At 39.8% G+C, this 72,089-nt stretch overlaps 1 protein-coding gene across 1 annotated transcript; it reads right to left on the reverse strand.

The window, feature by feature from the left end:
* Positions 1-4,357: 4,357 nt before the first annotated feature.
* On the reverse strand, positions 4,358-37,823 carry GYPC (glycophorin C (Gerbich blood group)). Its single transcript, XM_041405741.1, has 3 exons — positions 37,614-37,823; positions 12,427-12,477; positions 4,358-10,173 (listed from the first exon to the last, which is right to left on the reverse strand). Exons 1-3 carry the CDS (start codon positions 37,645-37,647, stop codon positions 9,977-9,979), a joined length of 282 nt encoding a protein of 93 aa, XP_041261675.1. The 5' UTR covers positions 37,648-37,823; the 3' UTR covers positions 4,358-9,976.
* Positions 37,824-72,089: the final 34,266 nt, after the last annotated feature.

Raw genomic sequence — 72,089 nt, forward strand, 5'->3', positions numbered from 1 at the left:
GCAGCTGTCAGAAGATATTTCTCTTAGATTTTTTTGTATCTGAGTTTGAACAACCACAGATAAAAGGGGCTGGGTTAATTCAGCCTGTCTTTGTGGCCATGCTGCTCTTGAATACAGGTATATAACTGTGTTCACACAGTGAGCTGCTAGGCAGTATGAATTCACTTTTCACCATTCCCCAGGTACCATGGGAGAACTCATTGCTTTCCCAAGTCCATGTGGTTGTGTGTTCACCCACCAACACAGCATTTCAAGATCATAGGTTGCTCTGGTTTTACCACACCTAATCCAATTGCTCCTATAAGCTATGGACTCTGCCCAGCATCCGTGGCCTCTTTCAGCTGTTGCCAAAGTTAATGCAGAGTGCATTTTTTGCTGCTTCAGTTGCAGGTAATAAGACCCTCTGGAAAGCATTTTGTCAGTAGCTGATGGCCCTCACAAGTTGGTGGCAGATGTTGGTGTGGAGGTTGCCGATATCTGAGGCATAACAAAACATCAGAGCTCCTTGTGATAGAGACAGGATGAAGCAGCTGTTCTGTTACAGAGCTTCTGGCTCTCAAATGATCCAAAAATAGGGCATACACACCTGGGGATAAAAATAATTCCCTGATCTTGTTCAGAATGGGGTTACTGGGTACAGTAGAGCCAAAGCTTAACTTTCTCTCTATGGGCTTAGCGTTAGACCTTAAGAATGGACCTGTGTATGTTCTGCATCCCAGCAGCTGGAGGGGAAGGCTATGTGTGTCTTTGGAGGGATTATCTTATTTTACTCCTATCAGGAATTTTGCCAGCCAGGCTATACTGCTGTTGGGAAAAACCTCCAAAACCAACAAAGAAACAAGCAAAAAACCCCACAACCTCCCTCTCTTTATTGAAATCCAGGGCAAACCAAGGCACATGCAGAGGCATTCCTCATGGGACTAATGGAGTCTCTCATTCCTGTTTTCCCAATTCATTGTAGACTCTGGTGTCTTTTTGGTTGGGAATTCCAACTTGAGAAAGATACATACCAAATATACAATTTTAGGAAACTGTATAGAATTTTCTCAGCAGTTTAATTTGCCATAATAATATCAATAAAATGAAAAAGAGCACTTGGAAGATGGGAACTTTTGCCTGGACTTGGAGCTAGACAGTGAATGATTATATAGATTTTCCCATCTCCACCTTTAATGCAATTCATAGAGAGAAAGGGCAACACCCTGGAAGACACTGCACAAAAAAAATGTTTATTAGCTGAAATGACACAAACACATTTCATGAATGTTCCTGCAGAGGGAAGATGAAACAAAATATTACTTTCTTTTTGCAGTCTTAACAAATTTTACTGTACAACATAGAACTGCTGGAAATAAAATTTTTTCGTGAATACTGACCTCTTATTCATCTGGTTGATTAAAAATGCTTTTTTCTTCAGACTGATTATTTATTTACTCTTTATTTCAGAGAAAAGACAATTACGAGGAGTTCTGAGATTTTTATTTTTCCAGAAACAATTCAACTTTGGCCAAGAATTAGGTTTATAGAAAAGGTATTGTTTGATCCACGTCAGAAAAATAGTCTGGTACTATTTTCTTTTAAATCTCCAATGCCCCTATGCTTTGGGGAGGTAGGTTGATCTTTGGGAATATGACCTTCACTCACAACTATTCCATTATATTCCTTACCAAAAAGGAAGCCTGACCAACCGGAGTTTAAGAAAACAGTTTTGTCAAGTTTTAAGTTTTTTTGTATGGGAAAAGCCCCCATCACAACCAATACAATAGTCTCTTCTCTCCCCTGAAGATTGTATCCATGGAAAGGTAAGCCAGAGTCTAACAAGAAAATTCCTAATCCTATAGCAAGAGAGGATGAAAACAGGACTTGAGGGCTGGAACAAAATGAAAAAATGAGGACAAGTTTTCAAAGCTCATGTGACTTATACCTGTGAGTAGGGCTAGGAGTAAGCTGACTTGGTGGGTTTGATAAGGTTTGAAGTAATCTGGTCCTGAACTATTTGCTCTTATCCTTGTGCCTATAATCCATTTTTCATTGCAGTCAGTGAAGTTGCAGAGATGAGAGATCTGGTTAAAGTTAAACAGAGCTGCCAGATGTTTCTTTGCAGGGAAGAAGGTGAGAGAGGTATTGAATGAGAAGAAAAAGAGAAATAATTCTGTGGGTGCTTTTGGCAAGTGTTCAGCATCTTGCTGTTCAGGCGAGTGCACTTGCTCCTGACTCTGTGCTGTGCCTTCCATTTTTCATTTTGCTTTCTTGCATCCTGGTGTCAGAACCATCACTCATGTCATGCATGAAGAAAGACTGAGAGAGTCCTGAGCTCCCTTCACGGAACAAGGGTCTTTATCTCTTTACCAGAAAACTGAGAGATGTAATAATCTCTGATTCTTCAACTTTTGTTCTGCTAGGTAAGTTGTGCTGCTGCTGAACAGAAGGGAATCGAGATATTTCTGCTCTATGGAAGAAATTCTGAGCACAAGGCTCTATTTATGCAGAACATTACTGAAATATGAGAAAAGGTACGGAGAGCCCTGAGGGTCTTACATGCATTTGTGAAACAAAAACTTATGAATGGAGAAGAAAGCAAAAAATTGACAGCAAAGAATGGCATAAAGTGTAATTTAATTGAAATACAATATAAAATCTTATTTATGTTAAATATGAATAACAGGGGGCTTTATTAAAAGCTATTGATCACTCCATTAGGTGTTAGAATGAATAAAGATGATTGTTCCCAGTACCTAAGAATGTCATGCTGAGTTGCATTTCATCAACATACCCATATGTCATACTGAGAAGTCCTTCTAAGTGAATTTGGTAGCAATCCCTCAGGGAGATTAAATACTTTCTTTACAAGGTACTGGAAACTGAGTGACCATTCAGGTGTTCCTGGTTATTAAGCAAACATCAGAAATTAAGAAACAACTCTACATAGTTGTTTCTTAATAGTATAGTATAGTTCTAGCAAGATTAGTTGCTAGGTGTGAAACCTTTCTTTTGAAGCTGAAATAGAAATGTTAATCAAAATATTTGCTGGGAAACAGATTTATTACTTCAAGGTCTGGACCCTTTTCTTTCTCAGTGTAGTCAAAATATCTTGTGCTGAAGCTTTAGGTTGATAGAATAGCTATGAAGCGAATCATGTGCATGTGTAAGGTCACGCTATGTGATGGCACTTCATTCTGAAAGCTCTTATTTTCATGTACTGCCCTTTATTTGCTTCATTCACCTCTTTGTTTCTGCTGTAAGTTTGTCAACTACTGGCCATCCATAAAGGATTAATTTGCTGTGAACACACTTGGATAATTCCTTGGCAATTAGGCGGTGGCCAGTCTCCATGGAATTGGAGGGCCACTGGTAACAGTAAAAGACATAACACATTTGGGCTGCCAAATTGGAAGCACCTCCAATAGCACTGGATCCTGTTGTCTGATGTTCTAAGTCAAGGTCCAGTTTCCACAGTGTGCTGGCTAATAATGAAGGATCTGGTTTATAGCCTTCAGTAGCATTTCCTCTCTGCTCATCTTTGCTTCAGCATTAGAACATTGCTGATGAACCATTTGGCTGGTGCTGGCCTCCAAACAGTCTATGCATCAAATCCTATGGCACATTAAAGGCCCATTGGAACAGTTTCTCTACAGATATCAAAACTGAGGTGATCCACTGCCCAGACCCTCCAGGTTTGACCACTTTGAGGTATTATCTTGACTTAAGAACATATTACCTGAAGAGCTTTTCTCACTGACAGGGCGATCTTTGAAAAAGGGTTTGGCAGTGGCAAGATTGTTAATGGTTGGACTTGATGGTCCCGCAGGGTTTCTTCAGCCTTAATGATTCTATGACTCTATTACAATACTTGTTATACCAGGCATATCCTCTCAATACTCTTTAACTGGGGATATATTAGGATAAAAGATAGGTTGTATGGAAAGCATGAAGAACAAAGCAGAAGTATTCACATTTGGTACCAGCTGGGTGGAAGGCAGGTCAGCCAACAGCAAATAGCCATTAGATGTTTATAATCAGTCCAGAATTTTTAAGAATACCATGCCTTAGATCACAGAGCAGTGCACAGGTCCACATAGACATCCACAGGGTAATGTTTCTTCAGACAGAACAATTGTTTGATTTCTCATTTGAAGGTTGACTCCTTCTTAGATCTATCAGAAGTTTCTCTGGCTTTTTAATGCAAATACCAGCAGTATATCTTTTAGGGTTTGTATGCTCTAGTAAGACAAATTCTAGCTGACTATTCCTTTTTGATCTACATTCACATGAAAGCAACATAATTGGCAATTCTAAAAGATTATGATGTTTTGAAAAAGAAGAAAAATATGAGAAGAGCCTTTTAAATGCTGAAAATTAGAACTTTAATTATAAAGTTATTAATTTCTTCATATTTTTTTTCCATTCAAAATACAGTAAATTTATACTATCAGTGTATTAACTTTGGTAAATACAAACATTGTAGTCAGCTTTAACATAAAATCAGCAGTAAGCTTTGGAAGCTCTTTTTTTCCATTCCTTTCATAGCAATGCTGCAATCCAAATAGACTTTAGTACAACATATCAGATACTTTCCATCATACATACAGCTCAAAACAACAGAAAAGGTGTAAAGGCAAGATGTTATGCTGAAAGATCAGCACTTACAAAGACTGTAATTTAATTCATTGTGGTTCTTTCTGGCATGTCTGGAAATACAATTTGTTTTGCAGGAACAATAAATATGATCAATAAAATGCTTCTCCCACTGAATGTGGTTGTCCCAACCACACAGGGAATTGGCATGTAAAAGAAGGATCCCTTATTTTCAGTTACAGTACTACTGTCATGAATTAGAGAAGTATCTCTACTACAACAAATATCTAACTTTTTTGAAATATGGTTGGAATTTTTTCTCACCATCTATGTTTTATTTTGATATTGTTATCTTCCTTTATATACCCAAATTTCCAGACATCAGATGTGGGTCCATTGCTTGTTCAAGTATTTAGTGTTCTCTCCTGAATGAACTGCTGCTGTGAGGCTTCTGCACTTTCTAAACATTCAAAGCCTTCTTATGTGAAGAACGAGAGATTTTAGAAAATGCAATAAACAGCTTTTAATACATTTCATGGGAGGGTCCTGTTCGTGTGTATGTACCATCAATTTTTGATTGGACTTGCACACACAAGGAATCCAAACATCTCATTTAATTCAAAGAAAACATCCCATAAAATTCAAAGAAATTTGTTGTCAGCAGTTACAGTGAGCAAATACACTGATTTATCCAAACAGGAATATCTATTTTGTTTGAAGAAAAACTTCTCTCCATGTCTATTGGCATCAGATTACCTTCTCTTGCTCTGCATCTTTTTACTGATTTTCTCAGCATCTTGTCTCAGTGTTTCCTCTGTTCTGTGAGGAATTCTTGCAGGCTTTAACTAGTCTTTTTCTGCTTATCCTGGGACTATAAATGTTTCAGCACTTTGTCTGCATTCCTTGTTGAAAGAAAATACTCCTTTCTATTTCCATGTGCTGATGTGCACTCATGATCCCTAGATTTGATTTAAGAGAAAACTTGGTGTTCTGAGAAATCCCATAGTCCTATTTTTAATAGTATCCCAAAGTGAATTGGTCTTGGTATTCTAAGAAGAAAAAAATTTACACATACGTGTATCTCTATATGTCTATATTTCCTTGACAAGTAGCTGACTAAATTCTCCTCAGGCCTGCATTAATGTTCAATGGCATACTGGAACAATAGAGGCCAAGCCCCAGAAAAAATGCACAAAGGTCCATGGTCTGGTTGGCCAGATACACAACTGGGACTGACTTCTTTTGGACAGAAATACTCTGCTGAGCTGTAACGATGCTTCAGAGGCTGAGATGGGCAAGCAGTCATTTTTGTGCAGGGGAGGACTGTCAGTTATGCTCATAAAGTTAGAAGAAATTGAGCTTGAGATGTTAAGGCAGAATGTCAAAATACTGAAACTGTGAAAATTTTTTCAAAGACTGACAAAATGAAATGGTTTAAAGGAGATTAATTTCCCTTTGGAAGGGATTATTTTTATCAGTGAAAGAATTCAAAAGCTTCATGAAACCACTCTTAAAGCTCACTAATGCCACCAGAAGCACTATGTTTAATTTTTGTCATTTCCATATATCTTAAAAAAATATGTGTTCCTACAGGATCATATATATTTTCTGTTTGCCAGCTTCAGCAAATATTGGTCATTTTGGTGCACTGCTTTGCCATACGTCATTGAAAAATTACTTACTTATACTTGTAAATGTGGACCTATGACTTCCTATGCAAAGACGGGATAAAATAAGTTTTCACAGGGCATTAAGGCATGAAGACAAAATCATGTGGCTTGAGGGATCATCATAGTGATACCTTGTTTAGGGAGAAACATTGGAGGTCACTGGAGATTTATAGCACTGAATTTAACAACGACAGAACTTACAGTGCTATTTTTAGACTTGTTGTCTGTAAAAATGTGGCATAGCTGATCACTCTGTAAATCTGTCTCAGGTCAGATTAGTCACGTTTGTTCAAATTTGATGTAGGATTGGCAAACCAAACCAAAAACCTTTCTGAAAACTTTTATTGGCTAGCAGAGAGGGGCAGAGCACCTTCATAGATAAAAATAGGTAAAAAAATACATAAGTAAATGGCTAATCCTTTGCCATAGAGAAGGCAGTAGAGATCCAGATGGGAGCTGAGGGAGTGCAAGAACAGCAGCCACAGCTGAGAAAATGAGGCACCAAAGAGCTGCAGGACAACAGGCCACAGCATTAGAGAGACCTGACTTGTGCGGGAAGAAGAATCTGTTTTATTAATTATTCTATTCAGGAAGCAAATTGTAAAAGTCATTTAACCATCAGTGATGAAAAGCTATGGCTGCCAACTGAGATGTCTCAGCCTTGTACACAATGTTTGTTTTAGCACAGCGTGCTGCTTGCAGAAGGATGTTTTGCTAATTACTTGTTACAGCTATAGGAAGTTTGTAATGCACTCTTTTTACAACTAAATTGAATGACTCAAGATAGTAGAGTTATTGTATGAGTAAAAAACAGCAGGATGAGGCCATTTGAATGTGCCAGTCACCTGATATCATGAGACTTCTTCATTACAAAGCAAAGATTTTCCTGAAGAAAACAGAGAAATAGAAAATCTCCGCAAACCATTTCTTCTCTCTGTTGAGTGTGCTTAAGTAATTTCTAAACACACAAGGCCCTGAAACCCAGAAGGACACAGTAAAGAAATACTGAAACTACAGCTCATGACCGAAGTGCTGCTACCCAGCTATTCAAAGTGGCTTGTTACCAACAGGGAAGCTGTTCTTGAATGCTTGGACTGTTTGTCAGACTAGATAAATAGGGAAAATGGGATAAAGATTGTTAATTAAACTACAAAGAAGAGATATAGTCAGAGACCAGAAGTTGCATTCAGTTGAGATTTAAGGGAAGCAATGACACAAAGTCTGAAGTTGACTGAACTGGTAAGAATTGGGTGAGCTCCTCTGAGCTCATGCTATACAATACAAAATCAGGCCTCTACAATTCCAGTGTGGCATTTTGTCTAAATCATAATTTAAAAACTCACACCCACACCAAAACACCAAGTCTGGTTCCTGTGTGTAACAGGTACGACACAGGTGTCTAATTAAAATCTGCAAGCTCAACTTGCAAAAGCCAGAATTTCATGACTGAGGAGAGAGGCAGGAATTTATTCCCTATGTCCATCACACTTTGCTGTAAAGTCAATTTTCTTTAACAGTTATAATAATGTTACATGTTCTGAATGTATGAAAGGGGACAAAAGGCTGGTAGTCCTCTATAGGTCCTTCTAGGGCTGGAGGAAAATTCTTTGGTGTTCCCGCACATATTGTGGGAGATGCAGCAGAACTCAAGTCACTCCAGTTATCTTTTTCTCAGAGGAAATATTCACATTTTTACTGAACTGGAGCATCAGGGGTCTTCAGTTTTATAAACTCAGTCTTACAGTTAAGAGATTTTTTTCTAACACTTTTCCTAGAGAAATAAAATAGTTCCTATTTCAAAAGTACTAAAATTATTAAAATATTAATGGGTCAGGAGATAGGTGCAAAATATCAAAATATTTGAGCTCTGTGTTTTGTGCATTTTATACTGCACTAGCCACAGAATACAATGTGGTTCTGTAATGGTATGTTACAGAAAGCATCTCAAGCATTTAATAAATTTGGCACGAGTTTCACATTCTTTGGTTAAAATGCTAACACATGCGGATTTAAGACTCAAAATAAAAGGTATTGGGATTCTAAAAATTATTCAGAGTCTTCTTCAGAGTCTTCTTCAAGTACTGACAAAAGACTGAGACTGTGATTGAAGGACAAATATGTCTTGTTTCTTCAGTTGGGTCCTCAGAGTCTTGCCTTGCTCAGATCTCTTACAGCATTTTTGAGGCCAGTGTCAGTAATGAACACCAGAGTCCAGGAGCTTTCCAAGCTTTGGTGCCAAGAAGTGAGCACAAGTGATCAGCAACTGTGTCTTGAAAGCACAGCTGTAGATGACTTTATATATATACACACACGTATATAGATCAAAGCACAGGAAAAAATATATCATCAGAGCTCATCAGTATCTTATTTGTTATCTTGTATTTCTCCACCTCTATTTTCAGTAGTCCAGGGCACCATGACAGTTGTGGATGAGCAGGTGCAGAGAACAATCATCCTATTTCTGGAGGTAACTGTGGGCTTCAATTAGGAAGCCAACTTACTGGGGTAAAGAAACTCATCACCATTGATTCTTAGGTGAGAAAGAAGATCTTTTCATGTGACCCACCATGAATAATCTATTTATTTATAATAAAGCATCGATGTCAGTGTAATTCTCTGGTCTAGCACACTGCAAAGGATACACAGAAGCCATACAGAGTGAGAAATAAAGCCACTGGGATGCAGATGAACAAACTTCTTTATAGTGATAGTCATAAGATTTCATTTGTGAAAGATGTACTCATATCTGCACCAGAACTGAATTCCTCTCCCTGCAAAAATCTACAATCTTGCTGGCGGGCACTCAGAGAATTTTTCTAATGCAAAATAAATAAATAAATATTCAGGCAAAAATATCTTACATGAAAAAAAGTGTAGCTCCATTGTTTTAAAGGGTCTGCTCAAACCAGGATGCTTTACCTTTTAATATCTATCTATTTATGTATGTGTGCAGAAAACCTAGACTAATTGGAATCATATTTGTACATCTACTGACTATTGTATACTATATTGTAAATTCCAACATTTCACAGTTCTCAAGCTGCCATGCAGAGAAAGTCAGTAATAAATCCTTCTCTCTTACCTTTTCCATGTTTTCCAAGAGTTTTATTTCTTTGAAGTATCTTGGATTTTTATATATGTATAAAATTCAAATATTAAAAAAAGAAATCCCAGTGTAAATCCCCTTAAAAAAACAACACAAACGCCCCTGTGCCAATAAAAATGCACATTTAAGGGGACGGGGGGGATATCTGGGCTATGGATTTATTTTTTTCAAGCTAGATCACCTTTATCTACTTTAATGTTTGTTCTGTTACCATTTGAAATTCAGTTTCAGGTAGTTCTTCATCATATCAGAATAGGATGCATCATTAACTCTAAGAGGATGTTTTCATTTGGCATCTGCTATTTTCACCAAATGTCAAGGCTTGACATTTGCTATCTTTATCTGGTTTTGGTGTATCACTCATACTGAGATTTTGTTTCTTCTTATCTGATATTGATTTCAACTGTGACCAGCTGTGTTGCTAATAAAATCAACAGGCAAGTATCTGGCATTTAGTTCTTCACTGCTAGAGGAAAAGAAACAACCCAGTGACAAAAATGTAGAGAGATACTTTTCAATTAGGATGCTCGCCTGTATCCTCGTATTATCCATCTCTTAGTACTCCTGTTGATGTTATATTTCTGACTGCTTCCCTCAGGGAGGTCTCCATGGAAATCCTTGCCTCTCAGATGAAATATTCCTTTTTGCTCTCATCCACTGCTTCCTGGAGAGCGGGGTCGTTTTTCAAAGCGGCGTCGGCCCTTTCAGCGAACTCGGTTCCCTTGGCCTCGTTGGTGTGGTAGGTGCCCTTGTGCCTGTACATGTAGCGCACCATCACCACCAGCAGGCAAATGAGGACGAAAACCACGGCAGCAATCACACCTAGGAGAAAGAAACCAGTTAAATGTATCACCAGGGATAAAATATGAGAAGTGTCTCACAGCCAGACATGATGACCTGAGTTGCTGGGTAGGGAAAAGCCCATGTGTCATAAGGAGCTTGCATGTGGAAGTGGCCAGAGTCAGAACATGCTGCAAAAAACAAGGTGGGATATAGATACTGCAGGAATACTGGAAAAATTCTCACTAGCTTTCTTTTAATTCAATGGCTTGATTTGATTGAACATATTGGACCTGAAAGTTAATTTCAAAATGAGGAGAAATAAAAGAACATAAAGGAAAACCAACAGGTTTCTTTCATCCTTCTGGTAACATACACCTGGGCTGGGGAGTGCTGTAGACAACCCAACACTGCCTTCTCAAGTGTTCTCAATTTCAGGAAATGTTCAGGGCACTGAGCATTTCACAGGGAGCATTCAACAAATAGCAGGAGCTGGGTGACTCTGGAACTGCTCTGAATTTGCAAGCTGCCATTTCATTCTGTGCTTTAATTAAAAAAGTTTGATTATAATGATTGTGAAAGTGACACCTGGCAGAAGGAAGGGCTTCTGGGTAGATCTTTCTTGTCTCCTGGACTAATTTCCAGATATGTGTTGACTGGACAGAAATTTCTATAGGTGACCTCAATGTGTGTAGGACTAAATGATGACTGGAAACACTCCTAGTGAAAAAAAAGTAAATTCATGATCCTTTTCCAATGTGAAAGGTAGAAGTCCATAAAAGAGACAAGTTCATGACAAGTCCATTCTTAAAAAAACTACAAACTCTATCCCTTTCCTCCTAGATCAAATTATTCACTTCCAAAAAAAAAAAAAAAAAAAAAAGTATTTTGATGGTTATTCAACTTGTGTGACTTTTATAATTTTTTAAAAATTATTTTTTGTATGGATCCAGGATGTGTTTATAAACATTTTTGTTGTGATTCTGTATGAGTACATGATACTGAGCTGATGCTGTATTCATATGAATCCAGGAATAAGCCAAATATTAAAGAAATACACAATAAAAAGAACTTGAACAGAACATTCCTAGGGCTTCCTCTGCTGTCAGTGTGTGTGTGGGGTCATTTCTTCTAGAAGTGAATTTTATGTTTTGTCAGAAGAATTGCTCCTTGGAAATGCCTACTACTCTGCAGAGACAATGAGGGGAAGGTGGAGAGTACTTCTTTTCTGCATCTTATATTCAAGATAAGTGGCAAGAGTGGGTATCTCCAAAGCTTTAGATTTATCAGCATCAGTAAACTGTGTGTGGATACCATACTGGCATAAAAACATAATAGATGGAATATTAGCAGGGTAAATAAAGATTGTAACTCTGTCTTTAAAGATATAGTATATATAACCAACATTATCCCCCAGATTTCATGGTGCTCGGTTCTGGAAGGTAAAGTTACTGCTAGCAGAAACGAAATTGCTTATACAAAGAACTTCAAGTTGAAAATAATATCATGGTTGAAGCGTGGGCTTCATCAATTTTTAGGACCTCAGTGGTATCCCTTGACACAAGAGGCTCTAATAGGCTTTAGATGTAGCACAATATTAATAAGCCTAGGGGACTAAGTACAAATCAATTTACCTGCTACTTGTTCATAGAAAGCTGAAATTAAAGTTACAGGAGATGGGACCTGAGGGAAATATAGCAGAACCTCACCAATTTGCACTAATGATTGGTATAGCCCCTTGTGAATGACTGAAATTAGTGTGTTAGCATGGAAATGAACAAACACAATAAAAATAAAAAGACAGGTTCACTCCGTGAGCGTAGCTTTGCTCATTTATTCTGACAACTGTATTTAGTTTAAATGCATGAGAGAGCTTTAATGGAACACCAGGAAATAGAGTGTGGTGAATTCTGTAACAACAAAGGGTCAGCTGGTGCGAGCTAACAGCGCTCAAATCAAAGGTGCTCCACCAGTTCTGTACTAAAGGACAAGCTTGACCCAGTGAATACTGAAGGAAATCAGAGTCTGACTTTTCTGCTGGACTGTTTGGTATTTTGTCCGAAAATGGGGAATGGATGAGGGTGGTACTGCTCAGTATATGGTTTGTGCTCATTATCTCATCTTGTTATCTTGCCAATAGCCCCTCTGGGAGCAGATTTCCCACTGGCCTAATTAACTCTAATTGTGCCGCTCCTGTTGTCTTGTCAGCGAAGTAGGGGTTTTGCAAAATGCAAGAAATCAACAAACCTGCTGTTTTAATTCTTGTGGTGCTGCTTAACATGGTCTGCTACTCACCTCCAATAACAGCCACATCTGCTCCAGCTGTGGGGCTCTCCACTTCTCCATCTATAAATAGAATAGAACATAAAAAAGTTAATTATAAAAAAGAAATTGGATCATATGGAGGAGCAGGGACTGCACTGGCAGTTTTGTATTATTTTAACCTGTGAAACTGGGAACTTAATCAATATCTCTTGTTAGCAAAAGACATTTATGAAACTTCACATTAGAGTTAGCCTTACTGTAACAGTTTTCTGCCATCACAACACTGGAAAAGAGATAGCTAGCACATTATGCAAACTATCATGGCCCCCAGGGAAATACCTACTGTGTATTATGAGCACTTACCTGTAACATCCTCCAGTGAATGCCTAAATTAAGAGCATTTAGGTACTGTGATTACTCTCAGAAAGGTAGTTTTGGGAAAAAAAAAGGTTGATGTCTATTTATTTTCCCATTTATGGCTCTCCAGAGCATGGTCTGGATCTTGATTTGGTGCAAATTAATCTATGTGTATTGATTTCAATTAATATTTACTTATCTGCAATGTCTTCTTTTTAATCTTTGCATTTGTTTTCATTTCAGCTTATATTTGAAATCACGGCCAGCCTCTCATGTGTGTGATATAAAACAGCCCTCACTTAAGGTAAGTCTGAATTCAGTGCTGACAAATCAAATAACATAATTGCATTATAATTTATTTAAAATTTTATTAAAAATTTCCCTTTGGTAAATGCATCACATACAAAGGTTCTCTGGAAAAGGTGAAAATGTAAGTCCAAATCCTTCTATAAACTCAAGAGTGACACTATGGTTGATACCTGGGTTGCCTTTTGCTATGTCTGTATATATGATTCAAGGACAAAACACTATCAGCGGTTTTCTCCTTGCTCATGTCCAGTGTCTAACATCAATTTGCAGCAAACTGAGGAGAGCTGAGATACAAAGGATCCACCTCTTTTCAAACAGGGGAGGTGATTTTTTTAGAAAGTAAGAGTGTTTTTCTCTCCCTCAGAGATTCTTCCCACATTTTCTTCCATCTATATACTGATGGAAAGATTGAGCACATCTTCTGTAATTTAAAAACTCTTATTATGTCTATGTCTATTCAAAACCCACGTGCTCAGAAGAGATTAATTGCCTCAAGGTCAAAATGCTCTGTGTTTCTTCACACAGCAAATACATGATGCATGCCAAAAAAGCAGGCTCCTCTGCAGCAAACACTTGAAGGTGTGAATTCCAAAGTGCTTCCCAAGCCACACAGCTTGCTGCCAAACATTAACTCCAGCTCAAATTATTATCCCCTTAATTAAAAAAGGGTTTATGAGTAACTCTCTGCTCATACCTGGCATTCTTAGGTGCTTCTCAGATTCAGATAACAAGCAGGTGCCTTATCTCTAGGACTTGCCATCACAGTGCTTTTTGATAATGATTACGGTATCATCACTTTGCAGAAAAGTTTTCATTTCCATCTTTCTAAGTAGGCAACAGACTGCAGGACTCGTCTTGAGCTATGGTACAGCTGGCACTGATCTGCTAAGCTAGCAGTGCTGTGCCCTTCAGCTGACACCGTGATGTGGCTTCTCCCATTTTACTACAAGAGCCAGGCCCTGACCAACCTTTCGTGTGTCTCATTTTCACCACAGAATAGGCTTGCTGTCCTCCCAGACCACCTTTTGCTGCATCAATTGGAGTGCCAGAACATTGCAGCTACTACCAATGACCAGACAGCCAAGATCTGCTCCCCAGATCAGTTTTGGAGCAATGTTTAGAGAGATCACAGAGACACCTCTTAATCCCTGTTTCACTGTCTCTGAAATTTCACTTTGTCCAAAAATAGCTATGTGATTCATGGCAATATTACAGTACTGCTAGGCAGGTGTGAAAGTATCGGCGTTGTTCAAGGTTCAAGCAGTGTCGTCCTTCCTGAAGTATGGCTGAGGAACATGCAAGGCATGTGTGATGGAATGTGACCATCTTCCCTGAGCAGGAGTGAAACAGCAGCTGCTGTCCAGAAGGGAATCTGTGCTTGGCCAGGCACCTCAGCATGGCCTCTCTAAACTCAGTCTGTGTGAGAAATACAGTGCATTACTGTACCAACGAGGACCGAATCTTCCCTTTCTGAGTTAAAAAGACATCCAGCTTCCTGAAGGAATTTTTAGCTCAGCAATGGCTTTGGACTTGTACCTTCTTTATTCTGTTCTTCTTCACATGCAGAGTGCTCAGAGGTCTGTGTTTCAATAGCTGATGTTGCACCTGTTTTGATTGTTTCCCTTTGTTTCAAGGACATCTTTTGTGTTATCTGTTGCTAAATTGTCATTGCAAAACTTCACTTCCCTGTTATATTGGCCCTTGTCCAGCTACAAACTGCTTCTGAAAGTGCTTGAACATTGTTGTTATTTACTGCCACTGGTTACCATGACATACAGAAATCAAAAGATTATGGGAAAACATGCTTTTCATAAAATTTCTGGCCATCAGAATGAGTTGACCAAATCAAGAATAGAACACACAGATCAAATTGTCTGTTGCTGGAAAGTATGTTTCTAAAAGCCAGAATGATGAGAAAGAAATGCTTTTGTTCATGACCTAAAATTCATCAAATTCCAGTTTTGCTCATAAACTTACAGATAAGGAATTTTTGCAATAGAATGACAATTGCTACCTGTCTCATTCTCATCAAGCACATCCTGCTGAGCAGGCAGCAGTCTGTGAAAGTCCCAGAAATATTCCTGACTTAAATACTGCAAGCAGATCTCTGGATCTGTGCTTCACAGGTGGCACCCCAGTGCAAATGACTTGTATGTTAACATAGCCAGTGGTGACTTATTCCTGCTAAATGTGTTGGTAAATTCGTTAAACTACCTCCTTCAGGTGCAATTTTCCAATAAAAGTTGAGTTTTATGAATTTTAGTAGTTCCCCCCTTCCCCCCCCACCCCCGTTTTAATCTATCCCCTTCCATTTTGGCTAAGGAACACTTGTTTGAAGTGGGCTGGTTCAGCAGTGAAAACCTTAGCTTGAGGTTCAGCACTCTCCTATTCTCATTATGCACTTTTCTGACAGTTGTAATGATTTCTTTTGTTCTATAAATTGCAAATCTGAACCACTAAAAGACATAAATCACTTCCTGCCCCAAAATTCTGACAGTGGTTTTAAAACTTTTTTTTTTTTTAATTTACACTTTCTTTATATCTGAGCTTCATTCAAGTAGATCTTTCCAGTTCTTCTTTACAATGCCAAGGACTAAATGTGCTTTGTAGATGGCAGTGAGGGTTTGGCATGATTTTGTGACACCAGAGAACAGGTCTTTAAGGAAAAAACAAAGTATAATGGCAGTCCTGATAAAGATGCAAGACTTATTAGGGAGCAAGACTTCTACTTTAGAAGCCTAACCATGTTAAGACATTCCAACTGAGAAGCTGTTCAATTTATATGGTGGTGGGAAAGGGCGTATTCATCTCCCAAATACTTTCTCCCATACAGCACAGAAAGCTCAGAGGTAGGATCTTGCTCCTTCCAGGAAACAATACTTTTAAGTGATTCTGTGGCTACTATCAGTGACACATGCAATAAACTTGTAGAAAGCTTCAAGGTTTCTAATTTTCAGGCATCATTTTTGCTTGCTAAATTAGTTTCCAGGAAAAAAAAAAACCCAAACAAACAGTATTTGTCCACTTGGTGGTTCTGCAGTCAGGACTGCAGTAAACAATTTAAGCAACTACATGTTTGATTACTGTGGATTTACACATGGGAAAAGCATGAAAGGAAAACCATACCTGCAAGGTGATCCCCATTTGGCAGATTTGACAGGAATGCTTGGGAATGACCCTACAGGATAGATCTCATCTACTGGTGTGAACTGCCAAATCTCTACTGTGCAATCCACAAGGGCAATTTGATGGTATAACTGTAGACCTTACCCCAGAATTCTCAAGGCTTATGCAATTTCCTAAGATAAAGTTCCGGACTGAAGCTGGCAGTGTTGAGTAGAGAATGAAAAGCCTGAGATTACAACTCACATTGCCATGATTCCCATGCAGCTGTGGGTGATCCTGCATTTTGGAGTTTGTCAGGCTGAGTGAATATACAGATATCCGTGTGTGATAAGCAGCTCTGACAACACAGGTTTCAAAGCCACTTGACAGCAGTCAGGCAGCACTGCTCCTGCTCCTGTCTTTCAGGATCTTCCTACTCACAAGCCTGTGCTTTTGATTCTTAATAACCCCAGCATTTCTTATCAGGATGCTCCATTGCTGACTGCTAGGTTACAATCTCAGACAAAGCCTTGGCTGCTAAATTACACTCAAGTAGGTCTTTAAGTGCTTTCTTGTGCATCCCATTCTCTCTCTTGATGTTCCTGTTCATTGCATAAGAAGTGGCTGAAATTCATTCAATCCATGTGAATGACGGGTTGAACTCCTTAAGGCAGCCATTTCCTTCTCAGGGCTTTCCCAGGCATGAAGGCTAGGAAATACACAGGGAGATTTCATCTTCAATCAGCCCACCAAATCACTTTATGAAAAACTGCTGGTAATGGGACTTTCCAGGTGAGGAACATCCCACCCTTATCTCAGTGTATCCAGGGTTCTGCTTTGCAGAACCACCCCAAACACTGAGTGAGATGTTGCAGTAACAGCAACATGCTGTTGTGTGTAACCAGTCTCTATTTGTAGGATGAAATGTGTCTTTAGAATTCAGCTATTAAATGTTTAATGGTTTTGTCTTAAACATTCCTACTATCTATCCATACATGTCCAGTAAACAAGGGAGATGTTTAAACTGAATGATAGTTCATGAATCCAGTTCATGGTTCAGGCCACATAGAGAGGGAATTCAGAAGAGGGTTTTACCTCAGTATTGATTGTTCTTTGCTTCTTCCATACATTTGAAAGAGAACTTTGGTTACAAGATGAATGAAATACAGCTTACTCAGTAATACAGAGTCTAGTAAATTTTTGTCTATTTTTTTGGCTTGTATCAATTGACATAGCACAAAATACCATACTAATCTTGCCTTATTTTTAAAAAAGTAGTAATTTAAAAAGAAGACTGCCTTTTTATGTAAAGAACTTAGGTGAGGTTCTAATTGCCTCCACTCAAGATGATACTAAGGTATTTGATTGAGTTCAGTAAAACATTATAAACTTCTGAAAGCACTGAGGAGTACATGGAGTCCACCAGGCAGCTTTTGCAGGTGTTAGAAACCTTTTCTATAATTACTGCAATTTAATTAAAAAAAAAATATTATTTGTCTAAAAATATATTTATCATAACTGTTCCTTTCCAAGGGACTCTTTTTTGTTCTTTGTATGCTCTTCTGCAGTCATGGTTCCTCTTGACTGGAAAAGCAGGTCCTAATGTGTCCCTGTTTTCTCCACTGATGCAGGACTTTCCTTATCACACACTTAGTAGAGAAAAACTAATGAAGTCTTAACACCTCCATTGTTTATGCAACTATAGTATGTCCTCCTTGCCCTTTGGTTTATATTTGTGCCTTGCCAACACACTGCATTCATGAGAAAATCATTAATCTATTAACCTCAGCACACCAATTTAATTTACAAGCTATAGTTAGAACTGGTTCACTGCAGCTGCGTCTGTAAAAATGAGTCAAACCAACTCCTGAAAACTTCATGTTAGAAAGATGTTAATTGCTCAAGCTGCTCTCTGGCCCGTTACAATATCAGATGCATCACACTGAGGCCATTCTAAGTGAAAAAAAAGTCATTACCTATTTTAATATTTGCCAGTAAGTGTGCAGTGCCCTGCCAGAGCTGGCATCTCTTGTCCTGAAGGGTCATCAGCCTGAACCCATCAATCTGACATATTCGGCTGAAAAAGTCATCACTGTCTCCCATTAGACTATGAAACACATTAAGGCTGCTCTTTCAAAATTAAGGAACAGTTTCTCATCTGTCAATCTGGAAAAGAGACAGAATAATTTGGCTGCCACTTGTATACCAAATTATTATAAGGAGAATAATGGGCTCATATAACAACAACAACCACATGATCTTTTGGACAAGTAAATGGATTGTGTTGAAAATGTAAGTTACATCATGCAGATTAAAAATACCTACGAAATTAAAATGCTCTGGGCCCAATTCTCCTGTTATCCCAGCTAACAAGCACTTTGTCATTACTTCTAAACAGACTAAGTACAGTTTCATTCAAATAAAGGTCTGTTCAAGATTTTTGACACTTTGCAACATAGAAAGGATAAAAAGAAATTATCAAATTACTTTAATTAGACTGTCACATAATTTTACTTTCATTTGATTCTAGTATACAGTGTTAGCAAAACAGGTTTTCACCATTCTAAAATGTTATGAAGTAAATAAGAGAAAATATGTTTTACAATGTTTGTGGAAGTAATGACTTCACTAACACACTTTCTCCTTCTTTTGTGAAGCTGAATTATCATTAGGTCTTGGGGAAAATCACAGATGGAGAGACACACAAAAGTCATCTTGTCAAAAAGTAATCATATGATATCCCTTAATGATAAGAGGGGAAAGGAGAAAATATTAATGAAATTTGGGAAACTATTTTAGGTTAAAAATAATAAGGATATTTTAAAAGGGACAGATATTCTATATTTTGAAATAAAAACCACATATTAAATTTAAAAATATAAAAAAAATTGTTTTAAAGGATTATATAAACTAAAAGACACACCTATTTTTTTTTAAATTAACTTTTCCATTTATCCCACAAAAGAACTGAAAAAGAACTGGCAGTGCCCTCAAATTGCCCTTTCAGTTTGAACTGTTTGAACCACGCACTGTTTTTTGTTTTTTTTTTTTTTTTTTTGTTAGTTTGAAGTTACTGGAGACTTTAACTTCATTGCTCAGGGTTGCTGAACCCTGAGAACTGCCACCAATTCTGATGGCAAATAAGTCCATCTGGCAAGTGTATTAAAGTGGTCAATGCCCCCTTAGAAGTACTATAAATGTTGCAGTGACCAGTTTTTGCTGTGCTCTTATGGGAAAGCTGCTCAATGTCTGAAGATCAAATGTTGCCTTCTCATCATGCAAAGGTGCATGAAGTGTGAGAACCTGGAAGAAGGTCCAATCTATTGAAAAAATGCTGCACGTGGCAATTTGGAAGTTGGGTCCTGTTTTGTCTGTTTCATACATTCATTACATCACTGCAAAATTTCCTTACTTTTCCATGGAAATAGGTTAATGTAACCAGGCCATCATTTACATTTTTCCTCTATGGCAATCAAAGCCAGCTCATATACAACATCTTCCTGGGGAAGATAAATTGACCTGGAATTGTTTCATTGAGGAAGGAGTGACAAATGGAGTATGAATCAATCTGTCACGTACAGTCCACGATCAGGACATTTTCCTGCCTTTGCCTCTCCTCCTCCCACCTTTTTCCTCTTCATCAGAGCAGAGTACTCCTTTGAAGGCTTTTTAATTGGAGACGTTTTGAAAGAAACACTAAATTAAATATCCAGTGAATCTGATGATTCTTGCTAATTTCTGCCTGACTTTCATCCAAAGTCAACAATTTTAAGTTCTATTCTTTTTTTGTTGAACCAAAATGGGAACAAACCAGCCATTTGCTCCTGCACTGAGGTCAAAGCTGAATAGACAGGAGTTGCTGGCTTAACTGATTAATCATTGTAAATGTTGCAGATGACCGTAGGTAATCTAAGCAGCTGACCACAGACAGTGAAAGCCCATCTCATGACCTGTAGCTGATAATTATCCTATAAATCTCAAGAAACAGCTTATGAAAACAGCATTTCCCACTGATCTAAATTTTTCATGTCAAAAATATAAGAATAAAAATTCGAGTCAGAACATTTTAGAGCACAGTCAGAGGCCAAGAGATCTTGGAGTAGGTGATTATTCCTTCCCAGTCCCTTGTGTAAGTGGTTACATGAAGCAGTAAGACAACTTAACTGCTAAACTGCTTGTAATTATTTACCAAGACAAGCTTTTAATTTGTACCTAACAGGTCTAGCAGCCTCAGACCAGACTCTCAAGGTTTTTGATTGTTTCTTAAGAGGATAAGGTGATCTCTCTTCCTTAATGTTGTTGTGCTTGATTTTATGACTGAAATAACTTCTAAAGATTAGGTTTTGGTTTACATTTGAAACATACCCTCTTTTATGGACATGGTACTAAGCATTTACAGATTTGGCATGAAGACAAACATTAGTTAAAATTAGTCCCCTTAACTAAGACAGTCAGAATTACTTGCTAGAATTTGAAACATTTTCATCAAATACATTCAACAGCATTTTTTGCACTGATTTTCTCTGTTCCTGCTATCTGCCTGACTGTCCTTTTATCCTTCACAAATTTTGACTCCATTATTCAACTCCCACTGTTTTTAAAGGAAAAGCAAAGATAAGGACTGATTCAATTTTCATGAAAACTGCAGACTGGAGAGAAAAGGGACACCAGAGTAGCCCAGCACTAAAGGAAAGGCAGAAGGACTCAGCATTTTTAAGCTCTGTTTAGCAGCAGTCAGTAGTCCAGTAACCACGAGCTTTCCAGCCATCAGGCACAGAGATCCATGGGGAGCTGCTGAGGGAGGGAGCCTCTGTATACTGGGGGTGGGATTTGGGGGGCATATATCCAAAAGCAGGAGTGTTTCACTGACTGTTGCTGGCACAAAACTCATTTTAATGAATACAGACATGCTGAGATAGAAACACGGCCATTATTCTATTGAGGCTGATGTCTTTTTCTCATTGAGATGAAAAAAGCTTGACCTTGTGTTTAAACTAGAGATGATATGATCAAACTACACATAATGTCACCTAGAAATCACCTGGAAACTGGTGAAAGCCTGATAGTATTGTAAGAGTTCAAAGAATGTAGCACCAGGCTCCTATCCTTAGAAAAGTATAATAATTTTGCCAACATGGGGAGGTTTCTTCATTTATGCTCATTCCCACTGTCAATATTTTGTAGCAAAGCAGTCCAACAGGTGATAATTCTTGGAAATGGGAGTTATCTGTGCTTTGTCCCCTGGCTTATTTGATATGAATTGTATTCAGCTCCATCCAGCTCATACAGCAGTGCTTGCCTAAGGCTGTCTACTGTGCGTTGCAAGTGGAAATGTCAGGTTGTTTAGCATATGTTCTTCAGGGACACAGAGATCTTTCCTGGAGCACACACGAGATTAATATTATTAATGGAGATATCTGTAGTGGAAACAATCTTCCAAATGCTTTGAATATTGAGCATATTAAACAAAGAAAATAAAACATATTGAAACACCTTAGAAACTTGCAAGGCAAATAGTAGCTCAGGGCAACAATATTTCTTATTTCCCAAGGATTCTTCAATGAATATGGAGATTTCTTGTGCATATTTGTTCTAAAGACAAAGGCCACAATATTATCTGAAAAGCATTTACGTATCAGTTCAAGCTGTCTGAACAAGAGTTGAGGAATTTTAGCAAAACTTCTTTATCATCTATCATTCATCTGAGCTATTCAAGACGGATTGTGCAATAATTGTTGGGGAAAAAAGGAAAAAGAATCGGTTGTGTATTATTTTTGGACAACTGTCTGGCATTATTAGGAAAATAGCATATTGAACACATTAACAGAGCTAAGCATGAAAAGACCTGCACTGAAGCCATATACTGAATGTTTTTCAGCACAGAATTATATTGTTGTGAAATTCATTAACAGTTTATTGCTAATGTCAAGGACCATGTAGGTGGGAGGTTAATAACCAGCCTGATGAGATGTTTGACTGCTGGGAAGGAATCTGTGTGATCTCAGCTGTCTCCACGGGTGCTGCAGGAGGATACTGATAGACAGTTGAGGTTGAGAGCTGTGTGCCTCTTCCAACTGGAGCTATTGTGTTCTGTTCTGTTCTGACATGCCTTCTTGCAAGAAGATCTATTCAGCCTCCACACAGTGTGGTGAATCCTGGGATATGGTGTGGGAATTTCCTTCCCATCAACCAATAAGCAAACTTAGAATAGCTTAAAGAAGACTAGATTTCTAGAGCCTATAATTAGGAAAAATAAATCCCAAACATTATTGTTAGCACTGCTTAACCATCCCTTTCCAAAGCTTGTGCTGAGGGCTTAACCTCACTATGAGCTAGTGAGACCCATTTTTTTTGCAGAACTTTCAAGATGCCCTGGTCAGAAGGGCCTGGTATCTCCTGTAGGTGCTTAGATGGGGTCTTACCCTCTGTGTTTTCCCTGTTAAGTTGGAGTCATGTTTATGGAAGGAAACTAATCATGCCAAAACTTGATGCTGCTACATTCTTAAGTAGAAAAGAACTTCATTTAGTTTAATCTCCCAATAAAGAGTCCTTTTTACTGTTCACTTGAATGGCTCTCTGTAGACAGTGTTGATTTTCATGCAACATGGAAAATTACAATAATTTCTGAGGCTCCTGTTTGTCTTTCAGATCTGTTTGAGACTAGTCAGTGGACCTAAAAGTTCTTGATGAGAACTGGCATATGGATGGGCAGATGATTAGGCAGACAGATAGACAGCAGGAACACATAAGACTCATTTCATTAGGAAACTGGACTGAAAACAGAAATAGCAGTGGGTACTTGGACAGTATTCATATTCTGGTCACCAATTAAAAAAAATGCCATTTTTTTTGAAACCATTTCAAAACTTGTAGATGACATCCTCAGTAGTTTAAGCAGCAAAGGAAAAAACAAAGGAACACTGCTGAGACCTTTTTCCAGCTCCTTTTTTTTGTTCAGAATGCTACATTTTTATAGTTTGGATTGTAATTTGTACCTTTAAAGCCAGATTCAGCTTGGACAGCCATGGAAATTTCAATGCAGGATTAATGTGTGTCATTAAGCAAAGAAATATGGTCTAGTAGTTTTCAATAGCAACAAATGCTTGCTATGGTACTTCTCTGATCAACATATTTTTCACTTACTGTAAAGCCTTTGGGCTGCTCCAAGTGTATGAAATATCCATGGAGGAAAGCTGACAGTGAATTGTTGTAATTTGAGCTGGCCACTAGATTTCTGCAGCAAAGGGCATTCTTGCTCCTAAACAATTTCCTTCCAAGCAGAAAACCAGCTCACCAAAAGGAAAACTCCTTCCTCCATTTAATATTTATTTATTTACTCATATTTACTGTTTACTTAGAGGGCTATTTACTTATTGGCAAATTGATCCAAGTCAATCTGTTGTCTGACTGTCATTAACAGGGAGAGGTTTGCTAGGTGCAGACAGAGAGGGCAAAAAGCAGGAATGCTCCTTTGAGTGGTAGAAGTACATCATAAATCCACATGCAGGAAAAACAAGTTCCCCAGAAGAAAAGCATAAAGAGAAAAGCAGCTGCTTAAAGCTGGAGACTTCTTTTGTAGAGTGCTCTGAGCAGAGCAGAGCACTACAGACATTCAGAGTCCAGTGACTCCTTTGAACTACAGTAGCTCTAGAAGGCCATGGAAAGAGTTGGGCTTGGTATTTCCTATGTAAGATTATATTGGAATGCACTAAGCAGTCAGACTCCTCTCTCAGCTGTCAGATGGGCAGAGCTGTTACCCTGTGCCATCCTTCCTTCATTGGTGCTGCTCCTCCACAGCTGCATCAGCAGCCGTGGGGCTCTGTGGCCAAGCACCAAGCAGCAGCAGTCAGTGCTGGCCCTGCTGGCCCAAAGCAGGGCACTTTCCCAACACGCCAAGTGAAACACTGTGTGGTTCACACGCAAAGTGGAATTTGCAAGAGCTCTCACTGCTAAACTGCTTCTGCTTCCTTTGAAATTGGTTCTCTCACACATTCCACTTGTTCAGTTGGGCCGATGGTGAAAGTTTTGAAAACTCCATTTTATGAGTATGAGAAACATGATAGAATCATAACAGAAACATAATATATAGCCTCTGTTCACCTTCTCTGCTTTCCAAATTCCTAGTTTAATTCACCAGTTGATGCTGCCTAACAGGTTGCAGAAGTCTGCCTTCTCAAGCAGTCATGAGACAGCCTGCAAATTTCTCAATGCACTTTCATAATATATCAAAACTATTTACCACTGCCTCCAGAGAAGTATGCTTTGGAACAGTCTCATAAGGTCAAGTTATCCCACTGAAACACCTATTACTATAAAGAGAATGAAAAGAAAAAAATAAAGAAAAATGAACAAGCCAACAGCAGCAGCACAGCCCTGGAAAATATGAAGTCATAAGTAGAGTTCAGCCAGAGCAGACTCCCATTAAATTTTGTTTAAGAGCCAAGTTCCACCCTGAGATATGTGTGAGCTGCAGTTTATTTCAGGGGGAGCTGTGCTATACTTCATGCCATGGCAGGGCTTGGACTCAAGTATGTATCTGTTACAAGAGAGGAGTAAAGCCCACTTCCTTTTTGCATTTTTTTGGTTCTGTCTGTATAGATCAAATAGAAAACTTAATGGAATGGATAAAACATGCCTCAGGCCCCAGATTTACAGGGCCTCTCTGTCAATTTTAATTCCTTCTTCCACAAGACCTGACTGTCTGCCTTTCTAAATCCACCCAGCTCTTTTCACAAGACATGATAGTCTTCCCCTCTTCCCCTGCTACACCCACAAGTGTTAAACACACAAGCAGGAGCTCTAAGGATTGTCCTTCTAGCTTCTTTGCTCTTGAGAGTCCCTTTAGGAGACAGTCAGCAAGCAGTGCTCCCTAGGAGATGCACATGCTTTATAAAAAAGGGTCATACACAGCAGTCTGGCTTTAACTCTTTAAGACCATACACTGGATATTTTTGCCTGCGAAGTAGGAGGCCTGCTTAACGAGGAGGGAAGAAGGGGTGGCAGAGATGTTCCCTACCCTGGCTGCATTCCAAGACAGGGGCTAGGCTTACCAGCACCTTTGTGCTCTGCTGGGTTACACAGCTGGCTTCAGACGAAAGCCTATATCATTGCTGGGGTGGGCAGCTGCTGCACAGATGGAGGGGACAAAATTATAAAGTCATGGTCACACACCCCTGCAGGCACTGTAGTTACCTGGGAGAACTGGACAGAGGAGTTCCCTGCTCCCTGCCACCAGCTGTGCATTCAGTAATGCTGAACTTCAAAGGTTGAGTTCTTTCAAGTACAAGTTAAAAGATCTCGTTCAAGAAGAGTGGCAGACAAGGCTCAGTCCCGCCAAGCGCCAAGTCTGGATGTGAGCAGGAGGTTAAAGTACTTCATGTGAGAAACTCTGGTAAATGCAAAAGCTTTTATACCCCAAGACAACCTTTTAAACACTGAATTACTAATTCTGGCTCAAAACTTTCCCACTCCTCAGATCCCTTGATGGTCAGCCTGTGCTTTAACTCTCCATTAAGCATCTGCTACCTGCTCTAGTGGGTAAGACAGCCCATCAGCTCCTTGCAGCACTTCCATGGGCAGAGATTAAACAGATTTTAAGTCTTGGTTAGTCGAGAAAACCCAGCACCGTCAGGATCCAACCCACATTGGCCATCACTTGTCATGGATTCTGTAGCAGATGGGAAGAGGTGGCATTGTCCCTGGGAAAGGAAGTGTCTTTTCCTTAATGCTGGTGTAACCTAACAGCTGGTGTGGGCTAAGGGAGACACAGGCAGCTCTGGTAATGCTACAACATCATTTCAGTGTGCAATGGCAGTGAAACAAAGGACAGGGAAAATTGGTACCAAATCCCATTAGCTAGAAGATGGATTGGAAATATCCCAGCAAGGCTGGGGAATGGAAAAGACAGATGTGTGTGGCCCTGGGAGTCTGGAGAGACATATAACCCTCGGCCACAGCTGACATGCCATGGCTTTGTGTCCATTAAGGGACAGAGTTTGCATTTCTTGCTACATCTCCTCTCACCAAGGATATTTTCAGCAGAGGGGGGAGTGGGAGGAAATTATCCTCTAAGGGATATGGATGCTCATGTCCACAGACAGCAAGCTGGTGTCCTGAAGTGCCAAGTAGTGGAAAACAAAATCAATTGCAGAGCTGAACACCCACATTTATCCGTATTTCCCTGGCAAACCTCCCTCAGCCACCCACAAGTCCTAGACCTTGCTCTGTGCAGCAGGCAGCAGGGCATGACTGGGGAGAGTTGATCTCCAGCTTCTTCTCAGGTGTGAGCTGTGAAGGAAATCACTTGGGTGGAAAAGGGCATGTGCTACCTGTTACGGTTTCCAAGTCTCTTTTTCTCCTTCAGTGAGGAAAATATACCCTGCTCTTCTGGAATAAATCACAGACACAATCTTCAATTACAGAACATGTGCTTTTCCCCCTCCCACATCTCCCCCCAAAGACTACTGCAGTTTCATATCTGACAAAAATAGCCATCCACACCTCCAAAGGGAGGAGCTTGTATTTCTTCCTCTGGCCATCTTCAGCAGCTGCCAGCTCTGCAAGACCCTGGGGCTGCACAATGATTGAGGTGTGGGGGAAGGTTCAGCCAGAGATTTGGTACTCAAGTCACTTAAAAACAGCACAGTGGGAGCAGCAGCATGGAAGTAACTCTACTGTATGTTCTGCTGCTGGACTCTGGAGAAAACAGGACACAGGATACATTTCCTGTCTGGGGAAGGCTTGTAGCAGCCTGGGAAAGAAGGCATGACCTTTTCCTTAAAGGAAATGCAATTTGTGGAGAGGAATAGGGAGAAAAAGTCCAGGCTGCATTTTCTCTTAAAAACAGTGTCATGCAGCTGTACCTCATCTCACTTTGTCCCCTGTTTTAAACTGATCTTTATTTATTAAGCAATGCCACATTTTAAAGTTTCATACCTCTCTGCCAACCCATTGTTGCTCCAGTCAGTCATGAACCTTCTGACATAAGTCAGCGGCTGTTGCAATGAAAGGTTTCATTCACTGCAAGCAAAGGAAGCCAGAGGAGATACCTTGAGAGCAGAAGGGCTCAGCTCATGCTCTGTTTCCAGCTCACAAATGGTTATGTCCCCAGGATGCTGAGATTAAGCATCTCACACAGAACGTGGGAGGAGGAAGAAGAGTCTTTGTCTGAGATTCACAGATTTTAATGGATTCCAGAAGGGAAATCCTTTACCCAGGAGCAACAGCAAAGTTCAGAGAAATGTAAAAGCATTTATCTCCCCAGTTATGTTCCTGACTGCCAAAAGCAGGAGGGGTGATTTATTCCTCCTTGGAATAAAGGATCCCCTATGGATCATTAATCCACAGGGGAAATGAGCTCAGGAACTGCAGACATCTTTTCTTAATGTGCAAGAACCTTGAATCAGTGGGAAGTTTTCTTTGGGAGCATACAGGATCAGTTTATCTTTATTTGCTCCCCATTACCTCCAGTCTTCAATAGTGTTTCCTACAAGAGCCCTAGTTACCATTCATAAATCACCTTGCCTTCAATAAAATCTGTGGTGATAGTAGGCAAGGCTGCTGTGAGCTAAACCAAGGCATTCGAAGCATAGTATTAAAAACTTAGGATCTGAAATCAGCAAATTCTGATACAAAGTCCAATAAAATCAATATGAGCAATCTCAAGTTCCAGGGTACAAGTATCTCAATGACAGATTTCAACACTGCAACGGCAGCTTGCAGTAAGTAAGGCATTTCCTGAGAAACTCTGCAGAAATGGGAAAGACACAGAAATAGTTGGGTATTTGTATACAGGCCAGGATCTCATGTGATCTTAGGTGATGAAGTTTTCAAGTTACAGCTAGAGCTGTAAAGAAAACATGCACAAAAACTTATGGTAGGAAAGGGGTTAGATCTGGTGGACACCACTTTTTAATTTTTTCTCATTTCTTTAAGAGTAATAAAAATAGTCTCATTTTTTCTCACTTTGACTCTGTGAAAGCACCTGAAAATATTTATATAATGTCTCAGTTGCTAACTGAGGAACATTATAGACTGTGTCTCTCTATATATATTCACAATATGCAGACATTTACAATATACCATTGTTCTATGGTGGATGGCATTTTATATTTTTTTTACCTCAGCAAAAAAGAAGTGCAGCAGGGAATTACACTTCTGTATTCAAATCTCTCAAGAAGCACTCCATACTTAGATTGGCCAGGTTCCACATAAGTCTGGTAAATACACATCCTTGTTGCTGTAAATGACTTACAAGATCAGAAATGTGGCTGAAATGGAAAACCCAAAGCTGGCTGGTGTCCTTGGGTTTTACGCTCTTGTGTGTGTCTGCATGTGCACACAGCATTCGTTATTTTGACTCTTTGTCACACAGGCTTTGACAAATTGAAAAGTAGTAAGATTAGAACAATCATGTTTACACGTATTACCACCTGCTACTTCATTTCTTCCATGATGCTTAAATGTTCAGGCATGTGGCTTTGAAACACGGTACCTTTAATGCACTTAAAAACCCTGCTGGATTCCCAGCTCTCTTTGATCTCCACAGTCTAGAGACTATCTCAGAGAATACAAATAAATGTGCTTAGGGGAAAAATGTTTTCAAGGAGAAATCCCTAAAGTCCTTCCAGCTTGATATGCATTACCAGTTGATGTCATACCTAAGGTTGTTTTTTGCATTTTATCTTCATGCTTCAGGAGGCTGAAATCTCTATCCAGAATCAGCAACTTGATGAGGTAACTTGGGAAGACAGATGTGGTCAGCACCACATAAGCACTGAAATGTCAAATAATTATTTGGTGATTCTTGTTTAGAAAAGAGATGGAGGGAGAGATCATTCTGCCCTGAGAAATTTACAGACTAAACAACTTAAAAAGAATACACTTTTGCAATGTGTAGAAGAAGAAGAAGACTGTTTTTTGTCAAGAGGAAATGGGAAGGATGTGAGTGAAAAGCTTGCTTAATCATGAGTAGGAAGGATACATTAATAGGAGAGCTTCAGACAGAAGAAAGATAACCAAGCTATGAAAAACCAGGTATGAAAAACCAGCTACTTTTGGGGCTGTACAAGATCATTTTTCCATCTCTCACCATGCCAAGTCACCATGTGTCACTACCCTTGTGGAAATGGCTTGGATTTGTAGTAATTTCAAATTATTCCCTGTACAGCAAACACAAATCAGATCTGGGTTCCTGGGTCAGGGTGTGGGATGGTTGACTTGGTAAGAGGTGTTGTGAGGAACCAGATCCATTCAGTTATAGAAAAGGTAAGAGAGAAGGGTATTTTTCACTTTTTAAAGGATGTTTGTGGGTCTAGTCACTACCTATCGCTTGTAGGTATGATGAGTAGACAGCTCTTAGTGGGAGATGGTAAAGTGCCAGAGGCAATCAGCAAGGTTTCAAAAGATTTCATTTCTTCACATTAGGTGGACACAGCCTTCATGAGAAGGACCTACCAAGCACCCTTTGAATCATATAATCATGGAATGGGTTGGGTTGGAAGGGGCCTTAAAGAGCATCTGTTTCCAACCACACCCTCAGGGTCAGCGACATCTTCCACTAGACCATGTTTTTCAAAGTCCCAGCCAACCTGGGCCTCTTCTCCTTGACCTGGTGGTGTTCTTCCTGGCTTTGGTGATGTTAGTAGAAGTTGTTCACTCCACACTTCTTCATGACCGGAGCAGGGATAGGTTGAGTAACAGGAAAAGTGACAGTGTTCAGAGCACACTGATTGGTTTTGCAAAAGAGTGAAAAACCCCTTTTTCCCCAAAGCAAAGGGGAACTGGGACTTGGTTCCCAATTGCAGAATTGCTTCCTGGTGTACTCAACATGTTATTCAGTGTTTTTTGTAGAGAGAGATACAGCCAAATTTTGTGTATAGCCCCTCTTTCCACCAAAAGCTTAATTGCCATTAGTGACTGGTAACATAGCTTCTTTAAACCAAAAAAAGAGGTCCCTATGAGTTCAGTGTGGGGAAAACTGGATTTTTTTTTGCAATAGAGTCAAAAAATCAAAGGCTATTGATGTAATTATGGAAATTCAAGCGAGACAGACAATAATCATCTCTCCCAATCATGCGATTCACAATGTAAAAACCATGTCCCAGTTGTAAATAAAAATTTCTATGTGATGAGAGGAAAGATCTGGAGAGGGGAGGTGTTGTTTGATAGCAAGCTGTGAAGATGAGAGAGCAAAGAGAAATCAATAGAGAAGAGGGAGCGCAGAAGAGAGGGCAACACCCAAAGGAAACAAAGCCTCAGCCCAGATGGTGACAGGGAAAGATCTATGTTTTCCTGACCTGTTCTTTTCTTCCTTCCCACTGGCAGCACAGTGGAAGGTCCCTGAGAGAAGGGGGGAAATGGCATTTAACAGCTGGGACCTGTTTGTCTCTCATATGTTCAGAGATGGCCATTTATGTGTGGGCTAAGAAAGGGACAGACAGGTAGGACTAAGAGGTGCAGAGGATATCTGAACTAAACATGAGAGAGCAGGTGTGAGAGAGACCACAGATGCATCAAGGATTTAATTTCCTGCTTGCTTTGTTGGATGGGACTGGGAGTGTGCTTATTACACTTGCATGAACCATTGACAGTTAGAAGAGCAACCTCAGCTAGCTCATGAGTGCGGGTTATAAAGTTCCAGGAAATAAAAAGACTAGACTATTTCATAATAAATTGGTAAACTTCTAGCCCTAATACATGCCAAGAAAATAGTGAAAGCAGAATTCAACAATACATTCTAGAAGACAGAAATAAAATACAACAATCCAGCATGTAATTTTAGACATCAGAATTTTTGAAAATGTACACAAGTTTCCTAAACTCTTAAATTACTACATTTTTATGGTAATTCTTCACCATCCACTAAAAATATTTTTCCCCCTCTACTCATTCATACAGGTAACTCTTTAATCACTTGTGTTTAACTGATTTGTGGTCTATTTGTCTCACCTAAGTATTGTTTGGTTTATCTAAAGTCAGCCATGAAGACCTGCTTTTTCATCCCTTCTTAAGTGACTGAAATTTTTGAAACATCCAATTAACAGACAAGAAGCATCTTACTTTTGTCTTAGTAAGAACACTTTTCAAAGAAAATGAGATGAACAGAGAAGTTTACTTACCAAAAAAAAAAAAAAAAAAAAAAAGTTAAACTGGAATAACAATTCTGTAAAATCTCTTCCAGCATAAATTAATCTTCTCAACTGTTTGAGGGTGCCACAGAATTATGTAATACAACTGAATTGATTCTTGAATAAGTATTTTGTTTCCAAAGGAGGGTAGTTTTTTTAAAGAATAACTTTAATTTTGGTATGAATATACTAATATGATCAGCATTTCTAGAAAACTGTCCTAAAGATGCAGCTACCAAATTCTCCCAGCACAGATGAGCTAGAAGCAGAATATAAATCTGAACAAATAAAGCCATATAAGTAGTGGAAAGGATGGTGGACATAAATACACATGTCTTTGTATATGTATGCACACAGATATAAGGTATATTGTATATACATACACTCTGGGTGTATATATAGCTGTGAACAGACAGAATTCAAACTCATTTTCTAGGTTTGGTGTTACTGAAAGAGTTTCTGCTCACAACTGTAAATACCTACACATTATGTCATGATTTGATGTCTGATTCTGTATGGCTGTGAACTAGTCACACATGTCCTGTATGATGTGGACTGTCTCATAAAACTAGGTATTTTAAACATGCAGTCCCCAGTAAAATAGGCATTTATCACTCACAATAACAAAGAACTGTCTCAGGGTGTGTTCAAATGGCCCCCTGCAACCTACTGATAAAAAGCTTAACTCAGTTTCATGGCTTATCTGGAGAAAAAAGAGGTAGAGACCCTCATGAAATAACTGAATTCTTTTTTCCCTCTTAAGATGAAAAAGAGAGGCAGAGGAAAGGAAAGAAAAATCACTTTAAAACTCTAATGCAGCAGAACAAGTTTAACCCATTGAGATTTTTAGTGAAGTTTTCTGCTTCATCAGGAAGAACCCTGTGGTGAAACATATGTCAGAAGAGAAGAAGATATGAGAAACTGGCGTCCTTTGCATATGAGATGATTAATTAAGAGGAAAATCACTTAGCCAGCTGTCTCATTGGTGAAACTACATGTGCAAGGTACATCTGCAATAAGGGATCAGTTTAGCACAGGCAGTGCATTTGATTTCCATGCTAACATAGCAGAGATAGGAATCTGGTGTGAATTAGACTGTGCTGACTCTTCGAGAAACAGGGGAGTCCAGATCTTATTTCAGCCTCAAATTATGAGCTGCATGTCTGTTGTTGTAGCATTGCAGTGCTGGTACTTGATGCAGTTATCAGTTACAAATAAATTATCCAGAGAAGAGAAGCCTTTCATCCATTCGTGTTCATAAATTGTTGGCAAACAAAGCCTGATTTCTCCAAGTGACACTTTTCTCCATTCTCCAAGTAGTTTTTCAGAATGCTTAGCAATTGGTGAATTTTTTATCTACTCATTTCTGGAGTAATGCTGTCAAATTCATCTGACTTAGAAAATTAAGGAAGTTAAACACAATTGTCTTCTGCCCAAATACTTGCCCTCCTAAGGTGTTTCTATATTCTTGTCACTGTGGCATCTGGGTTTTTCGTGCATTTTCTATCACAACTTGTATGTGAAGCAAAAAATTGTAAACAATCTTCCTACTCATATCAAATGCTGTTTTCGAAAGTTTTCTGATCTTTCTGTGGGAAACAAGCAGGCCGGTTGCTAAATAACTTCTATGTTTTTTTTTCCTGAGCATGCATTACAGAATTAGGCAGTGGGAAGCAAAGAGCTGCTGCACCAGTGATTCTACTGGAATCAAAACAACTTCTACCTCACCAGCTTTTCCAGCTAAAAGCTGCTGCACCAGCAGTGTCCATGGAGAGCAGTAATTTCTCTCCCACCTGTAATCTCTCCTCTTTACCAGCCTTTTGAAGAAGAGGTGACTGTACAGCACCTAGTACAATCAGGTCCCTCTGTTGGCTTGAATTTCTCTACGCTATAGGAATACTGATCCCTCCCCAACAATAGAGGCAGGCACTGCACAGAGAACACACACAAACAGACTTTCATTAGACAATGCAGTCCTGAAAGCCTGTTTTACAAAAGACTTTGCTGATTGGACTCAGTCATTTGAACAGCTATGCATACAGGGTATATTACACAAGAGCCTAGAAAGAAAGGTGCAGCAGTATCAGCAATGAGATGCAGACACTGCACAATTCCATAATATTAACAGGCTTAAGAACACAACTGGCCACAACCTGAATCTTTAACATCTACTGTGTATTTTTTTTTAATGATGGCCAGCAATGCTGAAAATTGTGTATTTTAAAACAGCAGACTCCTATTTGGGTTGACATCCTCCCTATTCTCTCCAGCTTTGTGGTTTGCCAACATTTCTACTGTTAATTACTGAAATTTTAGGTGCATTCTGAGCCTTTCAATTCCCAGACTTTCACATAAATATGTCAGACAATGAGGGTGTCAGGAGAGCCCTGGGGTATAAAGCCAAATTTTCCAATTCATATGCACAGTGGTAGCAAACAAACATACAAGCAGAGACATTCAATTTGCATCAATGCTTGTAGGATTTGTTTTGAGATTTCTGTGCTAAAAATGAGAGGTTATTATAATCTGTAGGTTTCTTTTGTATAAATGCTCACAGGTTTACCAGTGAAGACAAGATTTTCATAATAATAGACTCTGTTTTTGTTTATCACTTACTGTCACAGGCAAACACCTCTGTTGATTAAGGTCAATGAAATCACATATATTGCCAAGGTGTGAATAACATGATTAAAAACCTGAAGGGTTCATTCAAGGCTTTTCAGAAGCCCTGTGTGAAAGGCAAGTGGTATTGCTCCAGGAACATACAAAACAAGCAGTTTGCAGCCACAAAATATATCTCATTATGAGTTGAAGATGTAGCAAGGCTGTTCTCAGAACCACGCTCCCCATTCACAGCCAGAAGTCACTCTGCCTTTATCTGAGGCCACCTTTGCAAGGTCTCAGCCTCTCTGAGGGGACAGATACATCTGTGACTCATTTTCCCAGAAGCTCTGTCCCTGGGGCAGGTGGAGAAGCTTGGGCTGATGAAGCCAAGACCTCCTGCTTGTAAAAGAGAGGCAGCACCAAACTCTGCTCCCCGGAGCAGGGCAGTCCTGGGTTACTGCTGGAGGACAGCTGGCAATGCAGAGGGAGTGCATGCAGCTCAAGGAGGCTTTGCTTCACTCTTTTCTTCCCCCTCTTCCTCCCACTGCAGCTGGGGCACGGCCTGACAACCAGCCTTGCTTCTTGGTTTCCTTTTGGGCCAGTTCTTATGGGCTGCATACATCACACTGCTTCCCTATCCCCCCAGGAAGAGGACCTTATCTGTGATGGGTGATGAGGAAGAAAATCCTCCACAAACTGTTCTCCTTAACCACTAACTCCTTTGACAGCTGGCATTTGGAGTATAAGAGACCCCAGATAAACATTCCCAGCCTGCTGGATACAGATGAAATCCCGTAAATTCAGAGCACCTTTTCCAAAGGGGTGACTACCTCTGACCCATAAAGATGGTGTTGCACACATCACTGCCTCCCCAGGTTGAACCTTTGACTTGGTGACGTTTATTGTCCTAATCCTTCACCTCATTTGAGCTGTCCCACTGCCTCAAAATAGGGTCACGGCAGTCTAACAGGAACAGGGCAAAAGCTGCCATCTGAATTGAGACTGCCAAACCTGTGGAGTTCCTCAGGTTTCATGGTTAAGTCAGGCAGCTACTGCTTGTACATGTGAGCAGGAAGCAAATTCATCACAGAGTTACTGTCTCCCTCACCTCTGTTATGTGTACAGAGAGCCCACTCACATATCAGGGGGATATCTGAGCTGGGCATGGAAAGTGCCCAAGGTGAGAAGACGGGGCATTCCCATATAGGAGCAGAATGCATTTACAGACTACACAAAGTTGAATATTTAAAATCTGAAACAGTACGTGATCCCCCCTGGATTGAGAGGATCATACTGCATTTATAGAATGAATAAAATTCCTTATCAGCCATGGGTGAATACAAGGAGATAAGCAAAGTACATGAGCAATTAGGTAACTTAACACTGTTCAGTTTACATCAGTTGGCAGCTGCTCTGTGGTCTCACCTGCAGGTATTCAGCAAAGAATTCCTATGTTCAGTGTATGTATCAGAAAGTTTTTGATGATTATTTTAAGCATTTTCACACCCATCTCAAAGATTTTCACTGTGGCTATGAAGCAAATTTGTTTTCCCACTTATTCTGCCTCTCTGGCAAACATGTTCTGTCCATGTCAATACACTGAACTTTCAATTGTTTCTTGTCTTGTTTCTTGCAAAATTAGCAGGAGTTTTACTAGGAAATAAGACCCTTTCCCCAAAGACGTTCCCTCAAAACTTCGACCATTATCAATGCACCAAAAGCACATTATACAGAAATATGATACTATCAGACTTCCCTTTAACTTTTGTTCCAAATCTATAAATTTTATCCACCTAATTTAAACCCCCCCCCAAAAAAAAAAACCCAAAAAAACAAACCAACCACCCAACCACAAAAAAACCCACCAAAAAACCCCCAAAAAAACTAAATCAAAACCCCCAACCAAAGACAATATATCATAACTATTTTTCAGCCAGAATACTCCTAGCTGGATTGCAAGCAATTTATTTTCATGGAGAGAATAATATGATTTTAAAATAGTTCAAGTTGAGAATTCCTGTCCACATATTGGAAAAAAACCCAGGAGAACCTGATGCATTTGTCTTTTTTGATTACGAGCAGACAAAAGGCCCCAAGGGGCATTAACTCCTCATGTGGTTTCCCCCTAGGGCCTTCTGTGGGGTCTGACAACCTGGGTCTGCCAGAGAGGTTGTTTGTGATGTAGTCAGAACTGTAGAGCTGGTCCTGGATGTGTCACTTGGCCAAGCCTGTCACTAAATGTACAAGATTGGGTCTGGACCCTTGTTGATATTTCACAATACACAAGAATAACCTCAGTGAGTCATGACCACCCTCCTGGACATGCTTGGAGAGCACCAATAGCAGTAATTTTCACAAGCTGTGCCAAACCCAAGCTCTCAGAACGCTGAATTAGCCTGCCTGTATCTTTCCTGGCTCTAACAGAAAACAAGCTGCAACAGAAAACAAGCTATAATATTGTAAACTGCAGAATGAAGTAGAAAAAAATATAAAGGTAACATCTAATCTTTCTTGTTGGTTAGAATCTGCAAAAAGGACTAAAAGGTAACTAGAAATTGCTGGTTGGGATTCCAGAGATTCTGCTTGCTGTGTCTTTTCTGCTGGATCAGGCTGCCTCGTTCAAAGCTTGGGAAACATTGTCAGTGTCTACAGCCATACAGAACAAATATCCTTACCAGCAGTATCTGGATCAAACCCTAAACTGCAGGCTGCTTCCAGCAGAGCTCTCTGTACTTTCTGCCTTCATTTCTGATGCCATGGTCTGATAAACAATTCTGCTATTGGCAGTTTATTTATTAAAAATAAAACAGAAGTACTTTCTTGAATTAAAACAAGAAAGATCACACTAAATCCTATCACTATATTTTTTCACATAAGAAAAATATATATATATATTGCAGCACCAAAAACTCAAGAGTTTTTTGCAGCTGATCAAATCATAATCCACCCCCTTTCCTTCACCCTTCTTTCTAATGCTGCCCCAAAATGAGCATTAACATAGTGCAGCTGAGCCTCTGTGCTCACTTCACTGTTCGGGCCAAATTCTCTTTTTTAAAATTTACTGAAATATACAGAGTTACACAAACAGAGGACTTGCCCTCCTGTACCCTCTCTTGCTGAAAAACCAATTTGCTTGTCCTTAAGCCCATGTTTCTAAATTTCCAGGAGCAGAAACACATTGTGGCTTTAAATATAGACTGTCAGTTTGTGGCTTGAGTCTCATGTTACACGCAGACAGCCTGAGACTCTAAACGCAAGCTGGGCAGCACCATTACTATCTCAGAAAAGCGTCAGTACGCTTTCAAAATGCTCTATAACTTCATTCCTGAAGGCGGGGGGAGGGAAAAACATTCAAATGAAACTTTTCTAAGCTGGGGTTTAGGCGGAAACGTTGCTAACTTTGCTTGGACCTATTCAGGAGGCAGAGTTTGCAGAGCCTGTTTCAGTCCTTCCCTCACACACGCGCACACACAAACACAAAGAATTAAGAAAGAAAACAGCTTCTTCCCAACTTTTTTTCCTTCAGGATTAGTCTCAGGCATTCCTTATTTTTTTTCCCCCCCATATGAAATGCATTAGACAATCTGTTCCTTAAGGGAGGAACTGATAAATCCACTCTTATTGTAAGGGGGGGGGGGGGGGGGGGGGGCTTGCTGTGGCAATTTCTTTCACATGTTGAGACTGTTTTTTTTCTAAGGGGGTAAGGGTACTCACGTGGCTGAGATGTCGCATTGTTTTGGGAACTCATAATTTACGCCTTTGAAAAATGGCTTATTTGTGTTGACAGTCTCTCTTCCCTGCTCAGAACTGACGGCGGGATTGAACAGAACAGCTGGAAGAACCCAGGAAAATGCTCCTCTTGTTCGGGCTCTCCTTGCCTGGCTCCTGACCCCTTTACAACTGGAAAAGGAAACAGCACATGTGTCATTCTCTTTTGCCTGTGTAGCTCACATGAGCGGGGAGGGGCACCCATTTGCAGATAGCAGTAACTGTATTCAAGTTTTGCAAGTTGGATGTATTCCACCCCTTTGCTAAATTAGCCAGCAACCAGTGGAAAGAAAATGCTCTTTTCATTCTTAGCCAAATCTAGACACACCTATTAAATCCACTTCCCAAACCTCTATCCACTGCTGTTGATGTTATTTAAGTGCAAAACTTGCTGCTGACTCCTTTTCCTAAAATGTCCACCATTAGTGGGTAAGATTGAAAGTAGGACTTTCAAATTTCATTGCCTATCATCCCCCTTAACCCTCTCAGTCTGACTGATTCTGTCCTTTTAGCAGGTGAAAATTGAGGATGGCATTTACTGGGTCAAAGTAGTTACGTCAGCATATTCCATGAATCTACACTGTGCTCAAAACAAGGAGGAACCTGTGGCTACAGCACAGGCTGAGGCACAAGTAACTCCAGTCATGGCTCTGACACAGGCTTCCTATGGCACCTTTGGCAAAACATTTAATCTCTGCTCCAGTTTGCCATTGGTGTAATAAAGATGAGGCACCTGGTTTCTCACTAGTCTTTGTATTTTTATTTTAATGTACAGGCAGTTGTTATTTATAAGTAAGATGTATTTATTGGGCTGTAGAGGTTAATTTGCATACTTCACTACTAGTTTTTCAGCCTGGACTAGGGTGCCAGCTGCCTTGTTTATATAGTTGCCTTTTAAAGCTATCTGTTTGGCTGTCTGCATGCTGTGCTGCAGTCAGTGGCATGTAGTCACTGTAAGTGTGCATATACAGCCTGTCTGTAGCTGACATGGACTAGGACTCCTAGGTTGCACCAGAACACAAGCAATTTTTAATGCATATGCTTTAAACACTAAGGAGACAAAGTTTCCATTTTCCTGGTGTTGGTTATGGAGTCAGGATGAATTAACAGCCTGCCTGTGACAGCAGAAGCACAGTCACCATCAGGATGGAAGTGGAAAAAAACAGAGTAATGAAATTCAGGCTGGGACCATCCTGTTTTGCAAAATTGTCACAGGATATTTCTGTGAAATCATCTCAGTGACCTCCTACAAGAAACCAGTGCCGTGAACTTGGCTCACAATATTTATTTAACAGCTATAGGATGGAAAGAACAGTGACTTATTTACATGCCAACAGCAACTAACAGCTTGTTTGTGAACATGGATGCAGTAAATGACTTCAGTCAGCATTTCCACATTCTGGGCTCGTGGTAGAGATCTCTGGAACATTTAGTGATAGAGCAAAGCAAGGCACAAAACAAAGACAGGGAAATAATAGGAAAAACTCCTGACGTTGCTGCACTGGCTTTAGCTCCATAGCGTGACATTCATTTACACTTGATAGCTTCTCTATGAAAATTCTGATGGGTAAGTTTTTGATTACTGCTTCTTCTGTGTAAGGAACACCATGTGCACAGGTAAAATAGGGGCTTTCTGTTCTAAGGCATGAGAATGGTTTTCATGTGAAGTTTTTGCATTTAAATCTTTCATGATCATGATCAAGGACAAGTTGAGTGGCCTTGGAGCAACCTGGTCTAGTGTAAGATGTCAGGAGGGTTGTAACTAGGTGATCTAACCCAAACCATTGTATAATTCTGTGATTCCGTGATCCCTAAGAAATTTCAGAACTTCTATTGAGGAAAGATTCCCTAGCTGCTGCAGATGATGTGAAGGATGGTGGTCGTGATGGCTTTATGTCACAGCCAGTGGTCTGGACTGTCTTAGGAATTTTGTGGCAGACTACTCAAAATGGCATGCACTGTTACATCCTGGTGCTCAACCCCTCTGCATCTGTGCAACACTTCCTGCATCTGTCTATGTTCTTATTAAAGCTGCTCTCCCCCCACCAAAATCACTGGAGGAGTTATACCTGAGTTATGTAGGAGGATTCTGGCAGATCCAAACTCACATGGGAAAGTCGCCTTTAATGTGTTGCTATCTTCACTTTTCTTGGGACTTCTGTCTTTGCTTATTGAATAGATTGGGGTTCCCAGAAATCAGAGAGCCATTTCCCAAGGCTGTTTGCTCTCAAACAGGCCATTAAAAAGACCTGTCTGACCTTTTCCACTCATCATTAATGGGAAATATGTGATGTTGTCAAGGGAAGCCCCATGCAGCCCAGCATGCTTCATGCCTGAGACTGGGCACTGAATAAAAAGCATCTCAGTGCTCTCAGCCAACTGATCACGTGGGACAGGAGGCGACAAAGGAACCCAGAGCAAAAGATGGGAGTAGAGTGCTGGTGGGGAAAATGTGTGATTAATCATTAATTTTCAATTTGACTGAACTGTCTCGTAATCTTTAAATAGCAGTTGCTTCTGGCAAAAAAACCTGAAAGCTCCCCAAAAGGGTTAAAAGGAGAAGATAACAGAAGGGTATCTGAAAATAATTTTTATCTAAGGATTGTGGTATTCATACAGGATTCACCAGGTCTGTGGGATAACATAGGTATGTTAGGAAATCTGTGTCAGCTCTGTGGTTTTCATAAGCCAATTACTTGATCTTGAGGCCACGGTGTTCCCATTAACCTACAGAAGAAGTATTGCTTTCCTGCCCTGGTGAATACTTTTGCATCTCCAGCCTTTGAAAGTCTTTTTCTGAGTAAGGAAATGAAAATTCCCTTTTTTTCTCAGTAGTGATTTCAGATGTGACAGCAATTTCAGGTCCAGAAGTGTTAGCTCAGAAGTGGGACCTCTTTTGCCTCCGATACTGCAATTTATCCTACTCCTCCTAAGCACAGCTATGTAGTGAATGCATGGTCAGGCCCACATAGTTGTTCTCTTTGATGCTATCTTGCTTCAAGGTAAATGATATTTCACAGTCATTCAGGCTTGGCAAGCTGATGCTGCATGCTGCAGCTGTTGTTCCCAACAGGAAGGGAGGGTTTAGGCTGCACTCGGAGGAAAATAAATAAATAAAACAAAGGAAGGAGGCTCTCTCCAGGAAGTTATGCTTTGCAACAACAGGACATCACACTAGAAATCCCTCTCTCTGATGGATTTTCATGGCAAAACATAATACAAAATCTGTAATCTCATCCTCTAAAGGAAATGGCAAGATTGAAAGAGGCTGAGTGGAAAGCTATCAATAATGTCCTTCACTGCCCACCCTGCACAGCCTGCAAGCTTCAAAGAAGGTGTTTGGATCCACCATCTGGACATTTGAGGAGGGGATGTAGCAGCAGTTGTGCCTGGCTGTGAGTTCAAGGTGGGCCTTGTAACAGCACTGGTGGGCACATTCAGATGAACCAGAGGCTCAGTGTCCCACTGGGCTGCATGCCATGGTCACCTGGCCAGCTGGCAGGAGAGGTGGTGTTGGCTTCCTCCTCTCCTTTGCTGGCTACACACCTCAGGCTGTCTTAAACCTGCCAAGCTGCTGATCTGGGTGAGGTTGGGTGGAATCCCAAATTTTGAAGCATTGTGCAGGTCAAGCACAAGCAGAGATTTGACTGCTAGGCTGAATCATAAAGGAGAGATTCTTCATAGGAAAGCATTTGGCTCTGCACATCCCTTGAAATAATATTTTCTACTGATTATCTTCCTTTCCATCTCTGTAAGGAATAATAGTTTATTTATTTGTTATCTTGTGTGTGGGGTTCTCCCTCCACCTTGTTTCCTTTCTGTTTCCCTTTTTTTTTTTTTTTTGCTGAAAAGGCAAGGAATATTTGTCAGCGACTGTGTGGACCATCTCAGATATGGTGTAAAGTCATCAAGAATGAAACCTTTGTAATGCAAATGGGATCAATAGAGACTTATTACCCAGGATGGACTGTGATGCTGATATAACTTATGTTTTATGTGGTGCCTATGCAGCCTGCGACTTTAAGTGCAACAAGATTGTGAAATAATTGGAACACAAAGGAGGAATTTTCTGTTGCATTCATAACACTGAACTAGTTCTTGACCCTCATACAAGGCCAGAAGATAAGAGTTTACCCTGGAAATAAGAGATCAACTCTCCTTCCTACTTTGCATCCCAAGCATTTGTCTTTATTTTTACCACTCCCCTGACTTCTGCTTGAACCTTTGGAATATATTCTTATCCCTGGAACACGTATATCCCCTGCTTCACCTTATTGCACAATTATTTGCAGATAAAGGATGTAGTGTGCCTGTTTGTGTTTAAGGTTCCCACTTAATCTGTTAGTTTATTTGGGCCAAACTCTTTTCCATTTGTGTCTGTACTCCGAGGAACCTCCAGTGTCACTACAGTGCAAATACTTCTCAAAATGTGCCATCTGTCTGTGAAATGGAAATATGAGGAAGTTCTACATCTTCCCTGTAGCCTGGTGCTTGGCTTTCCATGAACTGTGGTTCATTTAATGACACCACAGAGGGAAGATGTGTAAGGTCAGGAGTTCAGTGGACAGTGGTGCAGTGTGTCTGTAACTCTGTAGTGTCATCATGTCCAAAGGTCACACAGAATGTCTTGGAGGCACTGCCTCATCTCCAATCTAATTTCCAACACCACTGGAAAGCACATCTGCTCAGACTCCAGCCCAGTCAACAGGATGTTGACATGCAGTTTGATAGTGCATATTTGGAACAGTGGTAATGTCATCTGGGTAGATGTGGAGAGGGTGAATCATACTATCATCTCTTGCTGAGTTAAGAAATCAGAGCAGGCTTTGGCACATGGATTTCTCATAACAAAAGAACACAATGATAAATAAAGTGAATCATTCTGTAATTTAAAACAAAAGGGAAGACTTGCTCACACAAAGCAGAATTAAACACTGAAAGTCGTAATTCCTGGAGGATCTGGTGTAGGTTTGACTGAAAACCTTTACTCTTCCTTACACAGATGGGACTGTGTTACTGTAGCATAATTTCAATAAATTGGGTTTTTTAGTTGCTGCATATTAGAGAGTGTCTAAAGGAGGGCAGCCAAGATGGTGAAGGGTTTCGAGGGGAAGCTGAGTGAGAATTGGCTGAGGTCAGTTGGTCTGTTCAGCCTGGAGAAGAGGAGGCTGCAGGGAGACCTCCGTGCAGTTTCAGCTTCCTGTGAGGAGAAGAGGAGGGGCAGGCACTGATCACTCTGCAGTGACCTGTGACAGAACCCAAGGGAATGGCCTGAAGTTGTGTCAGGGCAAGTTTAGGTTGGATATTAGAGAAAAGTTCTTCACCCAGAGGGTGGCTGGGCGCTGGAACAGGCGAGCTAGGAAAGCAGTCACAGCACCAGCCTGACAGAGTTCAGGAAGCGTTTGGACAATGCTCTTGGGCACATTGTGTGCCTCTTGGGGATGCTCAGGAGTTGGTCTTGATGATCCTTCCAACTCAGCATACTCTGTGATTCTGTGATAACTCCGAAGTGGCCAGAAAATTGAAGGTCAAGAGTTCTGATGATTGTGGAGCCTGCTGTGTTTTGTTGCCTAAGTGTTAAATTTTCCTTTTGTGGTTATTTAAGTGCAGGTGAAAATCCTCTCAGAGGTTGTTAGTATAGCATCTGGCCTGTCCTTATGTAATGTAATGATGGGCTTGTCTCAGCCTGAGCTCTCTGGGAGATTGGATCTCCTGTACTTCAGCAAGGGCTTCAGCCTCTTTTCTACCCTTTTCTAGCCTGGATGTATCAGGCACAGAGGTGATACGTACAAAGCAGAGATCTTTCTAAATGTGGAGCCTGCTGTGTTTTGTTACCTAAGTGTTAAATTTTGCTTTTGTGGCTATTTAAGTGCAGGTGAAAAATCCTCTCAGAGGTTGTTAGTACAGCATCTGGCCTGTCCTTATGTAATGTAATGATGGGCTTGTCTCAGCCTGAGCTCTCTGGGAGATTGGATCTCCTGTACTTCAGCAAGGGCTTCAGCCTCTTTTCTACCCTTTTCTAGCCTGGATGTATCAGGCACAGAGGTGATACGTACAAAGCAGAGATCTTTCTAATTACACTAATGCTTCAGCCAAAGCAATAACTGGGTTACATCCAACAAAGGTGTTGGATAAGGGTGTGTGCTTAAAATCCATTCCTGAGTCTGCTTCCCCGCCTTGCAGCAACACTTAGCCAAACAGATTCAGCCAGATTGGCTGACCTGGATTTATCAGGCACAGAGGTGATACATCCAAAGCAGAGATCTTTCTAATCACACTAATGCTTCAGCCAAAGCAATAACTGGGTTACATCCAACAAAGGTGTTGGATAAGGGTGTGTGCTTAAAATCCATTCCTGAGTCTGCTTCCCCGCCTTGCAGCAACACTTAGCCAAACAGATTCAGCCAGATTGGCTGATGGTATTTCCTAAAATATAATAACACTGAGGCATTTGCTCTTTTAGCCTGCATGTACTATTCTCTCCAGAGAAAAAGTCATCAGTTTAAGATTACTTTCTTCTATAAGTGCAAGAGCAAAATCATGTGCTTCTCTTCTCTTCAGAGATACTTCAGTAAAGTTTTGTGTTTCAACCCCACTATCTGAGCACAAAGCTGGCATGTGGTAAAGTCACAGTTACACTGAATGAAACTAGGGCTCCATAAGGATGTGTGTGATGACCCCAAGACCCTGTTGCTTAGCACTGCTCCTATCACTGCTTTAAAAATAACTCCGCAAAATTCTTAGCCCAAGGGAGGCTTGAACTTAATTTTTCTCATAAATAATGTGACTTGAGTTGGTTTAATTTTAAAAGAACCTTAAACTTCAATATTTTTTTCTTTCATTCTTGAACTTGTTTGAACTGTCATGAGGATGTTTGTGTTTACTGACTTAGGTTGCTTCCTTTGTTAAGTGATTAGTTAAATAACTAGAAGATGCAGTCAGCAATCCTAATGGAGTTCATTAGAATCCCACAAATAACTTGGCACTGTGGGGGGAAGAAAGGGCTTACAAGAGATTAGAACAGACCTTAGTCCTCCCAAGGTCCCTCAGGGAGTATTCTTCTCTGCTTCCTCACTGTAACACTTGCAAATCCTTAGGCTCTTGGAGATAATTCCCAAAGTGGCAAGTGGTTATCATATCCTGCATGCAGAGCATCAATACTTTTATGTTGGTAGTGTTGGTTTGGATTTTTCTGTTAGTTTCTGTTTTTTGTTTGGTTGGTTTTGGTTTTTTTTTGGTTGGTTTTTTGTTTGTTTGTTTGTTTGTTTTGGGGGGTTTTTTTGGTTATTTTGGGCGGGTTTTTTGGGGGGGTGTTTTTGTTTTTGATTTTTTTTGTTTGGTTTGGGTGGGTTTTTTGTTTGTTTTTTTTTTGGCAGCTGTTTTTTGTTTGGTTTTTTGTCTTTTAAATCTTACTTTAAACAACCCCTAAAATGCCGTTGGTATAGGAACCACAGAGCCCTGGGGTAAACTTACAGCCAGAGTAGAAATAATTTTTTGTTTTCTGCTTGCCCCTGCTAAATGGGTGGTTGTACTTCTCTCAAATAATAAAATATTAATCTCACTGAAGTGAGGTTCCTAAGCCACTGATAAGAAGTTTGTTTTATTGGCTTTATACAGGGTGTGGGAGAGAAAGAGCTTCCCAAGTGCAACTAAATGCCCTGGACGTGGCTATCCTTGAGATCCACTCTCCAGTGAGTCCAGCTGAAAATAGGATATGGTTTTAAAGCCAGCTAATCTGCTGTTCCTTTTATTTGTGCTGAGTGAGTTTTTATACAAAAATGGATATAGCTGTCTGCTGTGATGGAAGTAAAAATTTAGAATGGTCTGTTCTAATAATAAATTGCATGCTGATAATTTTTCTTGCTGCAGTAAAGGCAATTCAGCTGTATCTGATTGGCACTAGTTCAAAGTTTTTGATGTTCAGCAGGAGAATATACAGCTGCAAGAAACAAAACAACGCTAAAAAATCTCAAACTGCACATGCTGGGATGGCAACAAGCCCAGCTCCAACAGCTCACACTCTCAGCGACTCGGGCGCTGGGACACACAATGAATGCTTTTGCTGGCAAAATTGCACAATGAGTTTTGTTTTCATTTAATGCAGGGTCCAAACAGGCACAATGGTTTCCCTCTGGGTACAATGTCATGGACTTCATCGAACCTTATTTAAATGACATACAAACGAGGTTGAAGATTTCAGCTGTCAGTTTGGCAACACACAGATCTACTTTTTATGATCCTCGTGTTCCTGTTAGACATGGTAAGCATTAAACTGCAAAGGAAAGATGAGATGCTGAAAGACAATGTATAGAAATTATTCCTTTCTTGAAGTGAGCTACAAGCAAACTCAACTGAGATAAATATATATACTTCACTATGAAATACGCAATGCTTTATTTGGAAATAGTTTTCTTCCTTATTAAATCAAAGAGCTGCCCAGGAAGTTATAATTCAGAACAATAAACATAACTACAGGGAAAATATCTGAATAATCTAAACATATTTTTTCTCTATGAGGTAGATGAATATGAATTCTGTCTTGTGAAGTCAGGCTGAAAAAAATGTTACAGGGAGAGTTCAGGAATTGAATTGGTTTATATCAGGAAGTCTTGTGAAAAAACTTAGTTCAGAAATCTTTAGGATCCTTGGATCTTGTCAGTTTTTTCAAACATTGAAATAAGAGCTGGAGTAATGCTGTGTAGCACAGTGCTACACTGCTGATTCATCTCTGGGAGCTCAAACTTTTATTGGGGAAGCACTGAAGAACGCCCTTATGGCTACCAAGATTTAAGAAAACACAAACATTCCTCTAAATTTTAAGCACAGGATAAGGTCTTGTTTCAAGTTGAAAGCATGCTGAAAGATTTTTCTGCTTACCGAAGGCTTCTGTAAATATTCATATATGGACTCTTCCTCTACAGCATCACCCAAATTAAATTTTCTAATTAGACTCTACAATGAGGCAGTCTATTGAAGAAACTTTCTAAAGATAAGGGGTTTGTGTCATTTTATGTGAATTTTGTGCTTGAAATATTAGTCACATAATCTATCCTAGTCTTCTGCATACCTTCTGGAGTCAAAGGAGTTGGTAGAGGTTTCCAGAAGATTGTTCATTCTCTGGCTAAAATTAGGTGCAATGGACTACATCACATTCAAAAATTTTCTCTCCCCCCTAAGAAAAAGCCAACGCCCTTCTTTGCTGAGATCCAGATATAAAGGATGTTGTAGTGTTTCTACGAATATTTAAATCTGCTATTTCTATTCTGGTACTGTTTTGTGCTCCTCCCAGAGGCCATTCTGCTTGTGCTTAGCAAATACAAATGGTCAGAGTGCCTGTCTTTATGATGTGAAAGTGCTGGTATGCTTTGGAGCAGTGGGCAATCAAATCCTCATTTAGTGAGTGTAACTGATTACATGCACTATGTAGCATGAATAAACACTCTGTGTTAATTAACACTCTCTATCAATATTCCACCATTTGAATTTTCCCCTGCCACAATCTTCTGCTTTTTTTTTAACTTCAAAAACTAATTCTCAGATGTCCTCTGAAATGTCCTGCTGTGGTGCGTTAGCCCTGGATGGATTGTGCATTGAGATAAGGGCAGGGAAGGATCACTCATCAGTTACTGTCGTGGGCAAAACAGACCTCCCTTAGGAAAAAAAATCTTGCCAATCAAATCAGAGTAGGATAGTAAGAAATAACCCAAATCTTAAACCACCTTCTAGCTACACTGCCCTTCTTCCCAGGGCACAACTTCACTTCTGATTTTTTCTCCCTTTTCCCCACCAGTGGCATGGGGGGACAGGGAAAGTGTCAGTCCATCACATACTAACACTGCTTCTCCTTCCTCCTCATGGGTAGGGCTCCTCACACCCTTCCCCTGCTCCAGTGTGGGGTCAGAGGAGAGGCTGCAGGAGTTTAGTTTGTTTAGTTTGGAGAAGAGGAGAGGGGACCTCATAAGTGCATATAAATATCTCAAAATTGGGTGTCAAGAGAATGGTGCCAGACTCTTTTCAGTGGTGACCAGTGACAGGATGAGGAGCAATGACCATGAACTAAAACACAAGCAAGCAAGTTCCACATCTGCATGAGGAAGAACTTCTTTACATTGGAGGTGGAAAAGCACTGGAACAGGCTGCCCAGGGAGGCTATGAAGCCTCCCTCTCTGGGGACATTCAAAACCCCCCTGGACCAAGTCCTGTGTAATCTGCTCTAGGTGACCCTGGCCTTGGCAGGGATCTTGGACTGGATGATCTCCAGAGGTCCCTTCCAACCCCAGATATTCTCTGATTCTGTGATTATGTGTTTCTAACAATTCTCTGTACTCTGCCAGTGTGCTGATATTGCAAAATTGCCATTTTCTGGCAGAGACCTATTATTTGGATTCCTTAGAGGAACAAAACATCATCTGAAATGTACTGCCAGAAAAGTTTGGAAATGCTGAGTTTTTTGATCACTGGGGAAAAAAAAAAGATTTAAAAACATCTTGCACTGCAAATATTATCTATGAAGAGAAATACACCTACAATATTGAGCTGTAAAGGGCTTTTCTCCATTTAGAAGTCACATTCGTTTGACATAAATAAAAAATTTTATGTCGGAATAAAAATTTTATCAATATGGTCTGTCTCCTTGTAAATATGCACAAGTACAATGAGAACTAAGCTCATGTCCACTTTACTCTTAACTGATGTCTTTGCCACAGGTAGATATTGATAACTCTCTGCTGAGATGTGTGCCTTCCACTGGGGTCATGGCATGGTGCTGTGGTTAGAGCTCATTCTTCGTTGATTTTTACACTATCAGGCATCTGCTTTAAAAATTGTGAAGGCAGAATGTTTGTTATACAGGATTTCCTTGGATTCATATTAGGAGTTTCCCTGAGCCCCACTGTTTCCAGGTTGGGAGGTCCAGTGGGAGCCCACTGAGTGTCACAGAATCTGATCACCCCATGGATAAAGAGAGGTGACCTGCTGAAGGACAGGGCAGGAATATATCTCTTAGACTTACTAACTTGCCTTTTGGTGTCATTTAATTTTCCTTTGTTGACTGTACAGGGACTTTAGCTCCCTTTCATATCCTGGCTGAAATTCCTGGCTAGGCCATTTGGCTTCTTGAAATGGAATGTGTCTTTCCACTCCTACAAAAATGTCTCATCAGCTGCAGTTCTTTCTGAAAAGTCTGTGATGGACAACCCATGGCTGACCTGACTTATTCTGGAAACTGGTGGCTTGAGCTAACTTCTGTGATCTTGTCTACATTAGAAGAACAAGAAGCAGCAGCACAGAAGACCTCTCTCTTTTTCATCTTTAAAGCATGGAAGATAAATATCTTAAAGTATATTGGGCTCATGGTACATGCAAGGCCAAGGCCTGGCTGCAGAAATGCCTCTGTTTAGCTGATCAAAAAGAAGCAATGTTTATTGCTCACAAGGATCTCAATGAGAAGCAAAAATCAGGTACTAAAAGAGGTTTTTAATCTAGGGGAGTAAATTTTAATGAGTGTTAACAATTGTGCAATTACTCTGTAAAAATGCAAGTTATAAAAAAGAGATGATTTTTTAGCAATCAAGATTTGAAGAAAAGCGTTGACAAAAAGGGTGAATTTTTCTGTTTCTTGAAATCTTACAGACACCTTCCTGAAAGATTTATGAGTCAAACATAAGTTATTAGTTCAATATCATTCTGTGGCTGGAGTGGCCTTGAAGATATTAATCTGTGAATCAGCCAGTGAAAATCTATGGCCTGTAAAGGGCAGAGTATCCAACAACACGATCGTGATGTCTCTTCTGTCCCTAGAGGCCCCAGGCAGGTAAAACCATCTGTATTGGCTCACTCCAGAGCTCACTGCTGTAGCACTGCTCAAGAATCTCACTGTAAACCACCTTCTTTGTTGTGCTTTTTTGTGCATATAAGCAGATTTGGGACCTACACATTCAGTCAGGAGCACAGAGGGTGCGGGGTGTCACCAAGCAAGCTATCATTGTGACATTTTCAAGCTGCTGGCTGACTGCAAAGTGATATGTAAGCATATACATGAAGCATATGGGGAGACAGGAGACATATATCAGACAGCAGCTGGCATATCAGGTACAGGGCAGCTTCTACTGGGAAAAGCAAATAGATTGCAATTCCAGGCAGAGTGTCTTAACTCTTCTCTCCTTGCCTTTGAAAATTTTAACTTCTTATATTTGTATAATCCAAATAAATTATGTCCAAAGTTAGTAATTTTGCAGTATTTTTCATCTGTTCTTAATGCACCAAAGCACATCTTATTTTCTGTTATCTCCCTGTAAAAGAGGGACAAACCTGTTGGATTTGCACTCAGTACTCCAAACTCAAGAGTAGAGTAACTTGAGATTTATCACTGTGCAACCAAGAATGATATTGGGTGTTAGATTTAATATCACCCATCTCCATGTGAAAGAGAGGGCCAAATTCTCTGCTAATGCAAAGCAATAGGGACTCATTTGCAAATAAAAGAGATTCTGACCTGGTATTCAGAATACTTAGAAACTACCCAGAGACAACAATTGAGTAGGAAGATATATTGTTTTCTACTTTATTCCATTATTTCAGTACAACTACTTTTCTCAGCTTGAGCCCAGCTGATCAAAGTTTCTCACTGTAGAGTCGTTCACTACAGGCTTTCTCTGCTGCCCTGCTGTGGACGATGCCATGAGCTCTCTTTGCACCTGCAGTTACAGCTCCTAAACAGATTGGTGTCCCCTGGAAATCATGAAATATTTGTCCTTGCAGTGTAACCTCTTCTTCCCTGGTGTGACAAAATGTGCTCTACCAAAAATAACCTGCTTGTTCTTCCTTTCCCAAAACGCTCTCGGAAGGATGTGGTGTTACCAGCAAAAGTTATATTGACAAAACATATGGCAAACAAGGGGGTCAGGGATGGTTTGGTGCCTGAAAATGAGAAGTAGGAGATTTAGTAGCAGGTAACAAGATAAAAATAGTAGTAGTTGAAGTATTTTAGCATGTGATATTGTTTTAAACTGATTTGGAAGATGCAAAGGGGAGGAAAAAGGAGTGGAGAAGAAATTCTCCTTTTAGAAACAGGAAAAGGAGGAATAGAGAGAGATTGTTTCTATTCTGTTCAGTGTAGGAGTGTACTAAAGCTACCTCTGAATGAGATGATCTATCTGTCTTTGTCCTTCAGCGTTCAGGAACCAGGGTAGATGTGCCAGTACTGTGGGGAGTTCTGGAAAGGAAAGCAGCTGTGGCAGAGCTCTGCACTTCTATGGTTGTATTGCTGCTGGACATAGCTCTACTAAATAAATGAGCTTTTCATGATATGTCCTCCCCACACAAAGCAAGCCTCTTCTATGTGCCCTGTAAAAGGTCGACCAGGAGGTTCAGTGTGGTTATCATCCTGAACAGAGTTCAAGGACATGAACCACAAAGGCATCCATCCTCTTGTTTAATGTAATCAGAAAGCCAGTTTTGTGTTGGAGCCAAATTTATGGATAGTCATGCACTGAGCCAACTCCCCACTGCCTCAAATGCTTCTCAGCAGTGAGAACTGGAGTCCTTCTTCCCTGGTCTGACTCCAAGGAATGCAAAATATACTTCTTTTTTCTCCTCCTCCTTCTTTATAACTTCATAATATGTGTAGTTCATATTCTGTGTCTGGTCTGTCTTGAAAATTGTTGTCACCTCAATTTTCAACACTGTCAGAAATGTTTATCTCATTAGAAGGTCTGGAAAAGCAGTGCAATAAAGTAAAATTAAATCACTATAGTAGCTTGGATATTAGTAACAATATGGGAAGATGAAGCAAGAAGAATGACTGAGGAGGTTTTACAGCTTCCCAATGCTTAACACTGTAGCAGCCCTTCCAAACAAGTCTTATTTCTTTTTCATGTTTGCTTTTAATATCTACTCTTTATTTGACACCAGATTTCTCCAAACAATTTATGAATGTTTCCTCCTTTTAGGCTTTATTAAGTCCTCTGGAGTCCCTGGGTTTTCTAACATCTGAATGCTATTTATGAGGCATCTGTTTTCAAAGCTGAGGGTACCTGTCCTTAAATTTTCTTGTTTGAATTATATGATGTGCAATTCCATTGAAGTTTCTGGAAGGAGCTTGTATGAAACTGGGTCCGTATGCCTTGGGATGGGGCTGCAGACTCTGGAAACAAATGTTACCCCCTTGGAAAACTCCTTGTATCATAGTGCAGTTGATGATTTGCCAGTAGACTTCAAAGGTTTGTGTGCATTTCTTCAGAAAGGGAATATATACTTGGGAGACAATGAAGAAAAAGATGGAGACCAGTACTGATGAACTGTCACTAAAAATCTTTTGACAGAAAGGAGGGTTCCAAACCAGCAATGCCAATGATGAATCTTAGTATTCATTCTCCAGACTAGTACTGGTGGGTGTTTTCACTAGAAAAAGGCTGCTTTGTTGATGTCTGGGGAGTTATTTTATTATTTCTTTATGTAGAGGAACCTGCTATAGTTTTTCATATAGAGTTATGTCATTGCTTATCTAAGTGTAGCAGTAAAAACTGTCTTGATAAAAAGCTTGAATCATAACTTGCCTTTTGAGATGTATTTTATTACTCATTTTGCTATGATGAATATTTTTCATAATTTTAAAACTCTTATGTCTAGATAATGCTATACCAAAAATGTAGAAATTCCTGTAATTCCTGTCTGTGTAGAAATATCTGAAGGCAAAAGAAATAAATAACAAGATCCCAAATAACTGAAAACTTTGAGGGGAAGGTTATGGCAGAAATTCATCATTTTATCTGTGAGGTTTGCCGATACACTAGTCAATTAGGATATAATGTAGAAGCAAAGTTAGTGTAATTACACACTTATTGCCTGTAAAAAATAGTGCATTTGCACACCAGCCACCCAACTACTCCTCCTACTTTTCAGCATGTGTATGTCCAACACACCACATTCACAGTGGGACCAAGTCCCAGTTCTGGGGCACTTGTTCTCTCTTGTGGTGTCACAATCTAAGGCCAGAAGAGAAGCCAGCCTCTCTCAGCATGTTTCACACAGCTCAACCCCTCTAAGTGCTGAAGACTGATGTAATCTGCCCACTTGTATCTTGTGACTGGCTGCAAAGTGGTCATGTCTTCAGTCACACATTTGCACTGTGCTGGCTTAGACCATGCAGCCATTAAAGTTTACAGAAGTGAAGAGTGTGTGCCTCTTAACACTGCAGAATATGCAGCCACTTCATACAGAACGATGTTAGATGTCCAGGCAGAAAGGAAATGTTTCTAAACAATATATCCCAAAATGACAAGAGTTTCTTCTATGCCTCTTCTGGTCTCTCTGATGTGTTGTCCACTTGGTGAAGCAAGCTGAGTGCTTGCTGCCTGCTTTCAGGTTGTCCTTGGAAGTGAGACCATCTCACTGGTTTTTTCCTGTTTAAACACAGCAGATCTTTCCTTCCCATTCTATTTTTGGAGCTGATCCATGAAAGGCAGGACCAATGTTTAAGAGGATTCTCAGAGGCAAACCAGCTGGGTCACTCCAAAGAGCTGCACTTTCTCTTAAGGTGTCTGAAATGGTCGTGAAATCACCTAGCAGTTTTCTTCCCTATATTTGGCATATTTATTCTCCTGAGCTTTCTGTGGCCTCTCCTAATTTCAGATCACAAGGCTGATCACCCTCTATCCATTCATCTACCAGGGGCTGTTAGTTATTGAGGCCTGGCTCTGTGCTGGATGCTGATAATGGTTCTGGATGTCTGTAACAAAAAATACTGAGTAATATATATGGATGTAATAATTTTATTGCTTGTTCACAGTCCTACCAATTCCTTTAAAAGAAATTGAGGGTTTTTGCTTAATTGAGGGTTTGTTTTTCAGCTTTCTGAAATCTTGGAAATCTGTCACCTCATCAGTTTGTTATTCCCCAGCTAGCGAATACGATTTGCAATTTTATGATATTTTGTTTCAGCTAGTACAATTAAGGTTTGACTGCTCCAAACTAAGGGTCTGACCCTGTGTATTCTGACCAAATCTCATTTTTTCCAGAGCTACCATTTATTGTACCAATCCAGAATAAAGCCCAAGAAAAGCACGGATAAATAACAACAGACGCTTCCTTTCTTTAGATTCTCATGCTGTGTTTACCAGCAATGGTTTCTGTGTATTTGCAATGCCTAAATGTTACATCTTTGGACTTCTTCATACCAAGTTCCTAGTTCTTTTCTCTGCCTTCACTGATCTCATTCCCCACCTGCCCATGCGCAACAATGTATTAAATCCTGCTGAAATCTTTGTAAGTCACATCCACTCCCCTGAATTTCCAAGGATGCTGTATTATGCCTTCAAAAATATGCTTTATGTTATTTTCAAGTAATTTACTCTTCCTTGCCTGATAAATGTCTTCACTTTCCTGGTAAAACATTGCTCCAACTTAAGTGAGCAACTCAGAAAGCTGCCTCTTACAGCAAAGTTAGTCAAATGAACTTATAATTAATGTTTTGTCCTCTGTTACCCAGTTTTGAAAGTCAGAGTTATCTGACATTATCCAGCTGTGTCTTATCCTTCTGCTGACATTTAGCATGAAGGGAAGGGCCTTGAGCACTTAAAATAGCCTCCAGGGAATGGTGGCACTTCCAGGGGTGTGTTTATGCCCATCAGGTCATCAAAGAGAAGTAGGAGAATTTGTGACTGGGACACTAAGTTCAGTTTTGGGCCCCTCTCTACAAGAAGGACCCTCAGGCATTGGAGCAGGTCCAAAGAAGGGCAGTGAAGCTGAGGAAGGTTTTGGATATTGATGTATGTACCAATCATGTTGATTCATTTTATGACTAAGGGAAAGCAAGAGGTGTTTGCAAGCCATGATTCATCTAGTCCTTTTGAAACATGTAATTTAGGCTGTAAGAAAACACCACTGAGAAATTCCTATTTCTGTCTACTGTCTCTAAGGGGAGTCTAGAAAACCTCAGATATGGATGCTAACCCTGAAGACTTACAAGTTAGATGATGTGCATCTCATCTGTGATGAGACTCTTATCACCTGTGTTTATATTGCTGGTTGTTTTTTGGCAATAGATGTAATAATGTAGACTGAATCTGCATTAGGTGCTGCAGTACATGGTCTAAATGTGGTCTGGAATTGTTAGCTAGGATTCACAAGTATATATACACAAATATATCAGTCACAATAAAACCACAGTGAATGGCACACAACAATGAAAAAGGGGTTTTACTGCATTAGATGCCTTTGAACAGCCTAGACTTCAGTTCTTTATTCTGCTCAATTTCACTAATCTATCTGGACTAGATTTTTGGTTTGTTCCCCCCTTCAAGTAGCATGTCCCCATAATCTCTGAATAATGAGACAAGGGGAGTCTGGCGTGGCTGGACAAATTATTTTGTACATCCAGGAAGAAGGAAATGACTGGGTTCATCATTGGTGAGACAATACTAGGAAACTATTTATGTTCTTTAATAAGAAAATGCATTTTACCAGGCCCCATGAAAAAATGAGATGCTGCTTTGTGGACTTTGTATCAGCTTAGCAGCAAAGCAAAGAAGCAGGAGGAATGGGGTCCAGCAGACTCACAGGCAGGCAGTGAGAAACGCTGAACAGTCAAACCTCACAGGGCATTTTCCTGTTCCTATCCTCTGTCCTCAGCTGTGAAAAAAAAAACATGAAAGAGAGAAAGGGAGGCACAGGGATTTTGTGAGACAGCAAAAGAAAATGAAGGGAGAGAGGGAAGCTTATATGATGAAAATGATATCCAGTGGATATCAATGGAGAAAAAAAGTAGTGATTCAGTGATTCCATCTTCAAAAAGACTAATCTTTTGCCTGTAATTCTGCAGGTGTATCACCCAAATCTTTTAGCATTTTCATGCACCTTCTTAGTGCAATAGAATCCATGTTTATTAAAACTGTAGAGGCACTTGAAAAAATACCAGAGAAGAAGATAAGAATTCAAACTAATTCTGGTATGTTGGTGATGTGGTTGGGAAAAATCTCTAATGACATAATATAAAAAGAGAAAGAATGAGACGCCACAATGAGGAAGCAAAAATCAAGAGCACAAAGACAAGGCAAAGAATAAGTAATAGTTCTTCAGATACATGAAGAGTTACGGCAATTGAACAAATCATGTTGTATTCATGATGTCATAGGAAAAGCAAACATATAAGCAGAGGTATCACCCGTAAAACACAGAGTTATCTGAGCATTGACAAGGCTTCATATGGACTGCAATGCAGAGCTTTCTACACTACACTATAGAAAAGATGTGAAGCAACTGAAAACTGCAGGGGAGATTGGGTGAATGATCATTACTCGAATAAACATGACCTGTAATAAAATGTTGGTAGAAAAAATTGGTGATTTAGGCCCTTGGCCTAAAGAAAAGACAGAGTGTAGAAATTATCACAAATATCCAAATTTATAGAAGGATGCTGTTTTTCATGATTGCAGAGCCAAGACAAGAAGTAACAGAAGCAAAATGTTGTAAAGGTAGTCTTATACCAGTCAGTGTTACTGGAGAAGAAAAGGGCTCCTTAGTTCACTGCTTCCATACATGCTTTCAGACCTAGGTTCTGTTCTAAACTTTTTATTGCCTTGGCTTACTTTGGGCCAAGGCAATAAAAATAATGTGTGTATTCTACCCTAACATCTGGAACAGTAGAGAGGGAAAAAGATAATACTTGGAAAAATTACAACATGAGGAGGAAACCTAAGTAGTAGATCAATACAGAGAAAACATTATTTTCAGCATTCATATTTTTAAATTTCATGTTAGTTTAAATGAAATAATTTCTCTCAGCTGCCCATTTGAAGGCTTAAAAACAACTCCACTTATTCTCAAACTTGGTAGTATCAAAAGGAATTAATTCATTCCCCTTGGTTAATTAATTTGGTTTAATGGACTTCAGCAATGCAAGGCAGTGTGGCATATTAGATTAGATTCTCCAGCTACGTTTCAAGTCATATAATCACAATAACACAAATCCTCTGGGTTTTTTTGAGTACTCATAGAGAGTAATTTTAAAGCATTAATTTAAAGTGGGTGTTCATCTTTCCAGACTGTAGCTTGGATTAGTTTCTTCTGGAGTTTGAGGGGGTGAAACTGGGAACACTCACAAAATGTGTTCAAAATTAAAGCCTGTCTCTGGGAGGTGAGGAACATCATATTAGCATTTGTTTTGAAGAATCTCTTGATGTCAGCAGGAGCTCTGGGGTTTTTTATTTGCATTGAGAAGAAAACACAATGCAACTGAAGTAGAAAGTTTTTTTCCCTAGGAAAAACTCTGGTTATCTTAGGCCTTGGTGTTTAAAAGCACACCAGAATATTTTCCTGACTTTTTTTCTATCGCCAGCTGTCATATTTCTGAAAATTTCTGCAATATAACATATTGCAAATTATTATTGTTGTTATTATTATTGATATTATTATTATTATTGTTGTTGTTGTTGTTAGTATTGCTATCTTCCCCTTCTCTTTGTACTCAAAGACCTAATTTTTATCATGGTGGGGTCCAAACACAAAGACCCTGAAGCTAAAACACAAAACCAGCATCTGGAATTATTTCCATGGGAAAGGAAAGGAAGGGGTCAGGACGATGTCCTGGGATCCCTAACACTTGCTCTGGCTTCCTGGTCTCCTCTTGGATTCCACTGAGAGGAGCTTTGCAGTCACTGAGGCAGGAAGGAGAGTTTGGCAGGCACTGCTTTGCTCCTGAGGAAGAGCAAGAGCACAGAGCAATGTCTGGGTAACCAGCAAGACAGGCAGCCAAAAATGTCCTTACCGTTTTGTCATCCCAATTTCTTCCCTATGCAGCTCTGGGACCCCAGAGTAGGAGGGGCAAAACCCCAGGGTGAGAAGATGGGCAGTCATCCTCCCTTCCTAGGGATGCCCTGGGCATCCTGCACAGGTGAATCCCTGTCCATACAGGGTACCAGCCCACTAATGGAGCCCCATAGTCATCTGCTGGAAGACATCCTAAAGGAGATAGCCCAGTGTCTTTGTTTTTTGTTTGCTGTTTAAATATTTCCCTTCAGAAAGAGATAATGGCTTGAAGAATGTAGAACTGTGTTTCCATTTTGAAAAACTATTACTTTTCCCTTTTTCTATGTCTAGCTTTGGTCTTGTTCATTACTTCTCTCCACTGCCCATCATATCTGTTTACTCTTTTCACCCTGCTCTACTTCTTTCAATTCCTGATTTCTTATTTTCAAGAAAAATGTAAGAACTCCTTGCATTCACTCAAGCCTTGTTACTTCTTGTTTAAAGTCTCTCAACCCCCCCAGGGCCTTTTTTTTTTTTTCACATTAAAAAACAAACAAAAGGTTTAGCATCCTTCCCCTATCTCTGAGCTAAGGCATCCTGAAAGAGGAAGACTCAGATAAACATCTATTCATCTCCACAACTCCCAGATGCAGCTCACACAGTCTCCTTTATAGATTAAAGATAAGACACTATCTGTAAGCAGCTGTAAAACAAGAGCTCTGGTCACCAGCTAGGGAAAAGGGATTGCTCAAGCCCTCAGCTTCTGTGGCAAAGACGAACTGTGGGTCGGGGTGCGCTGGGAGAAGCACGTCCCTCTGACATGCTAGTGTGGTAGCATGAGATACCCTCACAGCCCAAAGGCCAGAAACAAAATAAACTTGTCTGTATTACATGGGAGACTTCCAGGCAGCCTGGGATGCACATCTGAGTAGGTGGGCGTCTCACCACAAAGTCTTGTGAGGGGAGGTTTCAGTTCTTATGTCCACAGAGCTGAGTCAGCCCTGCATAAACACAATGGAGGAGGAGAAGGAGGAGGAGCTTTGGTCTCCAGCAGTTGTGTTAGAGGAAGGAAAATACATTCCAACAAAAAACTGGTTCTGACACCCTCCTTTTTCTCTTTGCCTTGCTTCTGCCACAACTATTGAATGCCACAGCACTCTGCTCTCAGTAGCCCTGACTGGGAGGGAAGGATGTCCCGAGTGCCAGGGGTGGATGTTTGTGCTGCTTCACCAAAGCTCTGCAAATCCATGCTTTGGGACACAATGTGTTTATTGGGGCTAAAAGAACCGTCAAAGATACAGAAAAAGGAAGTCCAGGGAGGAATGTTGGTACTAATGCCCCACTGGGGGACTAAAGGAGAGGTCCTGGAGTCTGAATGCCATTCAGCTGATTTGTGTTTTCTTTGCATTCTTCTGAAATTAAAAAATTAAGAAAAAGGAGAAAGAAAAAAGAGGGAAAAAGTGATCCTTGAGGAGGAAACCCTACCAAATGACCAGGACACCTGGGTAGGATGAGGAAAATGTTCTTCTGAGAGCAGAGGGGGGTACATAAACTGGGTTTTTTTGTGGTATGAAACTTGACAGTGAAATTTCAACATTGAATTCCCTCTTCATAAGGTTCAGGCTGTTTACTTTCATTTAAGGTTGCCTCTCTTATTACTGTTAGAGGTCAAATCCTGAGCAGTTAAAAGAAGTATGTTATTTTAAAGCCTTTTATATTTCTAGGCAGGCTTATAAGGCAGTACTGGCTTGCCCATGGAAGAGTCAGTGAAGTGCAGGCTCTCTCACATCTAGGAAATGAGTCAGGTTGGGTAGGAATGAAGAACTGCTAGTGCCTGGCAGCTGATGGCCAGTCTCTGTGCAATGACCTCCTTGCTCTGACTGCTCTGAGGGTGAATTAAAGTTGGCAGTTTCAGTCAGCAGAAGGAACAAAGAGGTTGGCTGAGTTGTGTTGCCTGTGACTCTGGATCTCTGACACTTACCTGAGCAATTGGCCCCTGGTCCCAGTAAGTGCTGCTGTTCCCCTGCTCAAAAGACACAGCACAGGCATCATAAGAGCAGACAGCAGCCACTGCCAGCAAGAATCTTAGCCTCATTTTTGCTTCACTAAACAAGCACAAATCCTTTAACCCCTCTTTGAACATTCTGTGCTTCACTGTTCTGGGAGCCACAGGTGGCTTGGTTTTAGCTACCACGTCATCAAATAGAATTTCTGATACATGATAGTAAAATGCTTAGATTTTGAAGGCAAACTTCATCCGTGGAAGGCACTTTGCAAAGTTATCACATAATTTCACCCCCTGGGCTCAGCTGAAGTATTAGCTGAGAATGGATTCACTTTATACTGAGTCAATCTGCAAATTCTCTGAGCAAACAAAGCTGCTGCAGCATTTATATTGTGTGTTTTTCTACAAGATATTCAGGACTTTAGGAAAGACCAGAACCTGACGTTTCTCCTTTAAACTGTGAAGGTCCTTTTTTTCTCAATTCATTTTTTTGTGAATTAAATTAAAGGCAATTTATTTCACCAGCTCACTTGTGGAACCATTTATTCAGGACAAAACAATAACACAAAGCGCTGAGTAAAATGCAACTGAAATTATTATCACACTACCTGCCTACTGGCAAGTGTATTGGCTTCTGAAACCCATTCCAAACTTGAATACCTTGCAGACAGTACTAACATGCTGGTTTTTGTGGTCCAGAAGTGATTTTTTAAAAAATATTCTTATTAATTTTTTTCTGAGTTTTTCTGTTTTAAAAGCATGATGAATGAGACTACTTCAGAACATTTTTTTTAGTATGTTTGTTTAAATCAATGTTGACTCTTAGATTCCTGTTTGAATGCACAAGTCGTGATTTGCTTGACCTTTTTAACCAATATGCTACTTTGTTCATTATTGCCCTCTTTTCCAAAATAAGTGCCAAGTCATCCTGTGAACTCGTTACTTGACCACGTGTTTGTTCATTTAGAGATGAAGGAAGTGGGAAAAGCGAAAACAGTCTCACAGTCTTCCCTGCTAACATCCAGTCTCAAATATTGGTTCGGCTGTAAAGTAAATCAAGCATGAAAGGGCCAAATTGTTTAAAATTAGTAGCAAAACCCTCAAAAGTCTTAAAAAAATATTTAAAACCCAGATACTTTCCACTGGAAACTGCAAAAACAGGAAAGCGTCCAGCAGTGTGTCACACTCTAGAGCAGTTGTTGCGTCCATGAAACGAAAACAAAGCAAATCCTTCAGCAGCAGCAAGCCAGACTGCAGAAAATTCGTGCTCCCCAGAGTTATGTTAGTCTTTCTTTTGGCACTCTGGATACCCTGAGAGAAATTATTCAGTGAATTAATATTTGAGGAAGCAAGAAAAAAGGCAAAAGAGACTAAAACAAGACAATAACATGCACAAGCAAACAAAATGCACCTTAATCGGAAAACAAATGTTATTTGAATGACTAAATTTGTCTTCTGTGTGAGGTGGCAGCTCTGGGCTCTTGGTGACTTCACAACTCAGATGTTACCTTGTGTCATGGGAAGCAGATGTTCTGCCTCTGGAACTATCCAGGATCTTGTGGCTGTCCCAGAGGTGCACATCCAGCCAACTCACACTGCAGGGCTTTGACTTTTCACAGAAGAGCTGCTCTTGGGAAAAGTCAAGGAAAAAAATCCTTCAGAAGTGAAAACCCAATTCTGATTCCTTTCAAAGTATTGCAACACCTTCTGCCTTCTCATTCTGAGCCCTTTTAAATGAAGATCTGCCCCCTATTCATGTTACTGCTGCTACTGAGCAGAGCCCTTTAGTAGCACAGGAACCACTGGCAGCAGAGAAATACTAAAGAGACAGGGACCTCAAGGAATAAAAGAAGGACTTTGAATCTTTTTTTCAGGAGTAGCCTGTACTTCCATCTGAGGCAGATATGCTTGCTCCTGATAAGAATTTTCTGACCAGCTTTACCTCATGCTTGTAGAGGAAGGGAAAAACAGACACATAGGAAACCACCACCTCTTGGAAAAAATATCACTTCACGGATAATGAAGTTCCCAAATAAAAGATACATGTTCTGACTGAGGCCTGTTCAGAGAATGTGCTCCAATGCCTGACAAAATCCAAGGAGGAAGAGGATTACTGAATCAGAAGTGGTAAAAAATGATAATCACCATAAAAACCTATCACCAAGACCCATTTTCATGGACTCCCAGTGGAAATATTCTGATAGATTTTGATAGAACTGGATTGTTAATATTTATGAAGCCAGGCAAGACCTCCAGATGGAAGCTGCTCTATAAGCAGAAAGCTCTGCTATTAATATTTATTATTCTCAAAGTGCTTATTTAGTTTTTAGGCAATTTTTCCTCCATCCTTTTCCTAAGCAAACTAACATTAAATCTGTGGGATCTGTGAGTTCTTAGCTTCCCACTGCTGTCTGTGATGTAAATTGCACTTCAAAGAAAACTGAAAAGAAATACAGAAAAAGTTCATAAAGTCACAATGTGAAGGCTCAAGAGCTGTTTGTAGAGAGAATTTCTGGCAAGTACCAAACATTTGGACGCCACACTGAGCAAGATAAACAGTTTTCAAACCTCATCCTGTGGCCTTTATGAGGTACAAAATCACTGGGAGAGGCTTGTGCCCACAGGAGCTTCATCACACAGATATTTTGGGCATATTTATGCTGACAGGTGTTCCCAGGTGGGGTTTCAGGGTGCCAAAGGTGAACATCACCTTCCTTTCTGAGTGGTGTGGTGATGCTTCAGTGCTGCTGGGACTCAGGGCACTAATGAGGAGACCACAACTATGTCTACAGTGAACAGGAGTCTTTGTCTCCTGGTTCTGTCTGAGCCCATGTTAGGATGTCCTTATAGAGGAGTCCAGGGAATTAAACACAGAATTTTGTCACTGTATGAAGCTGGGAGAGAGACAAAGGGTGCATCCAGCAGCCAGGACCTCAGACTGTCACAGCCAGTGGTGCTCAGTTCCTTTATTCAAGGGTCTCAATTGTGGTACTAAGTTATAAAAAAACCCCAAAACAACAAACCAAGACCTGATAAAAACCTTTTATGTTCAACAGAAGGATGAAAAGAACCAAAATCTATGTAGGCAAGTTAAAGTTTCCTCTTCACTCATGAGACCTATACCTAATGAATAGAAGGAATGAATGAAATGTGCTGCCCATAATCTCACTGATTCAAAAGAAACCACCATGAAGTGCAACTCACAGAAAGCTCTTTTTAAAATAAAGTTAAACAAAGGAAGACAGAAATTTTACCCTCATAAAAATATTGTTTTAAATGGCCATCCTGATTTTAGCCAAGGGGTTCAGATGTTTTGGTTTTTTTTATGGAAATGAAACAGAATATTGTTAGCTCTCTTTTAATCTGCCAGTCATATATCTTTTAATAAAATACAAGGCCTGGGAAAAAAATTGCATGATTGTAGGGAAAAGGAAGCTGATAATTTATTTCTCCATTGGCATGAATGTGCTTCTTGTTATATACCAATATTTTCAATAATTGCCCTTGCTTACTCAAGAATCAAGATTCTGAATTTTTGCTAATACAGTTAAAATTGTATTCTCCCATGAAAACAAAATAAAATAAAACAAATTTTTTTTTCCTTCAATGAAACATACATATTAAAGTAAATATTTTCAAAGCAAAACAGAGCAAACGAAAATCCCTTCATGCACTGGAGTCTCCAAGTTAGCACAGTATTATCAGAGACATGAAGAAGCCACTAGCAATTTCCAGCTCTTGACATATAACCCTTTGAACCATATAATCATAAAATGGCTTGGATTGGAAGGGACCTTAAAGTTTATCTCATTCCAACCCCTCTGCCATGGTCAGGGACACTTTCCACCAGGCCACGTTGCTCAGAGCTCCATCCAACCTGGCCTTGAACACTGCCAGGGATGGGGCAGACACAGCTTCTCTGGGCACCTGTGCCAGGGCCTCATCACTCTCACAGCAAAGAATAACTTCCTAACATCTGAACTAAATCTGCATGACAGTATCTGCTGATCTATTCTTCATTCCATCATCCAGTTTCTTCATAACTCAGGCTGTGAGACTCCTAGAGAACCTCACACAGTATATTCTTCTCTTAAAAAAATATTGGTACTTGCTTTTTGGTGTAGTTTTATCACATTCCAATTTATTTCAAAGTACGAATTTTTCTAAAATTGTAGTGACAATTTATTGAAAGCATTACTAACGTAAAGTTGCATTAGACATGCCACTTCTCTTCTATTTGATGTAATATTTATCTCCTGTTTGTCTTGCATGGACAGCCCAATACCTGTATTTTTTCAATAAGTTATTGAAACTAGTCTTACTAGTTGAGTAATTAATGTTGTAGTTCAATAACTCTCTTACTAAACTGCAAATTTTTCTGTTCATTCAACAATGTAGTGTACTTATTGTCATGCTTAGCAGTTTTTGAAATTATGACAGTCTTCAGTGAACAAAATGGGTTTCAGATTATGAATTTCCCAACTTCAGTTATCCAGGGAGCTAAAAGAATAATGACCCTTTTCTGCTTCTTTATCACTTCTGATTCTTAGATCCTTCTGTTCTTACTAGCTGCTTTGTCACCTCCTCCAAGGGTTTTTCCTCATGGGTGTGTGTTCTCTTAGGATAAAACAATCCTTCAAATGTCAAGTACAGGTAAGTTCTAGTTCAAAATGAAAAAGCATCTCTCATTTTTGCACTAGGATAGTGTATGTCCCCCATAGCAAAGATCCTTACACATCAGCTCCTGCCTTACACATCAGTCCCTGCCTCTCTTTAATCTCCACTTATATCTTCCCCAGACACTTTCCTTCTAGCCATGATTATCCCCTGAGCAAGTTTCATGATTTTTTTCAATTTTTTATGAGGCATCTCCCAGAGCATACCATACTCTTACAGAGAATTTGGGCCTGAGGCATCTCTGTCCCCCTTGCATTTGCCTTGTGTCCTGGTTTAAGGGCAAGTTTGGGAGATAACCTCCAAAGGGGCTTCTCTACGAAAGCAGATTCAATTGCCCCCTCCCCCCAACTGGTTCGGGAGAAAATATCTCCTTGGAGAAAACGTGGAACGAACCCTGTTTATTAAACAATAGAACCCAAACAATATTAAACAATAAAACTTCTCACTGCTCCAAAAAAAACAAACTCAGAACAGTCCCCTCCCCGGGTTGCAGCTCGTCTCACTCAGTTTCTGATCAGTCTCTCTGGTGCTGGAAATGCCGCGGCCCAGGCCCGGCCAAGGGGCCTCAGGGGGAGCTGCCGGTGCTCTTCTGGGGGTTCAGTCCAGAGCAGGCTTGAACAAATCCAAAAAAAAGTAAAAATCACAGTCCAGGGAACTTCTTTGCCTCAGCTAGCTAAAACTAACTAAAAGAAAAAAAGGGGGAAAAGAGGAGCTCTGTCCTGCTGTCTGTACATCCGCAGACAACGCAGTCCATGTGGAGGAGCGAGTGCAGTCTGAAAAAACAAACTGCGCGCTTCTTCCCTCCCCTCTTCACTCTCTGGAAGAGAGTCTTAAAGGTGTAAAACTTATTATTCAGTATAAACAGGACAAGACGATTGGGGATAAAAGCATCATATAGTCAACCCAGGACACCTTGGTCCTTGTTATCTAAGCTTTTCAAGGTGGGAACTGCTCATTGTGATTTCCAGAAAATGTATTTCATTGTACTGATAATACTGTTCGGGACAAAATATGAAATTAACTCAGTGATGATGACAAATTTATTCCATTAAACTCCTTAGATGTTGGGAATAGAGACTTTGGGATCACTAAAAGCAGACGTTGCATCTAATATAATTATGGCTAAGCATTTAGCTTATTCTGAAGTAGTTTGGTTTTCTACTTATTTAAAGAAATTCAAGACAAAAGGCACCCCAGAGAGCAGCGGGACCCCCAAACTGCTTTCAGCTTTTGGTCAACAGGTAGAGTCCATCTGGTAGCATAAAATATTTATATTCATGTAGACAATGAATGAAGTCAGAAAATATTCATTATTATTCACACATGCCAACACATACACATTTGCTCTCTGCAAAAAGCCTTTGCAGCATGGCTGGATGTTTGGGCTGTCACACACATCAGTGGGAAGCAACCTTCAACTCATGCTTCTCCTCAGAGTGGTCTCCTCCTGTAACAGGAAAACAGCTGCTCACTGAAGATGTGGCCCTGAGAGGAGTGGGCACCTCACACAGACAGGTGGCATTACAGTTAGGGTGCTGCATTTTTAAATCTTTTTATTTACAAGGAGTTCTGTTACCCATTCCGTGCACGCGCGCGAACGCCCCTTACCCCTGCCCAGTTTCCTTTCTTACTTTCCCCTGCATTTGATTTCAGGGTTTCACAGCTTCTATGTGTTCTTCTTGTGCTGCTCTAAGAATTTTGGGAGATACTGCCTCAATAAAACAAAACTCAAAGCCAGTGGAGGGATTGAAAGGAGCTGTGCAGTTACTGGTGTAGAACACAGGTCACTTCTGCAGGATTATTCCCACAGATACCACAGGGGCAGCTGTGTGAACTATTGCAATGAGACAGCTGTGTCTCACAGAAAATGTGGTTCAGGCCCTGACAATAAGGATTTCTTTTCCCTCCAGAGAGTGCAAAGGGATTGTATCAAACTTTGTCTGAATTATTTGTAAGCAGAGCTGTTTCACAGGACATATGGCTTTGCTTGTGAATCCTTAGTTACATTTTCTGGTACTTTTTTATTGCAGAATGTGGTAGACATGCTTTGACTGCTTCCATTCTCCCCCAGCTTATCTTACACCTACTCTGTGTAGCTGCAAATCTCTATTCAGACACAGGCTTAAGCAAATCTTAGGCTGAGCCAGCACTGAGGTAAGAGTGTGAACACAGAAGTGAAACCTCTGTGTTTTCTTTTTGCTCTGTGCCTACCACCATATAGCTCATTTGTTTCTGCAATATGTGAATATTGACAATGTCAAGTGGGGTACTTTCCAGACAGAATTCCCTAGAATATGCCATGAGGGCATCAATGGGTTAGCACAGGACACCTGAAATTTAAATTGCTATGCATACAGACAGGATGCACTGCCTTGTGCATTGTGTGCAGAGGAGGTTACACAAGATGGGCTGCCAGCCACGGCATGATCTGTGCCTGGGCACTGATTTTGTTGCATGGGAAGGATAAATCAGTTTGCCAAGTATGAATACTCTTTCCAGTACATATTTCCCTTTCCCATATGCTCTGGGTGCTCACCTCAAGAGTTAGGGTTCAGGTCTCTCATTTAGCTGAAGTCTGCTGGGAGCTCCCTCTGTGTCCGAGGGGAAGTGAGGATTGTTATCACCACCACCCACACCCAGTCCTGCACCTCATGGGACTCTTTGGTTTTCCTTGTCATACTCTGCCATGTGTGCTACATGAATCTCTCTGCAAAGTTCTTGGAAGTTTCACGACCTTATATATAACTACAGAGTGTCACAGATAAGCTTGTGGCTAGCTTTTATTAAAGTTACAGTTGACAGAGTGTCACAGATAAGCTTGTGGCTAGCTTTTATTAAAGTTACAGAAATTAATACAATTCCAAAAAACAAATGTTCATATCTTAATTATTCTGAAAGGAAACCCTTTCACAGGTATAGACCTATAGACAAAGAGAGAGATGCACTTTTCTTTACTCTTACATCCATTTATTTTATCCAGAAGCAGAAAAACTATTACTTAAAAGAAGCTGGTTTCAATTATTGTAGCTTTTATAACAATGGATCTTTAACATCTTCTAAACCACGTCAGTTCCACAGCACAATATCGTGTTCTGTTTTTTAAAAAAGTGTTCCCATATTCTCAGTGAAATATGAAAAAGTCACAGGCCTGTAGAAGAGATTATTGTGTAGTATGACCTCTGCAATAACACAGATCATTGAATTGCCTGGGATTAAGTCATTGTTTAGATGAACAACATTTTAGAAAGGTGAGTTACTGCAGATCGGCCCTAGTCATTGATGTGGTGTTGCAAGGGTCAGTTACTGTCAGGAAGAACTCCAATTTACCGAAGAAAGCACACTGTAGCTCTCAGCCCAGTCTCGTTATTATTACTAAAATACATGTCACAGTGTCTTGGACTGGTATCAGTATCTATGTGAACTTAATTTTTGAATTTAATTATTAGGTTGGCTTTTGAAGGGCTGGAGCACTGTTGAAATAAAAGAGATGTCTCTGATTAAACTGTTCTAGAAATTGTCCTATTTTGAGATAGCTTTTCAAAGTCTTGTACAGATATCATAATGTAGGTACACAGTTGGTGGTGATTGGGAGTGAGGCTGAGTCTCAGCCTCATCCCTGGTGGCACAGCTGTGAAGAGCAGGTGAGCAGCACTGGCAGCAAGGAGCCATGGAGTGCCCATGGACACTGACCAACACCAAAGGGAGCAGAGGCACACAGGGGCAGTGCATCAACATGAGGGGCATAAAAGGTTGGGCTAAAGAACAAGGATGGCATGCACCTGAAGCCTTCTGTGTTAGCTCAGTTAAAATATCTTAAGCAGCAGCTCTCCTATACCATTCTGTGTCTCTGTTGTTTCTGCATTCCTTTTGTAACCTGTTTTTCCCTCCAGCTGTAAAGACTAGTTAATGACTCCTTTGCTGGGAACATGGGACTATGGCTCAAGCTTTGACATGAACCATTGCCGTGACAATTGGACAAAGTTTTAATCATCAGATTAGAAATCTGTCTATAGAAACATATCAACTTCAAGGCTAATCAACTAATGACTCAACTTTCTGATTTTGTACAGAAGTACTTTGACAAGAAATTTTGGCCAACATTAAACTTTTAACTGTTAAATACCTGTTTTTATTACACATTATACCTTTTCAAGATGTATTTCTTCCTCAAAAGACTGATTGCCAAAGACCTTTAGTCAGGAGCACATGTTGTTAACATTATCTTTTAAAAAAAAGTAATTTGCCTGAGAAAACAGGAAAGACCTATGAAATTCATGACTCCATAAAAATGAGATGGGCCTGTAATTTTCAAGCAAAGACACTGATTTCTTAATAAACTCTGACAGAAAAGGAAAACTTAAAAAGCTGTCTGCATTGCATCAGCTATTATAGAAAGTAATTGTGAGTCACCAAAAGTAAAGTGATCACTTGTTCATTTATCACATGTAAATCTTAATGAGAAAAAGCAGTTTTCTAAATTAGAATGGGAAATCCAGGACTTTGAGTCATTGTAGAAAATCAAGAATTTTCCATGAAGATCTGAACTCATGTGCACTCAGTTGTATGTTTTAATTGGTGCTATAAGGGAGCTGGAATTTTAATGTGCAACTACATTATGCGATTCAGAAATTATATTTTGCTCCAAATAAGGTTCAGTTTGAACCTTATTTGAAGGTATTGAAGTTTCTTAGGGAGGAAAATGTTAGTTCAGGATTAACTAAGTTTTTGCAAATTTATTTTTAACTTGACACAACATTTTAAGTATGGTGGGTTTTGGGAGGGGTTTCACTTGGTTTTAATTTTGTTTGGTTTGGTGCTTGTTTTTTTGGAAGATATTCCTGTCAACATTGATAAATCTCCACCTAATGTTTTTATCTATCTGGGTGAACTAACATCCCTGAAGGAAAACATTATGCAAGATTTATTTATTGAATGTTTGTGGTTTTGGAGCTTGTTTTGTTTCTTCCTTCAACTGTAAAAGATGAACTAATGTAGCCTGAGCATGTGTGTTGAATAAAGGGCAGCAAGTATCTACCCTGTCTCAGAGAAAGAAATGGGAAAGAATTAATCTCAGGAAGTCCCTGTACCTGGTTAAGACTGACACCATTTGCTGAAGTTATTTCCAGACATACAGTCCACAGTGTCATGGGATAAGTCAGTCATTCGATTGATCTCACAAGGTAAATCACATTTATAATCCCTCCCTTTAGGAAAGTGTCCACAATGTTTTTCTTTACCTCTGGCACAAAAATGTCTAACATATAAAGCACTGTATTATTAAACAGTGACATGCAGTTTTCAAAAGATATTTGCCAAACACTCTCATTGAATTACTCAATTTATCTCTTCAATGTCAATAACCAAGCAGTGGTTGGAGATAATGGTGCTGTGGTGATTCAGGGGTAATGTACTTCCATTCATTATTGCTTTCACTGGGACACAAGACATGTGGTTTACAAAGACATTTTCTGCCACTGAACCCAGCCTGTGTTATTACAGAGAGCAACTCCATGGAATTCCCTTAAAAAATTTTAAGCCTCTGTTTTAAAATTCTTTACCCAGTGGTTTCCCTGAAAGCCAATTGTACAATCTTGCCAACCTAGTATGTGGGTAGGAAAAGTCTGCTAATTTACAAGTTTAATGTATTCAAGGCAAGCTTCTTTCAATGTATTAATGGTCCCAAATGATCACTCACTTTGAAGAGCTCCTTTGGCTCTTTCTCTTTGGAGATTTATTTTCTCCCCATGAGGTGTTTATAGGGATCAGTTTTGTAACCTCCCAAATTGTCTTATATTAGTGCAAAAAGAACAAAATCATCTATGTATGACAAGAAGCTTTCCATGTCCCCAGTCACCCTATTGGTTTTCATATGTCTCCTGGTGGATCCTGTACTCCTTGAATGCAGATGGCCAGAACAGTATCCAACCTTCCAAACAGACTACATTTCATGCAGTTCAGATTTCTCAGTTCATAATAGAAGAATTTTGCCTGATTGCCAGCCAGGATTGTGTCTGAATTTTTGATGTAGTTTGAAATGTTGTCCAGGATGCCCAGAGTCTTTCTTGTTCTCTGTGATTTCCCATTCCTGACCTCATGGCCTATAGCCTGTTATCAGTCTCCAAGAAAGTGAGCTTGTGTTCTAATCACTTTTTATCCCAGTTCTTCTAGCCTTTTCAAGGTCATCCAGCTCTTCCTGTTTCCAGTGTTCTGATAATCTTCTATTAATGATGCTTTTCAATTTAACTAGAGCACTACCACTTTTGTGCCATGATTCATAATGAAAAATAACTAATCCTGGAGGAATTCCACTACTAATGTTTCTAGAACAATAGTTCTCATTTTAAGACAATCTGTTGTATCACTCTTGGTGAGCTACTTGCTCACAACAACTAGCTGAAAAACATCCAATTTTTTTCTGTGTGACGAATGTTTCCTGACAGAAACATCTTTTAGAGGATAACAAGAGAATGTGAGGGCAAGAAGTAGAGGGATTTTTTTGTTCTAATATTTAATGTTAAGTTTGGAAAACACAACCCACAGTCAAAGTACAATACAGAGAACTCTTGCAGCATTAGGGGGGGTTGGACCAAGCAAATAAAAATCTCTACATTTTGTGGCAATCTAAAGTAGAATAACTGTGATTGTAAATAAATGTCGGCAGTCTCTGCAATGCAAAACATCAGCTGAAATCAATGTAACTATGAGCGAAAATAATATTCTACTGTGTCTTGTTAGCCTGTCAAGCTTATCCATGCAAACAGTCTTTATGCATAACTGTCTTATTCAGATACTTGGATGCAATCCATCAAACACTTTTCATCCATTAAATATAATTATATGCTTTGTTGGAATAACCAGATGTTTAGTGCTAAGCTGAACAGATGTCTGCGCTTCACAGTGGAAGGTTATAAACCTATTTACACCAGCAATAAAATACAAGTATTAAAATGATGGAGGAACTGAGTAGCACTCACTTCATTTTGGCTAATTGCCAGCAATTCACTTTCTTTGGATCAACTTAATAAAGGTGCTAAGTTTGCTACAGGGTAAATTTGACATAGAAGTTAGTAAAACTAGGCTGACCTTTTGTAATGGGGATAATGATGACCACTTTGGGTCTCTTAAAATGACTTAATCTTGCAGTGACTTTGTTTCCAAAGATTTGGGTCCAGATTTTTTATAGGGCAAAGTAAAAGGTGTGTGTTTAGAATGAACCCCTTTCACTCAACAAGTATGTTTGGGATAGGGAAAGCAGTCTATATTCAGGATAGTCTCTTGAAATGCAACACTGGATTTATGGAAAACATTCCTATTGTTCAATGCACCTCCTTCTCTTCCTTAAAATTTGAGATCCTTTTAAGCACTAATCTGTATCTAAGTGATTTTCATACTGAGACAAAAAGAAGAGATAGCCTAGAATTTCTTGTCTTTCACACAAATATATAACTTACCCTACTTGTTTGTACTTTTTATTTTCAATGTTTTATCTGCAAGTAGAGCTCTGCTGAAAACAAAATTTACAAATAGAACTCTTCTGGAAACCTGAGTCTGAGGATTTGGGGTTTTTTAAGGCGGTAACTAGAGCAGTAGGACTAATTTCCACAAGAGCTCATCTGCTATGATATGCCTGCAGTCCAGTAAGCCACTTGAATGCTTATGTACATAAATACTTTTACAGAATCCAAATTATAGAAATTTTTCAGACACATACAATGAACATTTTTGTTTAAAATAACTTTGATCTAGAGAATTATCTTAATTTTTTTGTCTGTGGAATTCCTTTAATTTCTAAGCATTTCAGGAATATGATGAAATCCTGAAATATATATATTTCTTCCACAGAAAGAAATTAATTAGTAAATAATAATTATTATTACTAATAATTATTATTAGTAAATAATTAATACATCTGGTTTCTTGAGTCAAAGCAATTCAGGGTAAATGGTGTCAGGAAGAATGTTTAATAAATTAAGGAGGATCTTAGAGCAGAACAAAAG

This window comes from Onychostruthus taczanowskii, unplaced genomic scaffold, assembly GCF_017590055.1.
Source record: "Onychostruthus taczanowskii isolate IOZ18803 unplaced genomic scaffold, ASM1759005v1 scaffold10, whole genome shotgun sequence".
Lineage (NCBI taxonomy): Eukaryota > Metazoa > Chordata > Aves > Passeriformes > Passeridae > Onychostruthus > Onychostruthus taczanowskii.

Excerpts from the sequence above, each read along its gene's own strand:
- GYPC (XM_041405741.1), bottom strand. The coding sequence starts at position 37,647 with ATGAGTTCCCAAAACAATGCGACATCTCAGCCAC. Across the intron at positions 12,478-37,613 it reads CAATGCGACATCTCAGCCAC|ATGGAGAAGTGGAGAGCCCC; the intron begins GTGAGTACCCTT and ends TTCTATTTATAG. Across the intron at positions 10,174-12,426 it reads AGATGTGGCTGTTATTGGAG|GTGTGATTGCTGCCGTGGTT; the intron begins GTGAGTAGCAGA and ends TCTTTCTCCTAG.